We start from the raw sequence: 72,089 nt of genomic DNA on the forward strand, positions 1-72,089 counted from the left end.
GCAAGTAGGACAAACATGGAAGGAGAACATGACAAAGCCCAGGAAGAGAGGGGCAACATGACCCGGAAGAGGAAAGGTATGCCTGCATAAAAGACTGGGGGTGATGACATTAACTCTAATGTTCATGGGTGGCCATTATGGCATTTCCCATGGGTGCTGAAGAGAATGAACCCAGCTTGGGGAGGACACCCTCTAAAGATGAGAGGAGCCACAGAATTTCCCTGATGTGGGGAACTGGGGAAAGGACCAGATGAGAAGGAGCCCTTGCTAGGCTCTCACAGGGATAGTAAGGCCCCCAGATCTGCTGGAGACCCTGAGGGTCTCTGGCATTAAGAGGAGACTTAAACAAGGGCTGAATAGGCAAGAACCTGGAGGAAACTCCACCATACCTGTGAATGAGCCAGAGTCTTAAGACACAAGGGAGACACGAGTAGAAAAGAAGAAGTGTGTGATACTAGGAATTAGCCTCAGCAGCTGAAGCTGAGCAAGAGACAGCAAATGATGTAGTGACAATGGCAGCAATGCAGACAAATCATCACCACCAACAGGGCTAAAACTGGAAGAGTCAGTGCTGCATCTGGGGCAATGAGTAGTGGCAGATAAGAGGATAAGAGTGTGTGGGGGGAGGGGGGCATAGAAAGTTGTTTATAAATTGCTTCCCAAATAAAATGGTCTGGTGGACTATTAATTGGATATTTAATGAAAGAGTGGGAATTGTAACTCGTGACACTATTCAGAGGGGCTGGAGGAAGACGTAGTGGCTGTGGGGTGGTGAAATTTGAAAGTAAAGAGACTATGTACTAGAGACTATGAACTGATGTGACCTTGAAGCAGAGTCCAGTCCGGGTAGAAAATTTAAACCCAAGGGTTGGCTGGAGAATGCTAAAGGAGGTGTCCATCCTAGTTGGAGTGGTGAGACGGGCAGGCATCCAAAGGGACCAAGATGGCAAGAGAGCTGGGTCTGAGGTAAGGTCCTATTCAGGACCCTGACAGAGGCCATGCAGGCAGTGCTGGCACTCTATGGTTGATCCCTGTTTGGAAGACCAATGCCTGTAAAGTCTGCTCCCCAGGAGGAACCCCAGGCAGTAGCCACCCTGGAGATGCCTGATCTCAGTGATGTAAGGGTTGCTGGAACAGGGGAAGACCACATAACAAAAACAGCTGCCTTTATTGGAGGGGTATGGAAGTGACTCATGTTAAGAGGAAGGATTGGGAAGGTGATATGTATAGAAAGTGATATGTAAGAAGTATTGGAAGAAAACAATGGCCACATCAGGAGCAGCTGGTTAAGTTGTGGGAACCAACAGTATAATAGTCACCACCTTGGAAATATGAAGGTCTGTGCCTGATATATTGGAGCAAGGGTTAAGTGTGACCGTGAATGGCTCTTCCTTCTCCCCAACCCCCAGTTGTAAAATGGGAGGCGGTATGTAACAGGGAAAGTAGCAGCAGAGAGTTCCCCAAGTGAAGGGAGATACTGTCCTTGATGAGCTGACTCCAGGGAAAGAGGCAGCCAGGTGACAGATTATAAGTGCCTATTGGAAACCTAGTTGCTTGGGTAGCAAGGGCCCTGCTAAAGCAGCTAAGCAGCAGTTGGAAGCTGCCTGGGGAACTAGCTATCAGGCCCCTAATCAGAAACCCCTGTGGGCAACTGGAGAGGCGTCTGATTAGAAATGACTAGAAGGAGCAGGGCTTAGGAAGCATATAAGCCCAGGGCATATAAAACAAGTTAGTGAGTAGGGCTCTACAAGTCACAGGTGGAAGAGCTCTGCAGTAAGGGGGCAGTAGCAGAGCAAATAGCTGGGGTCCTGCTATCTCTGGGACTTGCAAGCAAAGATGAGGAGAGTTTGTTATATCTGGTGAACTTTGAGTTCTGTTACAGCCAGGGGGTTATATTTTGGCTTGTGGCTTATACCAGTGGTCTGGGTTTGAACTATCAGGGGAGGTAGGAGGTGCCTGAGACAGGTGGTGACTTTGAGCCCAGCTGGGGGCAGGGCCACATGGCAGTCAGCCTAAAGCTAAGATGGCCAGAGTGCAGTCCAAAGACAGGCAATAATTAGCCTGAAGCCAAGAGGGCCTACCAGTCTGAAAGGAGGTGGAACAATAGTCTGAGATTAGTAAGAACCAGGACCAACGGCATGAATTCCAGGAGGGGTGAGGACCAGGGCCAGGGGATTGAAGCTCAAGAAGGGTTGAAACCCAGAAGTCAGGTCTGGCACTGGGCCTAGCCTGAGGCAAGCAGCAAGAGAAAAGGGGCTGAGAAGGCTGAAGTCCCAACACGCTATTGATTAGGGGGGAAAGTGTTCCACCTGAGTAATGATTAAATGGTAACATCTGAGAGCCATGGGCATGGCTATAAAGGAAGTCAGAGGCCAGGGAATTAGCCCTTAATGTGACAGATGCCCTGGGATCATGGACAGGCCACTTAGCACTCAAGAGGCTGAAATAGGGAGTGATGGAGGTCAAGGGACCTGCTAACTGAAAGACAGACAAGGGCTCAACCCGGGGAGTCAGAACAGCAGAAGCTGCACAGCCATGACAGGACATCACAGTTTCTCCTAGGGCCTGATCTTGTTACAGGTACTTCTTAGTTTTGGGGATTTTCTTCTTTTTCCATTTTTCTCTGCCCAAGTGGGAAAGTGTACAGAAGAAGAGTACCTTGTTTTAGTAGAACTTTTTTTGTTTGTTTCTTTGTTTTTATATTCATATTAGTATTGGGAATGGTGGACAGCTGTTAGTTGACACATGGAGCTGAGCTCTGCTGTTTGAGGCAGCTTTCTGAATGCATGTAATCTTTCCAGCAAAATGGGATGAGTTGTTTTTTTTTTTTTCTCTCCAGAAGCTGGCGCTCAGTTCTGCTGCATTCAAGATTGATGAAATTATTTACTACTCAGGATAGCTATTTTGGGTACTTTTAGTGGAGGTTCATAGGGTGATTTCGGGCTACAGAAATGGGAGAAACTGGATTTTGTCAGTGGAAGTGCGAGGAACGATAGTTTCATTTAAATTGTTCCCTGGAGTTCAGGTTAATATTTTACTAGAGCATGAACAATAGAAATTCAAGACCCAAAAGTGAGTTCAACAAACTTTTCTAAATGCCTATTCAGAAGCCATAAAACAGAAATGCATCACCAGCTTCTAATATGAAAACAGCATGCAACTCACATTCGTTGTGGTACCTAGGGAGGTGATTCCAGTTTTGAGTCTGGAAACTTGTGAGAAATTAGATCTAGTAAGTGTGCACTTCTAGTATATTAAAACACAACATTCATGCCTCCTGATGATCCTCATGGCTATCATGGCCCAAATCTGAACAGTTTTTTTTAAGAAGAAACCAACTGTTCCAGAACAGAAGAAGCACCCATGTTCTTTTGGGAATAAATGTACGTATACACACCAATGCACATATGATAGTATTAGTAAATGCAGAAAGAGGAAATCAGCCTTAGTAGTTTGTAGCTAATTAACTTTGTGCTATATGCAGAAGCAGAGCTACCAGAAGTGCAAGTGAACTGGATCCCAGTATAAGGAATCAAGTCTATCAAGACTTGAAGGAAAAACTTCCCACCAAAAACAAATCAGAAACTGAATCTGACACTTCCTTGGTCTGAGAAGAAAAATAATCCTCCTCACTTGCTAAAAGAGCTGCAGAAAAGCAGGGATAGGAAAAAGTAAGTGGTAAAGACTCACTCCAGAGTGAAGTGCTAGTAACATCTCCTGGAGATGGGTGTTAATTGACTTTTGTATTGATTTTTTTTTTTTTTTTTTTTTTTTTTTTTGTACTTATTGTTAAGAGGGAAGATGTGATGACAGAAGTTTTAGTTTGGAGATGCTCCCTTAGAATACAGAAGCTGGGAACTGAGAGATGGTCTGTCAGTTAAGTTAGTCAGGCCCTCATTACATGTTACAGGTTTGTGGCACAATTACTTGGTTAATTGAGCAATTACCTTAAGACCAGCTACATGTGCAAAATAGCTATCGCATGATAAAAAGCTCCAACCAGCTACAAAGTTAAATCTTGACAAGTTGTACTAAACTGACCAGGCTCCCAGTCCCAGCTACACCTTACATGCAGGTGGGACTGAGAGCTCCCTCACCTGGCATAAAGTGCAGCCAGGACCAGGAACCCTATCAGTTGTGGGACTTGTGGTCAAAGAGGGTATGGCAAAGGGACACCCCCTCTTGGTGAGCGCCTGCTTCTTGCCAGTGCAGGAGAATCCTAGGATCAGGCTCCCCCTATACTCGCAATAAGGTGCAGTTGGGTCTAATATGTCATCCCACAATCGTACCTCCTGCCATGCACATGTGGCATGGCAGGAGACATGATTGTATGGATCACACATTAGAGCCAATTCCACCTTTACCTACACATATAGAGGGTTCCCTAGAGGGAGACTGTCGCAAAATGCCGGATTAGAGACTCCGACACCACTTGGTGAGCCACGGACTTTACGGAGCGAGCGAGTACGCGGCTTGTGGGGTGGGATAAGAGGTGGCTCGTCGACCGCCCTCGAGGTTCGCCTTACTGGCACAAGTAGGCGAAATGCTATACGCTTTCAAAGTTTATAGTAAAAGGGTTTATTCAACTCACCTGGCCTCACCCTCTTATGAATAAGAGGGGAGACCAGCTAGAGTGAAGTTGCAGCTAAAGTATAAGCGCGGCGGTATGGTAAAAGCGGGTATGCGGTCTAAGCTACGCTGAGAGGCTGATGTTCGTTGTCGGGTTTTCGAGGCCTTTGACGGGTTTTCGCTGGGATACGCCCAGATGGGAGGCTGAGGACCGGCAACAGGGTGATCAAGCCTGAGGTTTATCCAGTCATAGTCTCTGCCGTTTCCTGCTTCTTCGTCTCTTTATTGATGTTGGTTGGACCACCTCTATGACACTAACTATGACATAAGCTAAGCGTGCAGGGATAGGATAGTTTCTTTTACCTGGGTGTTGCTAGGCAGATTTTTATATAGGTTGTGTTTCTGCAAAAGTGAAACTTACAGGATAGGAAAGAAACTTACAAAGTATGCATGCGCAGCTTGATACAAAACTCTCGCCCGCGGCAAATACAAAACTCGCACGCGCTTTCGGTTATAGCTGTTACTAAACAAACATTTTGGTTTGGGTTGACTCAAAAGATAAGACTACGAAGTTACATAAATGTGAAAAATGCCACGCGGCAGTTATACAAAATGAAATAAAACATTTACAGAGACAAAGGTTCTGCAGAGGCTTGCCTACTGCTCCACAAACAAAATTTTGTTTTTTAGTTCTTCTCATTCATGTATGAATGTTTGTACATTGAAGCTGCGATAACTACGCAGCCCATGGACTAGTGCCCCCTTCCTGTTGAAGATGGACCACAAGCAGCTAGGATAGAGAGAATCCTGGGATCAGAGGGTGGAGCAAATAACAAGAGCCTGACAGCAGACCAATGAAGTGGGCACTGCTCTCAGAGGAAGGTATCCCTGATGGCTGAAAAAAATTGTACAGTTGTTATTAGTTGTGTGTGAAGTTGTCATGGGTGGATGGGGCTTGTTTTTTCTTGGTCCAGGTTTTTGAATCCCAGTAGAGATGGCAGTTGTACACTTACAGAGAGAGCATCATGTGTGGGCTTCAGTGTGAACTGGAGTGAGTAATAGAGAAGTAATGAAAGACATGGAGGTTGTAACCTTCACTGCTTCCCACTCCTCAGTCTCTGTTGATTCCTGTCAAAACTTTGGGATTACTTATTTAAAACTCCCCATGACAAAAAACAATACAATATAGTGTAGTTTGTACTGGAAGTGCTGCAATGTATATTGTTGCATTATATAGTTTTGGAAATAAGGAAAACTTTGAGGGCACTTCCATATCAAACACTTTCTACTTGACTGAAAATGACAGCAGGTAACTTGGTTTTAGTTAAATTACATCCTTAACAAATAGAATGTGGATCTTATTTAAACAGAATGATATAAGAAGAAAGCAAAACTTGTCAGTGAGCTGTTTATTTGGCAGCCTTGTAGCAGTTCATTTGGCTGTTTTCAGAAGTCTTTCACAGTAATCACCAACCTACTGTTAGGGAAAAACTAATTTTAAGTTTCTTTCTGAAAAGAATGATGGGGGAGTACAAAGATAGTCACATGAAATACGGGAATTAGGTCTCTTATTAATTAAGAGATGTACAGCGGACCACTTAAAGGAAACAAGTTATTAGACTGCAAATATACTGTGTTTCAGCTGACGTTGTTTAGTGTGTCAGTGCCCATTTGTTGGCAAAGTTAATTAAACTACAGATTTAATTTAATATAGCCTAGAATCAGAAGTATTTATGATACCTCTTAGAGTTTACCAAGAGCTTAGTCTCCATCACTTTACATGATTCACAACTGCAGAAATATATGTGGTAGTTATCTGCCTATGTGTAATTTGTCCTGTCTTGGGTCATCTTGGGTATCTTTATGTTGATTTTGCTGTGATTATTTTGGTATTAGATTGGATTGCAGAGTTTTTATATTGGTTACTAGCCTTCTTGAGTATTTTCACTTAATAGTGCTGTAAGTCTGCTGCGCTGAGCTTTTATTTTTTAATACCACAAATTATAACTGAAATTCTTCATGCCTGCATCATAATGTCTGATGATTTTGTGTGGTCAAACTGTTGACGGATCCAACTGTGCTTCCCAGTGCACAACCTAGGGATCCTTTGCAAGAGAGGATGGATGAATTCTCTCCAGCCCTGACTGTGAGCACTCGATCAGGCTGGGTGCTTAGCAGTAGAGATCACTGTCACTCATGCTCTTCATCTGCTGTCTTGTATCACAAATTCTATGCAGTAAGAGCTGTATTTTTATACTGAGTTTGTACCATGTCTAGTACAATGGGGGCCTGGTTACCTAGTGTCTATAATATTAAAAAATATTTTTTCCATTGTCCATCCCCAGTCGGAGTAGCTAATAAGTCCATACCTATCATTCTTCTGTGGCCAGACCTTCCTTCCACGCACACAAGCAAATAGTGACCCTGAACAAAGCTGGATTTTTATAGTGTACATGGTAAACTCCCTCTGAATAGGGCTTGTGAGTCATGCCTTCACCCCATACAGTGAAGTAACACCAGTTGCATTGTAGAATAAGGTTCTGTAGGCTTGTGGAGTGTATATGCATGTGTTAGGAGTTTCTCCAGGCCTGTAGAGTCTGGGTAGAGGTAAAACAGGATTTGCCTCCTAATTCTAAACTTTGGTTGATTTCCCTAGCTGCTTCTCTCTGTCACTGCATATTTTGGATTTTTATAAACAATCTTCAACAATCCCCTCTCAGGCCTGGATATCCATCTTACGTAAAAAAATAAAGCATGTGGGGTTGCCTTTTCTACTTAGAAAAAACCTAAAATCAGGGCCACTGCTGAGCCACATTTGAGTCAGTCAGAGTCTCTGAGATGTGTGTCAGATGTTGAAAGACCTTCTCCCTACAGCTGAGCCTCCTTTTTGTCTATTTCAAATGAAACCTAGCATATGGTTATGGATACTAACCACTTTGCTGTTCGGTGTTATAGTAGCATCATAAAATACAGCATTGTAGAGTAAATCAAAATTTACCCTGATTCAACAGTACTGAACAGAACTTTTAACAATTAATGATGTTCAACCAGTCAGGGCTCTTGTCTACGGAATGTAGGATAGTCTGGAACAACCCAAATTATTTTAAGTCATTGATACTTCAGAGATCAGTGTTCGCTTCCTGTAGGATTCTGTAACAACTGAGATGGGTTGACTACATTAGCCAAACAGCTTACTAACCTACCTGTAGGAGAAGGTGGTCTGCACTGGAACTTTCCACTGAGCCCAAATTGGTTGGTCTTCAGGTCACCCTGCTAATCTAATCTATTTTTCCAAGGCCTTTTCAAAGAAAGTAAATTGAGCAAGTTGAATTGGTTGGTACAAAAATCCGGGACTGAGTGGAAATGAGAAGAGTTTCATGTTTTAGATACCCAGAGGTATACAAACATGAGTTTAATTTAAGGAAAATGCATCTTTCCTGGATCAACTAAGCACTTAAATGAAAGATTGTTTGGAAAAACAAAATTATTGAAAAATATTTTTCTTAGAAGGGCCCCCTAGCAATTAGTAGATCTTTTAAAATTTGGTAATAAAAGAAAACTGTATACTCCGAATTAAAGGAACAGGGCTCTCCTCTTCTTGCTTTCTATAGCCAAAGAGAACTCTTATTTCATAGATTTCTTAGACATTAGGACTGGAAGGGACCTTGGAAGATTATCAAGTGGCACAGTGGCAAGAAGTCAGCTGGGGTCAGATCACTCCAGCAAGATAAGCATCTAAGTGTTTCTTAAAGGTATCCAGAGAAGGGGCTTGCACCACTTCAAGGGGGGAGTCTATTCCAGACTCTGGAGACTCAGATGGTAATGAAGTTTGTTCCTTATGTCCAATCAAAAAGGGTCTTCCAGCATTTTATGATCATTAGACTTTCTTCCCTTGGGGTTCCTTGATGAACAGATGTTCTCCTAGTTCCTGATGCATACTCCTTATATACTTATAGGCTTCCACCAAGTCATCCATGAGCCTTCACTTCTCGAGGCTGAAGAGTCCCATGCCTCAGCCTCTCATCAAAAGGCCTGTTCTCTTGACCTCTAATCATGTGTGTGGCTCTTTTCTCAAGCTTCTCCACATCCTTTCCAAAGCGTGGAGCCCAGAATTGGAAGCAGTACTCCAGCTGTGGTCTCACCAAGGCTGACTGAAGTGGGAAGATGACTTCTTGGATCTTGCTTGAGATGCATCAGTACATGCAAGCCAGAGTTTTATTTGCTTTGCTGGCTGCAACCATCACGTTGGTGGCTCACGCTCATCTTGTGGTCAGTCATGACCCCCAAGTCATTTTAAGTCATGGAGCTAGTGAGTGTAGCACTGCTGAGCCTATAAGTATGATGTGTATTTTTTCTCCCGAGGCAGGCACTTTGCATTTCTCCATGTTGAATTTCATCAGGCTTCGATCTGCCTACACCTGTCCAGGTCAGCCTGACTTGCCAGGCTACCCTCTAGCGTGACTGCACTTCCCCATAATTTGGTATCATCTGTGAACTTAGCCAGTCTGCTTCTGACACCCAAATCCAGATAATTTATGAATATATTAAATAGTTCTGGTCTGAGCACCGAGTCCTGGGGTATGCCACCGATCACCATGCACCATGTTGACTCGGTTCCATTGACTGTCACTCTGGGTCTGACCATGAAGCTAGTTCCTCAGCTTTCAGACCATAAGGTTGTTGAAGCCCCTGTTTCCTAATTTTACCATGAAGACATTGTGGGAGACCAAGTTGAAGGCTTTTTTGGTATCTAAATATGTGACATCAAATAGTTGAAATCTAAATATGTGACATCAACCTCTTCTCCTTTGTCCTGCATCACCTGGTCATAGAAGAAAATGAGGTTGGTCAGGCAAGACCTACCCACAATGAAACCATGGTGGCTCTCTCAGAATGTTGCATTCTATTGGCCTGTTGCTGATGGTTCTTCCCCCCCCCCCCGCAAGATCTTTCAGGGATTGAGGTCAGACTGATTGGCTTGTAGTTCCCTGGATCTTCCTTCCTTCCTTCCTTGAAGATAGGCACCACATTGGCCCTCTTCCAATCTTCAGAAACCTCTCCTGAGCACCATGAGTTCTAGTTATTAGTCATGTTCTGATGTCAGATAACTCTTTTAGCACTCTTGGGTGCATTCCATCCAAGCCAGCTATAGAAGCTGCTGACTATTTGGACTGGGTCTCCTCAGCAGTTCATCACTCAGTTCAACACCTATTTCATGAGTCCCAATGTGCAGCTGTCCAGTTCTTGTTGTCTAGCTGAGTATTTCTCAGTCTATCTGCTGTCTCAACCAGACATTTGGAAAGTTGGGCACCTGTGTTTGGGATGAAACTGGTATAGACCTATGTGACATCAGAGTACCATTAGCCATACAACCAAAACAGTCTAAATAGTGTTGCTAGCAGCTTCATGCACACAGTGAACAGGAAAAATGACAGTACAGATCCCACACAAGACAGCTGTCAGTGCAGTTGAACAATTGCTCAACACCTCTCTAAATTCTTGGAGGGTAAAAAGATTTTCCATATTCACAAAATACTGTAAGACTTGGATGTGTGATTGTGACAGATTTGAGACCTTGTAAGCATGGAGACTTCAAAGACTCATATACTCAAATGTGATAGATGATATATGGACTATTAAACAAACAAACTATCTTTGATATTGATGATATAGGTGCTATATATACATAATGTAGCCAGTGTGCCTAAGCTCACTGTTGGGTAATTAGTGGAAATCACCAAGCATGGAAACAAGTCTGGAGATGGCCTTTGTTACAGGGGAAACTATACACTAATTTGACCTAGTTAAAGAGACTGGACAAACAACAAAAATCAAGGGTGTAAAGAGAGATCTCCAATCTGAAGTCAAGACTATGTACAGGGAAAGACTAAGCTGATGAGCTTGTGTCAATACTAAACAGCTTGTTGTGTGAATGATAAATAGTTCCTAGTAAGCTAGAATGTGTGTAACATGCTTATTGTTTTAAGCACATCAGGCCCTACTGCTACCCAGTCCCCAACCTGTGCAGCTTCCCCATCCCCTGCCCTATCAATGGTATGTAGCACTGGCCAGTCCCCTAAATGCTGCTGTTCCCCACCCCTCACCTGGTCTGAGATCAACACTGATGCCCATCTCTCTCCTGATTTCCCAACTCATGCAGCTGTAGGATCCCCTGGCTGATCCACACTCGTGCTTCTTCCTGACCCCAACCCAGTACCAGTGAGTGCTGCCCCATCCCCTGCCCAATCCCAGACCCTAGCTACTGGCCCCTGACCCACACTCACCACCTTGTTGCTGACTCCTCCAGCAGCAGTAGCAACAGCAGCTGTCGCTCTAGCCCCAGGCTCAGGTCAGGGTTTGTTTTTCTTTATGCTGAAATGAAAGGTAAAAAGCTTGGCTTGGATTTGAGTAAATACAGTAAGATCAAACCTGCAAGAGATAATTACAGTGAACTGCACGGGAAAAGTAGCCTTTTCAAACCCTGGTTTTAATGGAGAGAGATGCGAGTCCCAATTGAGAAGAGTGGCAGGTGAAGACCCAAAAACAGAATAAGGTGCTCTGAGGTAGACTATTGTAACCCAGGCAGTACTGCAAGAGGTACCCCCTCTCCAATTGAAGGGATCAAAGTGGGTGCACGAGTGCTGTGGGAGGTGTAGTGACTCTCTTCCCCCCTATAGAGCAGAGCCAGACCACCAATGGGGACTTAACCATATACCTTTTAATACTGGGAACATAACAGGCATAAATCAGAGGGTATAGTGAACACTACAGTGCCCCAAGGGGGCAGGATTCAACAAAGGTTAGACGCTTACAATCATTGACAAAAGACAGGGTTAACAAAATATAAAACACAAACAGCAGAACAAACAATATGGGCTGGCACAAAAAGGCGCAAAATGACAAGGAAACGTAGGGCCTTGGTACCTGGAGGGGGAGGGAACACAATGGCCCCTTTCCACTGCAAGGAGATTTGTTTCTTGTTATCTCACTCGCCCCAAGTCACTTCACCTGGGACTTGAACCAAGATCTCCCCCCTGTAGTAAGCAGGGACACAGCCACCACTGGTGGCACTGCTCCAACCTGCTAGGGATCTTGACCTTCCCAGAGCCCCAGCCTCACATCAAGCTTCCTGGCCTCTGATTGGAGGAGCTGGAAGCAGATTTGGGAACCTCTCAGGTCACTGTTCAGATGGTTCCTGGGGCAGGGGGAGCCTCTCCTGCTGGCTGCAGCCTCTCTTAGGGAATCCTGGAGCCCAGTAGGGAGCCTCTCCTGCAGCTACACACCGCACTGCTGAGGGTCCCACTGCTGCCTGCAGGGTCCTGCTCTTTCAGACTCTTCCAGGGCACTGCTCCTGCCCCACTGACTCAGCTCTTTTATCCCCCTCCAGGTGACCCAAGGGGCCAATGGGCACATGGGGGGGGGTGAGTCTCTGGGGCCTGATTGGTGCGGAAAGGGAATCCCAAGTCCTCCAGTCATCTTTTCCCCCTTCAAAGCCCCTGGGCTAGGTCATTGCCAGCTAACCCGTCACACTATGAAGGTAGTCAAAAGTGTGGTTAACTGCTAAATCACAACAATTTTGATAAGATTCTATATCCAACATTATGTACGTAGATTTTTCCTAAATCTACAATGTGCTGCTTTTTTTGACAGTGTAGAAGCAAGAGCTCTCTGTATTTTAAACTGAGAAGCATCCATATTGTCTTGGCTGTCTGGTTTTTATCATGTTCAACAGGGGTATTTTTTATATATTGGAGATCCGTTAACCTCCTAGGCATTGTAGAAGTTTAAACATCTTTGAATTGGTGCAATTTTAACGGAATTTACAATACATACTTTTGCATAGCTAGAGTCAGAAGTAAAGACCAATAATAATGTGCTTTGGGTTACTGAAGTAGGTAGAATGAACTCCTGTAATCATAATGACATAATACATTTCTAAATTGCTATTAGGGAGTAATGCTTAGCAAGGCAAAGATACAAGCATTTTCCTGTAATTGGTATGCTGTCCTGTAAGTCTGTCGTCATTGTTCTGTGATCAATGAAGAAGCAACCAGCTCAAATACACCTACAGCCCTGATTCTGGTTTTATGTTTTTTGGTACCAATAAGTTTAAAAAAAAAAAAAAGCAACTATATATGAAGCATTATTATTTGTACTGAATCAATAATTCGTAGAAATGTTATTTTTAACTAAGTCATTGCTCAGGAAAAGCTAAAAAGACAAACTGGCTCTGGGGGAAGCTAGATGTGAGATTTGAGGGCTTTTCAGAAACTGATAAAAGGCTGTGTTACTCTTTTCTTTTCCTTCTTTCTTTTTTTTTGGTCACAATGCCATGAATTAGTATAATATGATTCACAGGAGTTGTGTAGTGCTGCTCCATAAATAGATCTAATTTCTGTCAGCACTCTCACTCAAAACAATGCTACACACTAGATGAGACCAATTTATCACACAGTAGCATAGTTTACTATGCAGTAGGTATGTGTGTCTACATATGCACACACTTACTGTGCAATAAACCTTGCTAATCATAAGTAAATTCACTACATGCAAATGCAAGTTGCAAATTTACTTGTGAGTACTTACTGTGCAGTAGCACTTGCATAGACTCCTGACTGGCAGCAAATCTGTTCTTGGTCAGCCAGCTACCAGGGGGTTGCCTGCTGCTGGGGCAGGCTCTGCCACTGGAGCCTGGGTGTTGTAGCAGCAGGGAGCTCCAAGCCCCCCACTCTGAGATTGCAAATGGGGAGTAAGGGTTGGGAGATCCTTATCTCCCAGTTTGATCCCTGCGATTGCAGAGCCGGCACTGGGAGCTCCCTGCTGGTGGGGGTAGGAGAGCGTGTTCCCTACCCAGCTCCATGATGGCAATGATGGAGCTAAGTAGGAAGCAAGCTCCCTAGCCTATTCCCCACCCAGCTAAACGGGGAACAAGCTCTTCAGCTCCCACCCCACAATCACAGAGCAGTGGCTGAGAGCTTTCCTGGTCAGGGCCACGTCTCAGCCCTGTGCCCTGATTGGGTGATCAAGACACAGGGCTCAGAAAGACCTGCAGGGCTGGTGTAGGTCCCAGCCCCTTGCCCTGATCTGCCACTAGCTGCTCCACTGGCAGATCGGGGCAGGGGACTGGGACTTGCCCCTCCCCTGCAGGTCTTTCTAAGTCTCCTGCCCTTCATTGGGGAGCTCTCTGTTACTGGGGCAGGGGGACAGGACAGTTCAGCAGCAGGCAGCCCCCCAGGGGGTAGGGAGCAGTGTCCAAGCCCCAGCCAGGAGACAGCTGTCACTTGGCCTGGTGCTCTCTGCCAGCCCTTGGGCTAGGAGCCAGGGGGAGACCAGAGCTCTCCCTTATGGTGGCAGGAGCCCAATGCATAGCCCCAGGAACCACTTTTCACAAATGAGCTTATGAATTGCACTTCATCAATCTCCTAGGTACAGAAACTCATGGACTCAATATAGACAATTGGAGTACTGTGTCCAGTACTGCGTCCACTACTGGGCACTGCACTTTAAAAAGGAGGTGGCCAGCCTGGAGAGAGTTCAGAGGAGGGCCACCTGTTTGGTGGAGGGCAGCAGGACAGGCCCTGTGAGGAGAGACTGAGGGACCTGAACCTGTTCAGTCTCAGGAAGAGGAGGCTGAGGGGGGACCTGGTGGCTGCCTACAAACTCATCAGGGGAGATCAACAGCAAATATGTAGAGCCCTTTTCTCTGCAGCACCACCTGGGGTGACAAGGACCATTGGTAATAAGCTGATGGAGAACAGGTTTAGGTTAGAGATCAGAAGGCAATATTTTACAGTTAGGATGGCCCAAATCTGGAACCAACTTCCCAGGGAAGTGGTCCTCACCCCTACCTTGGGCAAATTCAAAAATAGGTTAGATGATCACCTGTCTGGGGTCTTGTGAACCCAGCATTCATTCTTGCCTGTGGCAGGGGGTCAGGCTAGATGATCTGTTCAGGTCCCTTCTGACCCTAACTACTATGAAACTATGACATTTGGAATTGTAACACACTACAACCTGCCGGACATCTGACTCCCCAGGTAGCTCTGCATTTTTAGCTGCGCTGCTACATCCTCCTTCCCTCTCCTACCCACCCCCCACCTGTCCCTCTCCCCAATGCCTCTGTTTCTTTTTTCAATGACTGGATTTTTTGTCTGCATTGCATGCCAGCCTCTGGCTTCTTTACTATTCCTTCCATCAAGGAAAAGTACACACACCAACTTCAGGTGCTTTCTCAGCCTGAAAAAGGTTTTTCAACCCAAATGCCAGCATTCCAGGCAACTACGCTAAGCTCACCTGGAGCCTCACAACTCCACTGCAACCAGCAAGCCTCAGGCCTGTTAAAGACATGATGAGTCTGGGCTTTCCCCAGCCAGGACTGTGTGCGTGCATGTGGTGGCTGGAGTTTATGCCACCTCCTACCCACCTTTCACCAGGGGGATCCCTGGTCCTGGCATTTCCTGTGGCTGCCGCACTGCCAACAGTCCCACCAGGTCTCCCAACTCTGGTACAATGCAGTTTTAGTGGTCATACCCAGGACCTGGGGCCTCCTCCTTCCCCATAGCCCCAATGCATACCTCGAAGTTTGTCTTAGCAATGAAGCTCAGCAGGGACATGTTCTTTCCATGCTGGCTGGTGATGCAGTGAGTACCCCTCCAGCTGAGAACAGGGCATTAAATGGTTTTAAAAAAACAAAAAAAGGAAATGGGTGTGGGCAGAGTGAGGAGGGTGGCATTCCATCTGCAACTGGAGCTTGGGGAATCTCAGCAGCAGGAGGTTTACCTTGAGGAACACCAGCTGTTCCACCAAACTAGGATCCAAGCAGGTGCTGTGGGGTGTTACAACATCCCCAGCAATGCTGAACACTTTCTCACTCAGGACACTGGCTGGTGGACAGGACAGATGTTTGCGAGCAACCGTGGCCTGTTCTGGCTGCAGTTTGGCCAGTAGGCCAAAGGGTTACACAGCAGTGGCTCCACATCCTTGGCGAGATAGCAGCTCAGGCCTTGGTAGCTGCCTACCTGCCTGATGGTGGGGTCTGGTGCCTCTGGACCCCACCATGGAAGCAATGCCCTTAGCCCACATTGGCAGCACCTGTGGTGGAGTAGGAGACAGGCTGGTGGATGGTGTGCTAGCATGGGACAGTGGATCCCCTCTTCCACATCCCCCACCTCCACCATTCTGCCTTCCTGAGTCTCTTCACCAGCACCTCTGTCCACTAATTCAGGCTTTGGCTGCTGCATTTGCTGTCCTTCACCCTCGGGTCACATATAGTGGCCAGCACGTGGACTGTACTGGATCACAAGGGATCAAACCATTTCCTGATGTATCCTTCAGCCATTTCACCAGTGCCTGCACATCTGGTGCCAGTGGCTTACCCCATCCAGGAATATTGATCCCCTGGAAGCTCTCCATTTGGCTCTGAAGCTCCCTCACTAGAGGGATCACCTGCCTAAGGAGGGCATCACCAGAACTGAGTATTTCAGTGACCTCAAGGAAGGGCTTGAGGACCACCAAGATCTGGCAGATGGTAGCCCACTCAGCTCTGTTAAGGAGACCACTAATCCTAATCTCCCTGACCAAGGTCATCTCATGGATGGCCTTTTGTTGCTCCACTAGCCTCTTGAGCATCGGGTATCTGGAGTTCCACTGAGTCTCCACATCCTGCATGATTTTGTGCTGTGGGATGTTAAGCTCTGCTTGTTTGTCCCACAACATCCTGCCCCCTTGATGCTCTGGTAGGAGTAGCCTGCCACCTTCCTGCACTTGGAAATGAGCTTGCTCTGATGGTGCTGGCACTGGCACCAGCAGCCCTGTCCCCCTCCAAGGTGTCCCTAATAATAAGGTGGAACTTGTGTGCCACACATCAGATGCCAACAAAGTTGGCATCGTGGACCACCTTGACCATATTGGCCCTATTGTTGGTGGCCATGAACTTATGGGTGAGCTCACCCTGCCCAGTGAACCACCCCTGCACCAAGTGGTTCATGGTCTCCATGATCTCTGTTGTCATGCGGGATTCATCCATCGCCTTGGCTTGAAGGAGAGCCCACTGATGGCCTGACTGGTTGCACCAGCATGGGAAGTGAAATGGTGGTAGGGGAGACTGTTATGCTGGTGCTGCTGCTTGTTGTTGTGGTGGTAGTTGGGGGGGGGTGGCTTATAGCTGGTGCTCTTGGAGGGGTGCAGACTCGGGCACAGTCAGTGGCACTGGCACTGCTCCCCTCTCTTTGCTGCTCCCCTCTCCTTGCTGTCTGTACTAGTGGAAGCCTCATGCCTGCTTATTGTAGCAAAGAGCCTGTGTCTTAGTTTAGTGGGGGGGGATGACTTACACCTCTCCCTCTGCCCCCTCTTCCGCCCCTCCCTGAAGGCTTGCCATCTGTATTTCCAACATGCTTCATGGTGTCTTGTCTTTTATAAAAATATATATGTGTGTTTTTCCTATATCAATTCTATAGTATAATATGTTTGCAATATAATAAATAAAATAAAAATATATGTGTGTATGTGTATTTTCTATATAAATTCTATAGTATAATATGCAATATAATTATAAAATTGAAAAGAATCAATCAGTGAATATAATAATAAAATAAAAGGGTCTAGAAAGAAAGCAAAAGGTATTGCAGAATCCCACTTGCTAGGTTAGCAAGTAGGAATCAGTGGAAGTAGTAGCCTTTGTTGTCTAATGCTCCTGAAATTCTGGGAGATAGCTCAGTACCTAACCCCAAATAAGAAAGCAGGCCAGTTCAAACAATGATGCTTTTTATGCTATTTTTCCATACCTCCCCCAGAGCACTAGGATTGGAAGGGACCTCAGGGAAGGAACACAGTCACTGGCCAGCTACACAGTCAATATCAGAGCAGTCCTCCCCTTTTCCCCCTCCCTCTCCTTACTTTCTGTTTCCCTCCAGGCAAGCCCAGTTTCAGCTTTGAAACTCAAAGCATTTTGAAACTTTTGAAATGTTTCAATTTCCTTCATTTTGTTTCAAGGCTATTTTGAAGCCCTTTGTTTCATTTTGATTTCTCTGTTCTGAGCTCAGAATGAGTTGAAACAGTGTCAAAATGAAACAGCCGGCAAAATTTTGCACACCCTTAATAGATATCCATGTATAATCTCTCTCTCTCTCTCTCTCTCTCTCTCCCTCCCTACCCCCCCCAAGTCAGTATCAGAGATTGAACTGTATGAAAATGGAGACTGGCCAAAGACTGATGTAATGCCAAACAGATGGCACAAAGCAGGCTTTTCTTGCTACCTTCCAGAGCATTTGAACTGTACACTCAAAAATCAGTTAGCAAACATTTTGCCTCAACTAATACCTAACACACTGGCATTCTAAACTAGATGCAGCTGACTTATCATATGGTTTTACAATAGCACCAGGTTTATTCTACTTTTTAATAACTTAGCACCCAAACTGCCTTAACTTCATTCACATATTTTATATCGACAGCCTTAAATGTTTATTTATAGTATATGAGAGACTGCTTTTCATGATCACTGCAGATCATGCATGTCAGCAATTGATAAAAAGAATTAAAACTGAGAAATAGGTAGCACAACAATAACTGCCACAGGTCACTCTCAATATGTACCAAACATGGCCCAGAAAGTGACTAGCTATGTTAACATCCTGGACTAGCAGAACCCCACAACTTCTCTACTAGTGATGAACAACATCAACAACAAGGGATGGATAAAATTCAAATAGTTTAGCAAGGTTAACTGAGTTCTAAAGTGTCTTCATTTTTAAATTATTCAGAAGCTATAAACATGTACGATGATCAATCTGATCTATCTTCCTTAATAAAAATACCTTCTGTTTCAGGGCTCTTCCTTTTCTCCTGCAATTACCTGAGGTCTGAGTTTCATCCTTCTGCTGATTCTTCAGTGCACATAAGTGCATTTAGGGCCACTGAGGTTTCACTGAGGTTAGAGGTTTGCTAATGATTTAACAAGGGTAAGGATGTGACCCAGAGCCTAAGGTCATGATTACCAGACCAGTTGTACTTCATGGGACTTACCATCAGGGATCCAGGTTTCTCAAATTTTCTCTTTCAAAGGAGGAAAACACAATAAACCATGCCAGCCTGCAAGAAGCTGATTGGGGTGGGAGGAGGGCAATCAGGCAGGGGGTGCTATGTGAATGTGTGTGCACACATAAATGTGGGAGTCAGACAGTGTGGAGAGTAGCTTTCCAGCTCCCTGAAGGTAAGTCTGTGGGGAGGGCAGATTGAGGCCCCTCATAATGAAAGGAGGAGTGGTGCAGGGCTGGGGACACTGCCCAGCTGGGGCAGTAGGGGAGAGGCCTGGGTGCTCTGGGCTCTCTCCCATGGGGGCATTGGGTGGGCTGGTTCCCTGCTGCTGCACACACTCCTTGGGAGACATGGGGGTGGGTGCCCTGCCCCCAATGTGTGCATGGGGAAGGGGAGGATGCAGGCTGCCTGCTGTAGGCTTGTGGCTCCCCACTATGCTACCTTCCCTGTGGGGTCTTCCTTGGGCCAGCAGCCAGGACCTGATGCAGTGGGGTGGAGTGGAGTGGAGAGGCTTGGTGCTGCCATTGCCTCTGGGAACCCTGTGCCAGCTGCACTGCCTTGGCAAAGTACTTCCTGCCAGCCTGGCACCCCATGCCACCACTACCTCCACTGTTGCTGGGCAGGCTTCGGTTGCCTCAGCATGGCTAATGTGGGGCTCCTGGCAGTGGTGACAGCACTAAGCCTCTTCACCCTCCCACTCTGGGTCCCTCCTGTTGGTCCATGAATGTCCCTAGAGGGAGAGTAGCAGGGTGGGGAGCCCCAAGCCCACACCAGGCAGCCTGCAACCTCCATCCCATGGGCTCTGTCTGTACCACCTTCAGGGGAAGGGGGAGAGAGCAGGAGAGAACCACGCTCTGTGCTGCCCTGAGTGGGAGCAGGGGGCTATGAGTCATGAATTGGGGGCACCAGCAGGACAGGTGGGTTTGGGGCCTGTGGGTTGGGAGTGAGAGGCATTGGCAGGACAAGGGAGCTGAGGGTCAGGAGTGAGGGGTCATCATAAGTGCCGAGAGGGAATATTATCTGTGGGGCTGAGTGGCACAGGGTGTGCTTGCCTGACCTTCACCCTTCCCTCCTGCAGGGCCATTGTGGAGGCCAGCTCATGCTATGGCTGTACACAGTGGTGGCAGAGTACACGCTGGGGGGCACTGGGCATGGCGCTGTGGTGGCAGGGCATGGTGATGGCACTGTTGCCAGCCACAACAAAATTAATTTGGTGGGGGCTAAGCCCTGTTATCCCCAGCCTTCCTCTGCTGATGGGCACTGACAGACTGGGGGCTACAGGACAAGAGCAAGGGGCACCAGTAGGGCTGAGGGTGTAGGGTGTTGTAGGTTGGGAGTGAAGGGCAGCAGCAAGGCGGGGGGGGGGGAGGGCTATGATTTGGGAGTAAGGGGCACGACTAGAGCAGCATGTTGGTGTTGCTCAGTGTCACAAAGCAGCTGGTGGGGGCAGCCACAACTAGATCCACATCTTTGTGAGCAAGGGTGGCAAAGGAACTCATATTTTCCATGATGAAAAAACCAAAACCAAATGCCAAAATATAGGCATTTAGAAATGATTTTATTATGATGACTGAGACATTGCTAGGCTTCCAAATTGCTTCAAACTTATAAATTGATAAAACATTGTGTTTAAGTGATACATATGTGTAGTGGTGGGTTGGGGTTTTTTGATTAGAGGATTTTGGACTTTTTATCAGAAAATTCATGATTTTTAAAGAGAGAGAACCAGAATCCCTGCTCCTCATCATCATCATCATTATCATCATCTCAGGTGTGATTCCTATGGGTTCTGGGCTTCAGGTCATCACCTTTCTTGAGGCACTCTCAGACCATGGGCTGGATTACAATCTCCCATCTTTCAGCTGTGATCATCTTAGTAGGTTTGACTTGGGCTCAGACTCTATAGTTCTATTCTTTATGGAGCAATAACAAGATTAATTATTTCTCTGCATGACTAATGTGTCACTACAAGTTTATAATGAGCTTGGTGCTAAGCACCTTACCTCCTCCTCATGCTTAAGTTAAGGAAACAGTGGAGCACTGCCTTCACTTCCCCGATGGCCCTCAGTGACCAGTAAATGTGAAACCTTTACCTTTTACAAGTTTATAATGTCACAGGCTCCTTAAGGGAAGACTTTTTAGGGTATGTATACACCTCTGTTCAGAAGAGAGTTCAGGATGCATCTTTGACTTGCCTTTAGCCATGTGAGCCACTTTCTTCCATCTGTGTTACTTTGCTTTTGCAGCAGACATGAAGCATAGATGCAACAAGCAATGGGCAGATTCCTAGAACAAGAAATTCTAACAGAGCCCTCCTTAGGAATCTCTCCCTTTTTTTAAAATTCTGTGCAGTAAAGGCAGGTGGTAGAGTGCAGAAGGGCCAGTTTCTTATGCACCATTGAGCAGGATTAAATGGCAGTATAAACACATATTCTTAGAAGTGTCAAACCCAGCTAATCCTGTTGGGAAATGAAAACTGCCAGGATTGCATGGCCAAGTCTGACATTTTGGACGGTCATGGAATTTTTACACATGCTCCAGGGGTAGAGAAGAGGGCTTTAATTAGAGTGGCTCCAAGAGCTGCTTTAATTAAAGCTCCCAGAGCATCTCATGTATCGGCGTCCCCACGCTTTAAAATGGCAGCAGGAGCACTTTATCTAAAGCTCATCAAACAAACTTTAGTTAAAGCACCCCAGCCACCATTTTGAAGTGTGGGACACTGGTACACGAGATGTGGAAGCTGGCATGGTAATTACCACACCCCAGCAGATTCAATTAAGTTATGCTGATTAACCAAGTGTGCTTCAATGCACTGTAACTATAGCTTATCAGAGCAGCTCCCCAGTTCATATACAGGCATCCTAAGATTCCATATCGAGTGAGGGACAGAAAATCACTGCAGTCACCTGAGGAATATACCAAAAGGGATCAAAAAGGGTCTCAGTTGCAGTTTACCCTGTAACCATGGCAAGTCAAAGAGCTTTACTGCTGACTTCACAAGGATTATACTTAGGCCCCAGAAGTCTTTTAGAAGTAGCTTTTGGCATGCCAAAGATAGAGACTTACAAAGACATAGAGACAGTTGGATCTATGGACAACACCTATGGCTGGCCAGGAGACCACTTCATTAGCAAACCTAGGTAGTCCCTGAGATGCATCAAGGTGAATGCAAGGGTTAGAGAATTTAAAATACAGGCTGGGTTTAGTGCCTTTTGTGAAAGAATCCCCATATAAAATAATTTCCTATGCCTTTTCTTTATAAGTGAAAAAAAAACATGAGCAAGGTTTGCCTTACTAAAAGATGGCATAATTAGATTTCTTTACCCGTGCTCTAACCCTAAATGTATCTTTTTTTTCTAGTTAAGCTTTAATTAATTAATTTTGTTTTCACTGATTCTGTTTTCTTTAGCTCTGGATATGATTTAAGTTATGTTGCTTAATTGCATTAAAGGAATACCTAGAACTCGCATGAAGATAAAGGCCTTGTTGAGTTAGGCTCCAAGTGGATATAGTTGACACAGAATAGTGGAAAGAGGCATGATAAACAAACGGTGATTGTGCTCAAAAGCCAGGCAAGCTAGCTTAGATTTTATATATATGTTACATATTTCTTAAAAAGAGCAAGAGGGAGAGATGTGAAGTAATTAACTGAAAAGAAAAAAGAGGATACAAAAGGAAAAAGAATAAATGCCTAAAGGACAAAATAGAGGGAAACCTGAGTGAGTAGTCCAAGTGAAAAACACCAGGGAGCAGTCAGAAAAGTAGCAAAGACCAAGAATGTTTTCAGTAAATACTATAAAAAGCAGCCTTGTGTCATCATCTGTATCATAGCTGTTTTTATGGCTATTTATGAAGCTTCAGAGTCTCTGGCTGACTCTATTCAAAATTAAATTCCATCAGTCTTTTAGATATTTTTTTGGCATATGAGTGTAGCAGTACGCTTCAGAATCTCAAGAACACCAAGCCCTGTGCAAACATCATCTAGTGAGTCTATTTGTGGTAGGAGATAACCTTCCATGATCTGCCTGTCTGCGAAAGATACAATTTCCTGTACTTGTTAAGGTACAGTGATTAAATTACCAACAGTATCTTTTTTCATATGTTGATAATATTTGTTGCTATTTTGCCCTATGTGATTATACTGTTTCTACCAACCATGGTGCTTCACAGACAGGCACAATATTAGAGGTAAAATAAAAAATAACCCCATATCCCATTTTTAGAAGTGACTTAGGCAATTAGGAACCAAATTTAGCATATTTCTACCCTGAAGTTGCTATAACCGCTAACTGATATGAATGCACCCCAATTACATTTATACTAGCTGGCTTATTTCTTGCTAACACGGTGCATTTACATGAGACACTTTATTGAGTAGTAGACTAATCTACTACACAGTAAGGCGTCACCAGTGCAGTAGCTACTATGCAGTAAATTAGATAATGTACTGTTTTCTACAATCTGTAAATACTGGTAGTAGATTAACTGCACAATAGCTACTGCACAGAACCACTCAAGTAGCCGCTAACTGGGAGCAAATTTCCCAGTCAGCCACAGGGAAGATTTCTGTCCCCAGTCCTGGTGCTGCTAATATCCCAAATCCCCTGGGAGCTGGGAGCTGATCAGCACCAGGATGGGGATGCTCTCTGCCCCCACTGTTCCTAATATTGCATGGCTTCCGGCTCCCCACAGGATCCAGGAGCCAAGCAGTGCTGAGACTTGTGGAGCTCTCTGCTTCCTCACCCAGTTGGGGGCTGGCCAGCAGCTGTCCTGCTTGTGGGGCAGCTATGAGCCCCTAGCTGGGTGGGGATTTCCCCACCCAGCAGGGGGCTGGCCAGAGCTGTCTCACTTGGGCAGCTGCCAGCAATGCCCTGGGCTGGGTGGGGCTTCCAGATTGGGTTCCCTGACCAGCCATGGGCTGGCTGGGAGCGGAACTAGAAGCAGGACAGCTCCTGGCCAGCCCCCAGCTGCTCAGAGAAATCTTTGGCCGGCTGGGGCATTCCTGGGAGCTAACAGGACAATTCCCAGCCAGCCCCTGAAGCAGAGAAGTGGGGCAAGCAAAGAACTCCCCAGTTCTAGCTCTGCTCAGATCCTAGCTCCTGTGGGGAACTGGGAGCTGAGCATCACTGGAATGGGGGGCAGGAGGAGGGGGAGGCAGGGAGCTACCCCATCCCAGTGCTGCACAGCTCCCAGGGGGAGCTGAGAGGTAAGCAGCACCAGGACTTCCCTGTCCCCAATGGCCTTTTAGTGTTTGGGTCTGACTGGGAGCAAATTTGGTTCTTGTCAGCATCTACACATGCACTACTATGCAGTTAGTTTACTATTTGTATTGATAGGTAATAGCTAACTGCACAGAAGTAAATGGTGTACAAATATAGATGGTGGCACTTTACTACTCAGTAAATTAGTCTATTGTGCAGTAAAGCATCTCATGTAGACACACCTGCAAGGTGCACATGTAGATGTGCTCCCAGGGAAGGCTGACTTCTCAGTGTTTTACTGTGCAGTAGGCCTCATAGCACATTAATAGTATGTGCATACACACCCATAGTGTAGCCATGGATTGCATCAAATTAAGAAACATGTAAGCTATCCAAATATCAGTCAAGTTTTAAAGCCCCTGGTTACTATAACTATGCTGTTAGCCTTAACTAACTAGCTTGATTGTTGCTAATTATGTCCATAGGAACTTTATTCACAGTAGCACAGTCACAGTAGTGCAGTGTTGAGATTCCTGAGAGTGCCATAATAGTCAAACTTTAACACTGAAAAATTACTCCATTGACAAACAGAGAAACAGGGATCATAACTTGACATTTTGGCAATATATTTTTACTCTGTCAAACTGAACTATCACAATTTAGCATCATAATCTTTTGCTGCAACATTGCCTCAAAAATATCTACAAAGTCACATTAGATGTTCCTGCTATGGCTCCAAAATACCATGCAATGCAATATTATCCCTCCCTTCACCCCTTCTGCTTGCCCAGAATCACTCCAAAAGACATTCTTATTTCCATTTTCTTTGTTCTCATTTCTAACAGCTGTGGAAATCAGGATTTTCTCCTGTTTCTCTCCCTGCCATCCTTGACTTTGTTTGGAGGAATTCCAGCAGCATATTTGTGTGTTCAACACTTTTTACACAGTCCTGAGAAAGTCAAGGTGTACAAAAAGCCCTTCTATGCTAGCTGCTTGTAGCAGCTCACTTCACTGTCATGTGTAGTAAGATGATCTCAGTGTGAGGGCTGCATATAGGGCCCGGAAAAGCCAAATGCACTATTGGCTAATTATCCCTTATTGAGTGATACTACTTGTGACTAGGTTGTTATGTAATATTCTGAATACACAGATCAAGGCTGCATTTCATTATGGGGTGATTTCTAAAAATAGGAACACAGCCAATTGGGTGAGAATATCTTTAATGGAGTACTATTATTTGAATTTCCATATGGCTCTATGTATATTTGTGGATCAGGCCCCACATATGAACATATGTTTATATGAACTTGGAACCAAAAAACAAGCTTTTTTTTCCACCAAAGTGATTGTGTGTGTTTGTACCCATTAGTTAATATAATAGGCTATACAGTTTGTACAACAGTGCTGTATAGAGAGAAATGTTTTTTGCAGCTTTTGATTCACTGGAAAGTAAAAATGGGAACAAATGAGAGAAACCCATTCAATCTTTAACAACAATAAAGAACTCTCGGATAAAGCTAATGTTACAAGCCTGGGAGTTGGCAAGGGTTTATTTTTCTTACCTTGAGGCCAAAGATGTATGCTGTTTGATTTAAGACAATGGAAAAGCAATCAGCTTAGCCTGTAAGTTTCTGTAAGTAAACAATCTCACAAATTGAATCTAGAAAAGTTGAATTCTTATTGCTTCATCTTCCTGGTTGTGCTACATTACCAGCCTCCACCTTTTAAAACAAGCAACTGGACTCTAGTGAACACAGGTCATTAGTCTCATCTGAGGTCTAATATGGCTCTGATTTATATTTCTGGTCCACAGGTTGCAGCAATAGTGTTCAAACTTTGAGAGATCTATTCTTGGCTGCTGAGGTCATATCCTAAATAGGCTGTGCTTTCAGATGCATCCTCAGTCAATTTGTTAGTGGGTTGTTTTTTTTTTAACTGACTTGTAGCTTCACTTATTTTGAAGATGAATGTGTTCTATTCACCATGTAAATATGCTTTTTCATGCCAAAATATGAACAAAATGCTTGTCTTTGTAGAAAATTAAAAAAGAAGTACCTTAACTATTATATCTTGGTGTAAAACAGTGGTTCTCAACCTTTTTGGACTCAAGGTAGTTTAGACTGGGTAGATTTGAGGAACCCCTCAGAAAATGCCAGCTCTTAGTTTTCACTTGTTTTTGACTGCAGAAAAATAATAGAGCGTTTCTTTTGTTTCAAGGAAATCAGAAGGCCACAACAGGTCAGAATGTGCTTAACACTATGGATTCCTATTTGGATTTATCAGGTAAATCATTTGTGCACTTAACAGTACTAATTTTGTGTGGCACCCTAGGACACCTTTGAAAGTATCTCATTGCACCCCAGGGTGGCATGGCATGGCATCCTGGTTGTGAATTACATTAAAAGCCACATTATCCAGCACCTTACAAACCAGCATGCTCTACTAACCAGCATGCCAGTCGACGCAGTAAAAGTGAAACTGGAAGTGCCTACCGTGGCACTTCCGGTTTCACCGAGCCTCCACAGCCCGGAGTAAAGCAGCCTGTACTGCTGAACCACCATGGCCTGAGTCATAGCAGCCTGTTCCCAGGGCTCCCCTTCCTGTCCCCCGGCACACTGATGCAGCAAGAGGGGTGGCGGCCCAAACAGGCAAAGACGCCTGTTTGGACCTCTCAAGTAACCGGCATATTTGGTTATCTGGCACCCCCCATTCCCTATGGGTGCCAGATAACAAAGCTTTTGCTGTACTAGTTTAGAGACTAGGGACACCTATACACATGACAGACCCTTGCTCTGACATGTGCTAATTAGCACACTCTGGAGCGGACTCAATTAATCAAGTCTTCTGCAAGTCTGTTGGAGTATGCTAATTAGTATGCTCCAGCAGCCTCTGGCTCACTGCATTCAGTTTCCCCACATTTCAGAATGGAGGTAGGGCACTTTAACTAAAGCTCATCTAATGAGCTTTAGTTAAAATGTCCTCACTGCCATTCTGAAGTGTGGGATGCTGAATACACATGATTCTACAGGCACTTTTATGGCTCTCAGATCTGCTCTAATTGACCCCTGCCTCCACCCCAGAGCATGTGTATAGATGCCCTTTGGCTTTAAATTTATGTAGCTGTTTGTGCCAAGTGTGGGTAGCTTTGAAGTGAGGATCTGTGTTTGACTTTTACTACACAATGTGTATGTGTTTTAAGGTACAGCTTCTACTTTATGAAAATGTTGACTAAGTCAGGGTGGTTCTACTGTTTAACTTTTTAATTCCTATTTTTATGTACAATTTGGATGCAAGGATAGAAAATATTTTGAACACATTTGCAGATGAGACAAAGCAGAATAAATCTGAAACAGCTTCAATGATAGGGTTAAAATTTAAAGGGATCTTGATTTGGAGAACTTTTCTTGGATGACAAAATCTAATCATAAACTCAACATAAGTCTGCAATGGGACGATGTCACAAGCAAAATGGATGGAATTGTTGATTGCAGTAACAGAAACCTTGTACACAAGAGAAGAGGTGAGCATACCAGTCTACTTGGCTCTCGTTAGGCCTCCACCAGAGTACTGTGTACAATTTTGGGCACAGCATTTTAAGAAGAATGTAGAGAAACTGTAGGAAGTCCAGAGATGAGAAGCACACATGAAAAATGGGTATAAACCGCAGGAAAACAAATTTAGATAAAATCCCAGGAACCCTTCTTAAGAGCAATATTGCAATGAAAGAAGTTGCCTGGAAGTTGTAGAATCACCTTCATTAGAGGTTTTCAGGAAAAGATAGGATGGGCATCTATCTGGAATGGTTCAGAAATAACAAGTTATGTATCTACGTACAGAGTTGGATCTTGAAGTCCCTTCCAATCTTATGATTTCATGATGAATCAAAGATGATTTCTAAATGAAGCTCTGACATCTTTATTATGTGTAGGCTATGATTAAGAAACCAGCTTTTAAAGGCTGGGGGAAAAAAACACTCCAAATGCATAAAAGTGTTTTTAAATATGAAATCTATCAATAAATATTTCTGGAACTTGTGTAACACACTTATCCAGGATGCATTCTATAGATGCATGCAGCAACTTTTTCCAGCTGCTAAGTAAGGAACCTGATTTTATTAACTGAAGGACATTGCAACTGACCCGGTTCTATTTTCCTCATGTGTTTAGGGAAGTGTAATCACCTTTGCATTTTTTCCCCATGAAAATTCAATACAGGTTCTTCAATGCATTTTACTGCTTGTTATCCCTAGATCTGCAAACACTTTAAAAGAAGTCAAGATAATAAAAGCCATTTTACAGATGTGGAAAGAGCAATCGAGAAAAAGGGGAGGAAATAACCTGCTTGAGTTGCATACCAGCCCTTCAGTAGTACCTGAAACAGAGGTTATTTGGCCTCATAATTCATAGTCCAAAGCTGCATTCACTAGACACTGTTACCTCTGCCTCCTAATGCACTAAACCTTAGTATTGTTCAAATTGTACTGAGTTTATAAATGTGATATTCTAAAAGCTTTACAAACAATTTTGAAAGAATAATAGTGATTGCATTTTGACTTTCAGACGCTTGAACTGAAGTACAAGGAAGTGGTAAGTTAACTTTTCTGCCTGGCTGTACTAGTGAGCATAACAAAGTGAGAAGATTCATTGAAAAATTATTAAAACATGTACCCCAATGTTGTTTTAATTATTTTTCAATGAATCCTCTCACTTTGTTAGATTTACGTTATAGCAAAATGAATCTTTCCATCACATGGGATTCTTAATCTTAATTATTCTGTTGGAGCACAGAAGGGTGAGATTTTTATGCCATAGGGAGTTTATGGTTTGTGGAGTTTGCTACTAGTTTATTTAGTAAACTGCTTGGAAATAAAATCTCTGAAACTTTGAAATGTATGAGGAAGGGCTTTGGATTTTTTATTTATCTTAAATTTGTTTGGATAATGAAGCATGAAATATTATTGTACTTCTCTGGATTTCCTTCTTACTGTGGTCCATAGGATAGGTTTTGGAAAAGTAATAATTTTATTTAATCCACAGACTAAAGATTTGAATCCAAATGGCAACTGGCCAGACATAAACTGGAAATGTTTATGTAGTATTGCAAGAGAAGCTTGTGGGGGGGCAGGGAATAAACAAAAAGAGGTGCACTCGAATGTCTGGCAATGGACTTTGGCATAACTGCTGTTACAGAACATGGAGGAATGATAGAAGTCAGTGGGTCAACATAATTCTTGGATTCTTGGCTATAAACTATTCAGGAACAGCAAATTAAGTCCCAAAGGTAGGAAACTAGCATTACACCTAGAAAGTTATATTCACCCTATTAGAAGGAAATCTCCAAATACAAACAATAAGAGCTTTACCATGAATTTTGTTGTGAACAAGGTTTCAATAGGTTCTTCTTTTTTGTCTCACCAGAGTTTCTTAGTGCCATACTAGTACATCCACACTGCTTATGCTTTATAGCCATGCCTTGGGAAGCTTGCCATTATGGCTTTCCAAAGGATAATGTAATAAGAACCTGTATGAATATGAATCCTAAATTACCACAAAAAAGGGTTGCACCCCACTCCTAATGATCAGAAAAAGATTTTTAGTGTGATGTGTAAAGAGGCAATGAAAAAGAATAAAGCCATAATGCTGGGTGACATAAGGAACCATATATAAATTGGTCAATTGGATGTCACAAGAGAATGAAGTTTAGAGGAGAAAATAATCAAAATCTTAATCGACTCCTGCAGAACTGTTGGGAAGGCACTTCATAAACTCTTTACAGTAGGAAAATCTTATCTAATGATGTCCTGTGCCTTCTCTTTGTCTAATATTATTCCATCAGTGCATCTATCAAAGTACCAATTATGTCATGCTAGATGTCAGTGTGTATACAAATGGGTCATGAACAGAAGCAAAAAACATTTCTTGTACCTAAGCTAGTTATTATTATATCATTTGTGAAATGTATCATTCTGTTTAACATAACATTTGTCAAGGAACACATGAAAAATGAAATTAAGACTAAGATGAATAGGGATTTTTAAAATCTTCTTTAAGAAACGAATCTTTTGAAAATATTGACAATTAAGCTGTATGAGCATCAGTTAATGTGCACTAGGGTGCTTTAATGTTTCAATGCTTCATGTAACACCATTGGAAATGTTCAGTACATAAGAGGAATACTGGAAAAAATCTAATTTAATGCTTCAAGCCTTTTCCATCTCTCTCTTTTTTTAGTTTTAGGAATTGGCATCCATATCTCCTATACAAAAAAAAGGGCACGGGGGGTGGGGGGCTGTATCTTGCTTTTACAGTTGCATTGGAAACCTTTTAGTTTTCAATTGTTTACATCTCATTAAAGTTTGAAGTACTGGGATTCTAAAAAAATTCATATTGGTTCTTTCCCAGAATAATAGAGCAATAAAACACTTCATTAAATGTCAATCTTTGAGTCTACCTGTGTTCTCTCATAAGAATACATTCAGTTACATTTGAAAAAGTAAAGTATAAGTCTTGAAATATATATCCTCTTATTGGCAGGAAATGATTAAAAAAAAAGTATTTAAAATAAATAGACTTACTTTTTAGAATAATTTTGGATAGCAGAAGTAATCGTATGTTATTCATTAAATACCCATAAATATCTATAAAGCTTGAAAGAAAGCAAAGCTGTCTCCAATGACAGTTTTTGTTTAGTTACAGAATTTCCATTTCTTCCATTTGATTAATACTATGGCTTTAATTGGGAAATTGCTGATAACTTTAGAGGAAATATTAGCTAGTTGACAGTATGCACATTTGTTATGTTAATGCAAAAACCCAACACATCATTAACTTCTTAATTTAAAAAGCAAAATCTTTTGAAGTTACTTTTCTTTTCTGAATGTACCTTAAGCCTGCACCATTATACATAGATGCTGTTTAAAACAAAGATTGTAGGTTGATATCTTGTTTGGTATCATAAAATAAACGCTAATTTATTCACTTATTTTACAAAGCAAACTTTTGCAAACACAGATTCAGGGATTCAGTATTTATGATCCATGAATTCCAGTTCTAGAATTACAACTTATGCACATGTGCAAAAAGTTATGGTGTTTAATTTTGACTTCTAAATTTATATGCAAGTTTTCATATTATAGCTTAATATTTTCAGACTATTTTACATGACATTTTCAAGAGAACAGTATCAGTTGTTCTCATCCTATTATACAGTGGTGAAAAGTTATTTTATACAGTAACCAGTTTTTATGGGCATAACTACAGTTGTTAGTGAATTACTTTTATACAGGCTAATTCATAAACTATTGCTATTAGCTTTCTGAATCTATTCCCTGTGAATGAATATTTGTATCTTTAAAAATGTTTCCATATATTTCAGGACTTATATAGGATTCACAACTCGTTCAACAAAGATGTGTATGGCTCATTCTCATGAAAAGTTTGGGAAATGGTGAGACATTTGGTATATAACCCAGGAGCTGTTTTTCTCCATATATGAAAAAGAATTAGAAGTTGTATCCTACAACTCTTTACCACCTTCAATTCCCAGGTAGATTTAATAGGAACTATAGGTATGCAACACTTGCTGAAATCTGGACATTATTTTAAAAGAAATCTTTAAGCTAGCTTAATTTCTAGTGTTGCTCCTCTCTCTCCTAGCTTGTCAGATTTTAAACTAAATAAATACAAATGTTCAAAGATGCTCTTCTGTTGTACAGGCTTATTTTAAACATACATTTCTTTCATTGTCCTCCATATATTAACAATCACATGAAACACCCAGCCTTGTATACCACTTGTTACAGCCAACCCATTTTAAGCCTAAGTGTGAAAAAAAAAATATTATTCAACATGACATTTGTCTGCCATATTTGTGTCTGGTCCAAATCTGTAATAGAGAGCTAGAAATCCTGGAAAACAGGTGTTTCATTAAGGAAATGCTAATATGCTTTGTGGTAGAACACATGTGTCTACCATAACTGTTGTACCAGGATGCACATTTTGTATTTAGAAGGCGGGGATTTTCCCCCTTCCTGCAAATAGTTAAAATCTATCATTTCAAACCAAGAGACACTGCAGCGGGCTTTCACTTTAGACCTGTGTCTGTTCCATATGCTGCCAACTTTTAACCAATCAGTCTAAACATATATTTACTCTACATACACTAGCACCTTGTTGTTAGTGAAAGACATGAGTTCTAACAGCTGTACAAATAGACAATAAATCAAGACCACTTTGGAAACGAATCATTTTTCCCTTTCCTGAAAAATAATACAGGCTGCCAAACTAGATGAAAACATAGGGGATCAATATAAGGTATTAATCTCTCCAGAATTACAATTACACACAGTCCTTTTAACACATGCCTAAAGCTTGTGACTTATTATTTTTTAAGTCAGACTGCAGATAAAACTTGGAAAATGCAGAGGGAGGCAGCCAGAGAGAAATTAATCTCTGTGAAGGGGGAAGGGAGTGACGTTTTGATTTGACACATTAGTGTCCTCACATTACTGTAGTGTCAGTAGAGGGCCTCTCTAGAGGTACGTGAAAGATTTTGCACTTAAAATTAAACTGGCAAAATAATCTTCTTTACTGTTCAGATTAATAGTGGGAAATTTTCATTTGCTTGCCTTGGGCAGTTCCAAGTCTTTCTGCATATGCATAAAAGTGTTTGTCTTCCCTCCCCCCTTTTCCATCACTGTTTCAAGTTCCTAAAAGTAAAAATTTTGAATTGCAGTGGGATCTAGAGGCAGGGCTTGAAATGGAAATAAAGCTTTTGTGCCTGACTTGGTCTCAAAATACATGTGATGTTCACCATCATGATCAAAACACTGGAGTGGGTAAGCACAAGAAAGTAGGGGACTTTGTAGAGTACAAATGGCAGAGACACAAATGGGAATAAAATAAATACAATTTGCAAGGATATTGGTGAAAGGCTTAATGTCCTCTAATTGCATATTCTTCCATGATTCTGAACTCACCTTCTCATACATCTTTCCAGGTCTCTAAGTATAGCTATCACCCTCCTGGTAAGAATATCGATATATGGTATGCCCATGCCTCAGTTCCAGTTCTAATGTAAATCTCTTTTTTTTTTTTTTTTATTGCTGCCCCATATCCCACATTTCTAGTTCTTACAGGATATCGCATCCTGTCATCTTATGTGAACTAAAGCACATCCATGTGATTTCATACCCAGATACTGCCAGTAATTTCCCCATTTACTTGAAGATCAAATTCAAATTGATCCCTTTGCTTCTCAATATATAGGACCATAGAAATTGTTATATTGCATCAGATACTTGTAGACGGAAGTTTACTATCCTGTTCCCAATGCAGGCAAACACCAGAAGAAGATTAAAAAAAAAAAAAAAAAGCAGTTGTAATAGAGATTGTTGTAAGCCCCAAAACCTGAAGGTTTTCTCGCATTATCCTTTTATCATCAACTATTATAACTCCGCATATTTTTGTTAATTACTATATTTACTCAAATCTAAGTTGAACCAAAATTTAAGAGACCTCCCCCCGCCCAATTATTATATTCTGCACATGGAAATTTTGTAAATTTGTTTTAATTTTCCATGTATGGAATCTAATTTTGGAGGGTTGTCTTTAAATCATCCCCACATTGCTGCAAGAGAACAGGCAGTGGAGGGCAGATGTTCCTTCCAGCTTGTGCCTGTCCCCTGCCACTTGTACCCACTCCTTCCCCTCTGACTCTGCTCGCCAATACCCCCTCATCCCCTAACCTGTGCTCATTTTCCCCCCACTTCTTCCAGCCTCTGCTCCCCATCCCCACCCATGCAGGCTGTGAACCATTGCTCTGGGGGCAGGCTACGGCCATGCTTGGTGCTCCAGGCAGCAGTATGAATGGAGCCTGCTGTCATAAAACAAGGGTAAGAAGGGGAGGAAGAGGGCATACAGGGGAGCAAAGGCTGTATGTACAGAGGTGGGGGGCGGGGGTGGGCAGGAAGCAGCTGAGCCTATGGTCCAGACTGCTGCTAGGGCCTGGAACCTGAACAACAGAAGCTGCCTGTCTTTCACTGCCCTTCTACTTGATTCTGAAATGAGGGGCTTCCCCCCCCATGTTAAACGGGTAGTTGAATTGAGTGAGTATGGTATTCTTCTCAGCAATATTGTGTTGCAACAAGCTCCATGGTAGCATGGTAAATATACATTGGAAATATACTTTTTCAAAACTTCTTTTAGCATTTTGCAGCCTTTCAATGTTTTGGGACATCTCACAGATTCACAGAAGCTTAGGGCTGGAAGGAACCTCATGAGATTATCAGGTCCAGCCCCCCTGCTCTAGGCAGGAAAGACTGCTGGGGTCAAATAACCCCAACAAGGTGTGCATCCAGTTTCCTTTTGAAGATCTCTAGGGTAGGTGCCTGCACCACTGCCACTGGGAGTCTATTCCAGAGTCTGGTCACACGAACCATAAAGTTTTTCCTTATATCCAGTCTGAAACCTCCTTCTAGGAGTTTGACTTATTCCTGGTTTTCCCCTGGGGTGCTTTGGTGAATAGTTGTTCACCTAGCCCCTGATGCTCTCCCCATATTTGTAAGCTGCCACAAAATCCCCACAAAGTCTTGTCTTTTCTAGGTTGAACAGTTCCATCTGTCAGCCTTTCCACATATGACTTGCTTTCCAAGCCTCTTATACAAGTGCATCTTCTCTGGACTCTCCCAAGCTTCTCCACATCATTCTTGAAGTGTGGTGCCCAGAACTGGATGCAGTACTCCAGCTGCAACCTCACCAATCCTGAGTAGAACAGGAGAATAACTTTTTCTTAATTTTGCTTGAGATGCATCCGTTGATGAATGCCAGCGTATTGTTTGCTCCACTAACTGTAGCAACACACTGGTCATGACCCCCAGATCCCTTTCAGAAGTGATGCTAGCTGGTGTAGCACCACTGAGCCTGTAAGTTTGTTGTGGATTTTTCCTCCCCAGATGGAGCACTTTATACTTCTCAGTACTGAATAGCATCTGGTTCTGGTACGCCCATCTAACTAATCTGTCTAGGTCTGCCTGGATCATCAGCCTACCCTGAGGCATGGCCACACTTCCCAAAGCTTAACGTCATCAGTGAACTTTACCAGTGTGCTTTTCACCCTCACATCCAGATCATTGATGTAGATGTTGCAAAGCACTGGTCCAAGTACCAAACCCTGGGGGACCCCACCAGCTACCTTCTACCAGGTTGACATAGATCCCTCTATTCGTACTTTCTGGGTTCGACCCCACAGCCAATTTCCCACCCGTCTGATCATTGAATTGTTGAGCCCATAGTCTCCTAGTTTTACCTTGGTGTCCCATGAGACGCTTAAGTCAAAGGCATTCCTAAAGTCCAAATAAATGATGTTGACCTCATCTCCTTTATCCAGGTGGTGAGTAACCTGGTTTTAGAAGGCGATGAGGTTAGTCAGACATGACCTACCTATGACAAAGCCACGTTGGCTGTCACTCAGAATTTTGCTTTCTACTAGCTTATCATATATGGAGTCCTTGAGAATTTTTATGAGGATTTTTCCTTGCTCTTGTGTTGTGAGACAAGTTGAATTGATTTGATTTGTTTAATTTAGGACTCTGTAAGTGTGTGCATTTTTTTTTTTATTGCAACATACATTTACATTATTAACATTAGCCTTCATTTGTCAAAATGTTTGTCTATTTATCTAACTGATTTAAATCTTTCTAAAGATCCTCACAGTCCTCTCTGGTTTTGCCTGACCTAAATAACTTTTATCACATGCAGATTTTGCCTGCTCAATACTCACCACCTTTCAGGACCATTGATATATTAAATAACACTGTTCTAATTATGGAACCTTGAGCCCTCCTGAATTCAGCCTTTCACAAATGATGAAAATTGACCACATGAATCCTACTCTTTCTTTTCTGTCTCCTACAGTTTTGATTCATAATACTTTCACCTCACAATGTACTTAATGTCCTTAGTAGCTTATTGTATGACTCTTTGGAAGTCTCTTTGGAAGGCTAAATAAATTATTACTGCTTTAATAGCATTCCTATGATTCTAACATGTTATTCAGACATTTTTCTTTGCAAAAAACGATGCTGTTTAGTCCTTAGCATTTCATGATCTTCAAGGAGTGTTATACATTCGGTTATCATTTCAATCCATTTACCAGAAACATAAAGTGTTCTGCTCTGTAAATTCCTGGATTGCCTATAGATTCTCTAATTAAGGAGAAAAAAAGAGGCTCAATGTCTTGTTTGTGTCCACACCTCTAGTACGGTAGTTGTTATTTTAAATTGGATAGAATATATCTTTGTTAGCAGCTCAGCTGCCTCACTCACTTTTCCTTTGGAATTCTTGGGTGTAATCATCTGGGCTTGATGACTTATTGCTTGTTCAGGTCCCTTTTTTTCCCCTCAGTGCCTTTTCTTCTGACACTGCTGTCTCATAGTGATACATCTATATTGTCAGAAAATGTGGGCCTGGAGTAGGTCTCCCTCTCATTCACTAGTAAAGATTAGTGAAAAGAAATAGTTTAGTTTGTTAACATTGCCCATATATTCTTTATTTGCTGCTGATGGTTACGTGAAGATGCTGGCTAGCACTGATCTAGGATCATGCAACTTATGCTAAGGCACATGGTTGTAGATCAGGAGCAGCGTGTGCATATGTTTGTTAGTGCCAAGAGCCATGCTGGGAACCTGGTATAAGTAACTCAGTGTGGGAGGAGGAGTGGGAGGGATCATTAAGGGCTAGTGGTTCTGTGGGGGCCGAGTTAACAAGTTCAGCCAGGGGTTGGTGGGTCTGCAGTGTGGGGTTGGTAATCCAGAAGGTTGGCCATCCGGGAGTGTGGTTGTGGGGCTAAAAATAGTTTAGGGGAAGGATGAAGAGTGCAGCCCTGGGGCTGAGGTAAGAGCTGGGTGTTCCCAGCTCTGGGGCTCCACTCTGGATATGTGTAGACGTTCACTAGAGCAGGCCAACCCCTTCCCAGTCTGAGTTTGCCTCCTGAAATGAACTAATATCAATTGAGCCCTCCATTTTTGATTGATTTAACCTTCCTAAATGTCTGAACAGATTGGCATTTAGATCTACCCAACCCTTGTTAGGTCAATCTAAATGTAATGTTTTCAAGAACTTGTACCTATCTACTTTATACATAGTGAATTTACTTCCCTACTAAAATCTACTAATTTTAGTTGGACCTGTGAAACAACTTTTTGTCTTCTTCCTTACGACTAAGTATAGGGTACTGCTGCTGTTGCTCACATTAATATGCATAAGATGTCACAGTAAAATTACAACATTATGTATGAAGTTAGCTATAGGCTCTCTAGGAGGGTATCCAAGATTTGTAGGTACTTCAGGAAACTTTTAATACAAGCAAGTTGTATATTACATATTCTCTGTATTCTATCATATACTTTCTCTTTATTGATACTCCATTGTCTACATCATTCATTCATAAAGCAAGTTGTGGACAAGAAATTCGCATAAATCAAACCTGCATTGTTAGATTTGTGTGCACTTGTTCATTTGTGCCTTTTTACATGGTGACTAAATTTGTACTTGTACAATATTCTCTAATATTGAAATCAAGCCTGTATATCCATTAGGAGATTTAAATTCTTTTTTCCGTAAATTCCTGTGAGAATGAATATAATGATCAGTATGCACACCTCTTAAATTTATAAGTTATTAATCTAAATGCAAGTATTTTTGGCTTCCCTCTTGGCTTTATTTGTTCCTCCCTGCTGAACTATAAAATTAACAATGATGCATGCTCACTGAGCTGCCACGCTCCCCCATGAGTATTGACTAAGAAAAACTACACAATTTTAACTAAGGCATAATTGCTCCAGCACTATATTTTCCTGGGAAATAATAGAAAAAAATTGAATGGTAATGTAAAATTATGTTTAACTGCATATTTCTAGGGAAAAGAAAGCCCACTGGATATAATAGGCATGACAAGAAATTGGTGAACTTTATAGGAAATAAAAGATTACTGTCAAATTATTTTGTTTAAAGTGTTGGTAAATTAAGGAACATGTGATCCAGATTTGAAAAGAACACACTTACAGTTTCAGTACCTTAATAAACTGATCCAATGCAAGCTACACTCTTTAGGAAACCCCTCCCCAGTTACAGATCATGAGAGTCTGACCTTCTGGACCATAAATAAAGTTTGAAAACTATTGAGTACCAATGTCCTTCCTGAAGTCTCCTGAGACACCAAAAAGAATTGACTTAATATTAATATTTACAGAAGATGTAAGTCCTATTAGTACATTATTTAGTAACGTGCATCAGAAGCACTTGATTGTACATCACCATTTGTTTCTATGGCTGAATTGGAGCTTACTTTTGAAGATGTTATTTAAATTATTCTTTGAACGATTAAAGTTCCCAAGTGCAAATGCAGTGACAAGCTTTTTCCCTGTCATCTTCTTAAAATTATGTCAGACTATATATTTTTTTAATCCTCTTCTAGAAGTTCACAAGAAGTAAATTTTCAGAGTAGTGACATTAATGGGACTCATGCAGCTAAATCCCTGTGCAGTACTTTGAGAATTTATTTCCTAGTATTCTAATGAAAATTTAGCTTCTTGAATATTTAATATTTATAGTCTATGTATTTCATGAGTGTATACATTATTTAAATAAATAGATGTGAAATCTTTTTTTTTTTTTTCCCCTTAGATTTTTCAAAGACAGGACTGTCATATATATGTGCAGTGTTTGTTGTTTGTAAGCCAACTATTTGCTATATGTAATCGGAGTTACTTTGCAATGCTGTGCTCTTTTCACTTGCTCTAAATCAATAGCTTTATTTTGAACTTGCTTGCAAATCACAGTGAATGTATTATGACAGTAACTTGTTTGTGATTCTGGTTTCAAAGTCTTTTGTTCATTTAGGTTTATGTGTATTGGGGAAAGGATTTGTCTATCCCTAATGCATGGCACAATCTTGTCTGAAGCTTGAAAGCAAGTTAGCTTCTGCAACCGTAGGTTGTATCAGTTGATGGATCCCAATAAGCACTCAGAAAATGGTTCTACCAAAAAGACTTCTCTAACGTTCTCCTACTTGACCTATTGACCAAACTCCATTTGGGAGAAGAAAATATAATTCACTTAGCCGATTTAAGTATGCTATGCTCTGCTGACCCCTGAGTCCTCAGAAGGAATCATCACGATACTATCTGGCTTTCACTGTTCTTTGCTTCCTTGCTATCTCTTTGGCACCAGTAAGCTAATGAATTTATCCTTGCAAGAGGATGAGAAATGCTTGACAATCTTGTTGTTGGGTTCCTGTCTTTAAAATCTGTTTTAGTAGTATGTGCCTGATTATTGTTCTGCATCTCAAGTAGCTATTCCTTCCTCTTTGTACTTTTCAAAATACATGGAGGAACTTGCTTCATTTATTAAACCAATTAATGTTGCCCTAGAAACTGTGAGGACAGGTTGGAAATTTTCATATTAACATTGCAGTGTGGCCAGCTGAAAATTGTTATGCATTTGTGTTGACCTGATTAGGTATTTATAGCTATTAAGTCTGAGAGACATTTAGAGCACTACCTGGTCCTTTGGGTATTAAACAGCTTACAGAGGAGAAGAGGCTGAGGGAGAAAGTTAATACTCAAGATAAAGTAATGGCAGGAACTTTTGCTTATCTAAAAACCCACCAGGGAAGGAGCCATGGGTACCAAGCTATGGCAGTTTGAGTTGTGTAAGTAGCAAAATCTAAGCATTTGTCATCTTTCCCATTAGAGAATATAGTTTCATAGTAGCTAGAGTCGGAAGGGACCTAGGTAGATCATCTAGTCCGACCCCCTGCCTTAGCAGGAAAGAGCACCGGGGTCAGATGACCCCGGCAAGGTGCTCATCTAACTTCCTTTTAAAAATCCCCAGGCTAGGAGCCTGCACCACTTCCCCTGGAAGCTGGTTCCAGGCCCTAGCCGCCCTGACTGTGAAGTAGCGCCTCCTAATATCTAATCTAAACTTACCCTCCGCCAGTTTGTGACCGTTATTCCTGGTCACTCCTGGCAGCGCACGGGGGAACAGGGACTCCCCCAGTACCTGCTGATCCCCCCTGACCAGTTTGTAGCAGGCCACAAGGTCCCCCCTTAACCTTCTCTTGTGGAGGCTAAACAGGTTCAGGTCCCGTAGCCTCTCCTCATAAGGCCTGCCCTGCTGACCCCTGATCATACGAGTGGCCCTCCTCTGAACTCTTTCCATATTGTCCACGTCCCTCTTGAAGTGTGGCGCCCAGAACTGGACGCAGTACTCCAGCTGCGGCCTGACCAGTGCCGCATAGAGGGGGAGGATCACCTCCCTGGACCTTCTCGAGATGCATCTGTGGATGCATGACAGGGTACGGTTGGCCTTCTTGACTGCCTCCCCACACTGCCGGCCCATGTTCATCGTGGAGTCAATGACGACTCCAAGATCCTTTTCCGTCTCCGTGCTGGCAAGAGGGGAGTTCCCCAACCTGTAAGTGTGGTGCCGGTTCTTCCTCCCCATGTGCAACACCTTGCACTTATCAGTGTTAAACCCCATCCTATTCTCATCCGCCCACCGTTGCAACCTGTCAAGGTCAGCTTGTAGCCTATTGCACCCTTCTAGTGCACCCACATCCCCCCACATCTTAGTGTCATCAGCAAACTTGAACAGGGTGCTTTCTACCCCGTCATCCAAGTCACTGATGAAGATGTTGAACAGTGCGGGCCCGAGGACCGAGCCCTGCGGAACCCCACTGCCCACGTCCTTCCAGGTCGAGAAGAACCCATCCACTACCACCCTCTGGGTGCGGCCCTCCAACCAGTTGGCGACCCATTTGACCGTGTGGGCATCAACACCACAGTCTCCCAGCTTTTTGATGAGGACAGGGTGAGAGACAGTGTCGAAAGCCTTCCGGAAGTCCAAAAAGACTACATCCACAGCAACCCCTGCGTCTAATGATTTGGTGACCTGATCGTAAAAGGCCACCAGGTTGGTCTGACAAGACCTGCCACTGATGAACCCATGTTGGTTGCCCCTGAGCATGCATTCCCCCGCAAGGCCCTCCTGGATGTGTGCCAGGATAATTTTTTCAAAGAGCTTACCCGGGATTGAGGTAAGACTAACTGGCCTGTAATTTCCCGGGTCCTCTTTTTTTCCCTTTTTGAAGATAGGGACCACATTGGCCCTCTTCCAGTCCTCCGGCACCTCGCCAGAGCACCACGAGTGCTCATAGAGCCGCGCCAGGGGTCCCGCAATGACCTCGGCCAGTTCCTGTAGAACCCTAGGGTGAAGATCGTCCGGACCAGCGGACTTGAACACGTCCAGCCTCTCCAGAAGTACCCTAACTAACTCCTCGCTAACCCCTGGCCCAGGCGTGTCTCTCTCAGGGCCCGAGGGGGGCCCAGCAGGGAGGTGGCTGAACTGGTCCCTACTTAGGAAGACAGAGGCAAAGAAATCGTTAAATATGTTAGCTTTGTCATCTGGCGTGATGACTAAGTTGCCCATCGTGTCCTGCAGGGGCCCCACATTACCCGGGACCCTCTTTTTACCCCCTATGTATTTGAAGAAGGACTTCTTATTGTCCTTAATCCGGGAAGCTAGTCCTATCTCCAACTCTGCCTTGGCCCTCCTGACTGCCCCCCTACATCCTCGGGCGACTGTAACATAGTCCTTCTTGGTGATGACCCCATCTCTCCATTGGGTATATGCCTCCCTTTTAGCAAGGAGACATTCCCGGATGCTCCTAGTGAGCCATGGGGGTTTATGTGCCCTCCTGCTCCCTTTGACCCTTGTTGGGATTACCTCCCTTTGGGCATGGAGGATCGTCTCCTTAAGGAGCAACCACTCACCTTCGACATCTGATTCCCTTCCCCTCTGGGTCCTCAGCGCTTCCCCAACGATCCTCCTTAGCTTCTTGAAGTCAGCCCCCCTAAAGTCTAGGGCTGTTGCCTTGCTGCAGCCCTTTGCCACCTTACGCTGGATGGTGAATTCCAGCAAGCGATGATCACTGTCTCCCAGGTGGCCCATCACCCGCAGCCCCCTCACCAGGTCATCACCCGTGGCCAGCACCAGGTCCAACAAGGCGTCTCCCCTGGTGGGACTGTGCACCTCCTGGGTTAGATGGAGGTCCTGCACTCTGGCTAAGAACCGACGTGAGCGATCAGACTTGGCTGACTGCTCCTCCCAGCAGATGTCTGGGAAGTTCAGGTCCCCCATGATGACCACATCCTTAGCCCTCACTGCCTCTGTAAGCTGACCTAAGAATTCCTGGTCGAGCTCTTCTCCCTGGTTGGGAGGTCTATAGTAGACTCCCACCGTTAAGTCTCTCTCCCCTGGACTGCCTTTTACTCTAACCCAGAGCACCTCAGAGTGCCCCCCCTCTACCCCCTTGCTAATTAACGAGGAAGTATATTCCTCCTTGATGTAGAGTGCTACTCCTCCACCTTTCCTTCCTATCCTGTCCTTCCTGTATAGCCTAATATAATATATATATATATATATATATATATATATTATATAATTATATATATATATATATAATTAGATCTTCCTCTCATAATGATATCATCTACTAAAATCAAGGTTCTTTCATATTAATTATATAAAGCATAAAGAAATCATGTATGACTAAGCAACATTGATTTCTGTCTTGTTACATAATGACTTGTCTCCCTGGAAAATTGTAGTTGTAGCAATATGTACTTAAGTTCATTACCACTAATACAAAAAAGACCTGCAAGGGACAAGAATAAAAGTAAAAAATGAACCCAGGGAACACAGTTAATTCACTCCTTATAGTAAATTAGAAATAACTGAGTGTTGGGTTTTTTTATGACTAGAGGACCAATCGATTTAAACAGATTACTCTGCTGTTCTTTCAGTGTTAGTTTAAATTGTTAGCATAATGCTTGAAATCCTCCTTCTTGTTTTAATGCATTGTTTTGAAGTTTGCTTTGGAAAGATGACTTTCTTTCCTGTAAAATTCCTAAGAAACTTTTTCATGTGTAAAGCGTTCTATCGATTTTGACTTTTCAGGAGACATGAAGGCATAATCATCTGGTTTCAAGCTTAGTGTCCAAAGATACAACATGTATCTCAGTTTCACCTGTCATCTAAAGGAGAGCATATTAGGAAGTATTTTGTGACAGAGGGAGAGAAGAGGAAATTTCTGCTATGTGTTGCAGTTGTTCTTTTCTTGTTATGAGAGCAGAAGTAGCAGAAAATAGGAACGTTGTTGCTATGCATCTCATGGTCCTTGATCACATCCCCATGGTAACTAGAGAAGTCATTCACATTCTGTGGAAGCATTAGGGAGATATATGTTCAATGGTTCTTTGGGTCTTGTTGACCCAAACAACACTGTATGCATGGTCAGTAATACACCAGGGATATTAAAAGGTCACATGCAGGAAGGTAATGTAACACCTAATAATATATATGGTACTCTACAACAACACTGCTATTTTCAAAGACTAAGTTGAAACTGCTTTATATTACCTGATATTGTACTGATATTGTGATAGGTAAGTCACTAACAGCTTGTGGTAAAACAATACAAAGTTTTCAGTTTATTCATAGGCCAGAACCTCAGCTGCTATAAATTGGTAAAATTCAGCTGAAGAACATTATCCTAATTTACACTAGCTATGGAACCTGGCCCACTGTTTCACAAAACTAATAAATAATCTTGAGTGATTAACATAATTTAACATATATTTCCTGACACCCCATTTATTTTATTCCCCATTAAATCATTAAATTGAAATTTGTTGTTTTTATATATCTATTTTCAGTTTAAAAATGACTTTTTTAAAAAGAAAAACTGCTACTAATTTGCATTAGAAATATCTGGCTCCCTTTACCTATATTAAAGTTAGTATCTTGGAAACATTTTCTCTATAAGATCATTATGTATTGCCTTGACATATTATGTAATTATTTTAAACCTTTTTACAAGTGATGGGCTAGAATTATCTGTGAAATGACTGAATTCTTTTACTTCTGCCTTCTCTCTTCACTTTCTTTATGCATCTGTAGCACAGGATCCCTACCCTTTCTACTAGAAGTAAGCACAATGCTCCAGGGGAGCTAGCTGCAAAGAGAAGACAGGCAACAGGTGAAAGTGGTGAAGAGGCAAGCCAGAGCAATAAACCTGCTAATTAAGGAAGAAGAGGAAAGTACTAAGCCTGCCACTGAAGACTTGAGGTCAGGTGATCAGAACAGGGGAAGAAAAACTATATAAGCCTTACCCGGGGCAGAGGCTCAAAATGGCCCGGACCTTGAAGAAGAAAGGAGATAATGAATGCCCCCTAGATACAAGTACTTTTAAAGTTTGAGTAGTTTATGGCATGACTGGAGGTTGGGATGGTTGGGAAACCACAGGCAGGGTGTCTGGGAGATACTTTCCCTGGGGGGCTTCAGCTGAATGGTTTGGGAATGAAGCCAAGACAGAGTGCTCTGCAAGAGTCTGGGTCCCCAGGGTGGAAGGGGACTGTGTAGAGATAAACCCAGACTGGGTCACAGGACCAGTGAATCAGCAGAGAATGGGCTGAAGCCCAGATAAAGTCCTGCAAGGGTTGGGGACCCAGTAGACTGCATGAGTGGAAGCTGAGAAAATGTGATGGGCCTAATGAATAGGGAGAGACCTGACAGGTCTCTGGTAGGTAGAATGGGTTAGAGCCAGGAAGGCAAATGGGTACTTGGTGAGCTGATGCTTGGATGGGGCTGGGAGTCCGAGGAAGTTAAGACAGATCTGCAAGGCATGCTCATAGCTATGGGGGAGGTTGGAGGCCACAATCGCCACCCTTCAGGGGCAGGGGGCAGGGTGGGGGTGGGACTACTGCAGGGCTGGCTGCTAAGCTACTGTGTTACCAGTTTCCAATTGATCATGATTCATTCAGGGACCAGCTCAATGTAACCAGTTAATTAGCATCAATTAACACCTACAAAACCAGAGACTAAGGAGAGGAAATAATAAATACAGACAATCAACTGCCCCAAGACAGAGACAGTCAGTTGCACAAGCACCTGTCACAAGTTTTGTCTGTCAGCAACTGGAGGTGCTCAGCCCCAGAAGCCCTGAACCTATTTCCTTGACAGCTGGCAGGCTTTGTGGCCTCAGCAGGGGTGACCATCCCTGCAGCTTTCATCCTGCTGCGCCTTAACACACAGAATATCAGCCATGTCATGAGTTTTGTTTGTCCGCAGCTTGAGATGCAGTTTCCTCAGACCCCTGCTCTTATCTCCTTGAAACTTGGCAAGTTTTGTGGCCTCAGCAGGGGCCACCAGCCTGGAGTTTTTAGCACAGGGATATCTATGTCACAAGTTTTGCCTGTCAGCAGCTTGAGGTGCAGTTCCTCCCAAACTTTTGCACTGATCTTCTTGAAACTTGTCAGGCTTTGTTGCCTCACCAGGAGTTACCACTCCTGCAGTTTCACCTCCCTGTGGTGTAACATAAACATGTGACTTGAGTTTTGCTTTCAAGAATTTGGGGTACAGTTTCCCCCAAACCCCTATATCAATCTTCTTGAAACTCAGCAAACTTTATGCTCTCAGCAGCAGCTACGTTTTCTGCAAATTTCATCTAAATCAGACAAAAAATAATGGAAGTATAGATATTTCAATGATTTCCCCATTATACCCTATGGCCAGATCTCTGAAGTGGCTCCGAAGCTTCAGAATGGCTTCAGTTGGATTGAAGCGGGAACCTGGTCTGGAGCTCTGGATAGGATCCCTGGCATCCAAAATGGCTGTATGCAAAGCCAGATTGAATAGCTACCTATTCGTACAGGCCTAACCCTGGGGATCTAGGGGCAGGGGGCAGTAGGTCAGGAGCAAGGGGCACTGTGTCAGGCCTGGCAACTGATGTTACAAATAGGTTTTGGTACAAAAAAAGTTGAGAATCGCTGAGCTAGAGGGACACAACTCTGAGGCTGGGCCGGCAGGCCTGGAGTCAAGAAGGAGAGTGAGGCAGGGCCAGCAGTCCTGGAGTTGAGAGGCCAAAAGAGTAGTGTCTTGCCCAAGCAGGGGTTAATACCAGAATATGGCTGCCCCTGGATGAGCAAGGCACAGTTTAGCACCTGTGGCTTACTCTGGTCTCTTAGGGTAGCCTCCCATATCTTATTTAGACATCAAGGCATGATAGGCAAGTATAGGGTAGTGGCCCAAGAGACCAGTAGAGTGGAACAGGGAGAGAGTGGCCACTAAAGGGTGCCACAACTTTCTCTAGAGGCAGATCCTGTCACAGCATCCATTCCTTGTCCTTTCTGTCCTCTGTATTGGGATCCAAGGATTTCTTTTCTAGGCCTTCATATCAGCCCTCTTAATCTTGCATGTCCCAGGCAATTCAGCCAATATTTAAATATTGATTATCTGCTACCACTGGAGTATTGTGACTGGGGAAAAGAAATCCTGTACCTAAGCCTAGCAGTCCTCCATAACACATTCTACTTGGTCAATGACATAACATTGTGACACATGCAACAAAGCATAAAAATTCCTCTAGAGAGGGATGCAGAGTACTTTTTTTCATTTCTCTTCTTTCAAAAGTTCTGCTGCTGCCAGAGAGAGGAAAGCAGCCTTCATCATCTGCCAGAGCCTACTGCTCTTCAGGGAGGAAATGACCTACTGATTCTATAGCTAGCATGGGTTTGTGCAGTGGTTTCCATGGCGGCAACATTATGCTGGGGGCTGCTGGCCATTGCTATGCCTACACTGTATAGCATAAAGAAACTCTTCAGTAAGTTTTTAAATAGATTAACAGCTTTTAACTTGAGAAAGGTATTAGACAGAGAGCCTATAGCCACAGGAGAGTTAGCAATAGCAGTGCAAGCCTCCCATGCATCTCTTCGCTGACATGCATCTATTGGATGTAAAAGGACAATATTCTCTTTATGCAAATGTAGTCCATGTTCCCTCATTATATGAATGATGATAAGAATCATAATGGTGATTCATTGTAGATAGTTTTGTGATTGATTTTTTTTTTTTTTCCAGAAAAAAAAATCTTGAATTAGAAACTAGCTAGAATGAGAGGAGTCAGTAGTTCAAGTAGCCATTTTTGTTTGTAATCTATAGATAAGGAATTAGCTTGCAGGTTCATAGCTAGAAATAGCCATAGAATCATAGGAAATAAAACTGTAAGGGACCTTGAGAGGTCATTTAATCCATCCCTCTGCCTGAGGGCAAGATCAATTATAAACTATTCCTGACAGCTGTTTGCCTAAACTATCCTTAAAAACCTTCAGTGCTGGAGATTTTATAACTTCTCTTAGTAATCTATTCCAAAGCTTAGCTAGCCATACAGTTAGAAATTTTTTCTCAATGTCTAACCTAAGTCACCCTTGCTGCAATTTAAACCCATTACTTCCTCTCAACCCCAGGACATTAAGAACAGTTTATTACTTTCCTTTTGGCAGCTGTGTGTTTGTCTAACAAAGTCTGAGGCCTCGGTGATTATTTGGCCCAAATTCTAACTCTTACCACAAACATAGTCAGCACATCATTTATTTTAAATACAGCAAAATTCGGATGGTCTGAAATATCCAGATAATAGGGATTTAGAAACTAGACAAAATTAGCTGCTAGTCTTTTGCTCAAGGTCAGCCTTTTCCCAGGATACAGAGCCAGTACTTCTGTAATACAGGCCTGTTTCTGTAGGGTTGAGTAGCTCCATAAGACTGAAGTGTTTACAATGAAATGCTTAGGAGCCTTGTAGACCTGAGCTGCATAAGAAATCCTGTCCTACAGAGTTTGTAATTACCTTGGCTTGAAACTCTTGTCTTGCAAAGTTCAGAAGCACCACAAGACTAGTTCGGCTTCAGTTAAGCCTCGCTGGACATATCCACCTTCCAATAAGCAAGAGTTTCAATTAACTGGTGTTTAGATAATTGAGGTTTGACTTTCTTGCCTAATAGAATATGAGCTGATAGTATATTTTTATGGGCAGTTTGTGCTTAAATTTTACTGGTTGTATATAAAGTGGTACTGCATTTAATAGAATACTTGCACTATTAATTTTAGTAAGCAACTTGAGTCATGGCCTTCTAATATAGGGACCTCAGAACCTAAGTGGGTTGAAGATTTTCCAGATGAGCATTTTTTCCATCAGTGAATGCTGATCCAACAAAATCAAAATGCTTTGCAGGAATGTATTGATTTTTGTCAATTTTTGACAAATTATGGAAGCGCTTTGTTTTCAATAAGTCAAAGCTTTGTTGCTGTGGCTGTTGCTCTGACTTAGAGTAACATAGTAGTCAAAACAAAGCTGTTTATCATACTTAAATGCTTTTCTTCAAAATTCACTAAACAAAATTTCCCTAGAAATCCTTTAGCAGGACATTTCAAAATTGCAAACCTTTATTCCTATTTGGTACAGTTCAAAACATTGGAATTTTGCATGAAATAGAAATTCTGCACTTTAGCTGGTTGTGTTTCTAAGTGGGTGTTCTTACAGTTATGCAAGATGACATAAAGGTAAAACAGAGTAAATTAAGTTCATTTCAGATTCTGATGTTCCTATAGCAGTAGATCTTTTGCTGCTTAATCCTATTTTGGAATAGTCTGAAATCCCAATGGTCTGAGATCATCAGGTTTATATATTTAATATTTGTATGACTGTAATGCATTGCATGTTCATTAACAAAGTTATTTGTTTCATATGTGTATGTGGAATGTTGGAGTGGCAAAAACAGGAAATATTAAGGCGTTTAATTTTTTTCATCTATTTTTAAAGGTAACTTGGGAAGTAAAAGGAGAAAAATACATGGTTTTGTCAAGGAAAAATCTTAAGTTTGGTGCTGTCATCACAGGGAGTTGAAACTACAGATAGGCCCCCAGAATGTGCCCTCTGGGTGACCTGGAGTATAAAAGGGTGGGGGTGTGTGTGTGTGTGTTTGGAGGAGACACTGTGCTCGATCCTGTGAGCAGAGGCTGCCTTTGCAGGGACTGTCTCAGGGAGAGAAGGATCCTGTGAGCAGAGGCTGCGGATGGCAGGGACTGTGAGGCGCAAGCAGAGGCTGCAGACGGCAGGTGGAGCGACTCGTCTTTTCAATCTTGGTTACGGGACTGTTTGGCTTCGATTTTGACTTCGGCTTACTTTGTTCTGGCTTCTCATCTCCGACCTCAGTTTACGGACTGTCTTTTGGACTGGCGTCACAACCCCGTTCCTCAATTCACTACGTTACAATTTTTGTTGTTTGTTATCCCATTCATGAGCTGTTGACCAGCCCTGCGACTAGCTAGTGGGCGGCCGCACCTATTCCTCAGGAGTAGAAAGCAAGGGCTCGCTAGTGAACCCCGTGGGCCAACAGACCCCTTTCTTGTTCGCTATACTGTAACTGAAGAAATATCCGAGCCTCTGCTTCCCAAGCGTGAGTAAATAAATCATCTTTGTTTAAACTTCCCGTACAGCTCACACTCCACCGCCGCTAATCCCACCTGCTCGTATTCCAATTGCCACCCCGGCCCACCATGACCTTGGGGCCCGATTCACTCAGTGTTCAGTTACCCCGGCAGGTTTAAAAATATAAAACCTTCTAAAATATTCCTTTTGTGGAGGTGTATGTTAAAAATACTACTTCATCTTTGCTATTAAGTGAAATAAAGGTTTTTCTCTAATTTGAAAACTTAATCTGGCAGTTAACAAGGGTGGTTAGTGTGGACTGGAGGTACATTAATTAATAATGAGGGAATGTAGTTTGGAGAAAAAAGCACAAGGTAGAAATTTCTACCTGAACTGACTGCATCTTTGCCTTGCTGTGGGGTCTTGGACAAGGAAATATGCCTCAGTTTCTCTGTCTGTCAAACTGAGAAAATAATATTTCCTTGCAGGGATGTTGTGGCATTCCATTAGCATATGTTCATACCGTGATACAGTGCATTGAACTACCAGAGGATTATAGTACAAAACATTACTTTTAGTTATGGTACCTCAAGGACTGGTATAAATCATCAAATACTGTTGTATTCAGTTATGGCAGTTGAGGGGAAAAAAGGTAAAAAAGAGACTGTTTACTTCCCAAGGATGTAGCATCCCTTTGGCTTTATATTTTACTTCAGGGGTGATTACCTTTTTAATGGACTACTGGCTTTAAAATCTTTCCCCTCCTACTTCTGCTGCTTCTGATATAAAAATAGATCTGACCTCAGGTAGGTTGGATGAAGTCCGTTGCTGGATGAAGGAAGAAAGCATCCTGGCATCAGAAAAGGCTCTTTACTTCCTGATACTTGCATACTGGAATGATAATAATAAGTAATCTCCCATGCCTGATGTTTAATCCTGTTCTTAGAATTGAAAACTTGGTCAACGTTATATTACATGCAGTGTTTTACAGTACAATGGAACTGAAAATGACTAGGTCTCAGATAATGTATGAAATGTCACCCAGGCTATTATATTTTTGTATGGAAGCAAACAATAGCATTCATAAGAGAAACTGTTTTGGAAATGTAACTTCTATATAATTTGTTTAAAAACATTTATTAAATAGCTCAAATTCTCTTTCTTCTTTCTTTCCTCCCCCACCCCTTGCATCCCAAACCTGGAAAGTGGGAACAAAGCACGCAAAAATGGAAATCTTTTTTTCAAAATTGATTCATCTTCTGCCGTAAGAGTGGGTGAAGTATCACTACCCTGTGCAAAAAATATGATGTTGACCAGGTAGGCTATTACATCTTTACACATTTGTGGTTTTTGTTCTAAAATCACAGTTCTAACCATAGAACACCTAAGTGTAAAAGTATTTAATAAGGCAAGCTTTCTTGTAGATTATATCTTTTATTGAACCAACTGTATGGTTGGTCCAGACATAGGCAAGCCTGTGACTGCTGACAGACATGGGGGAAAAAAGCACGCTTTACTGGATGAAGTAGCACATGAGTTCGACTCAAGTCCACTGGATCTTTACAGAGAGGGTGTTTCAGTGGGGCTTTTTGGCACTTTTATCTAATAGTTTAAAACCACCAGAAGCCCTGCTGATGGGCCCAATGTATATAGATGTTGGGCAATCTTTCAACTAATGTGATGCCTCTTCTGGGCATGCATTGGGCTCCGAGCAGCACTACACCAAGTTTAAAGTAAAGGACAATTTATATTTATTTTAAACATCTGTAAACAGTCAGTGCCCAGTCTCTGAGATGGAAGCAGACACTGCTGGCCTAATAGCAGATGGAACAAAAGGGTCATTATCACTGGTGAAGTGCAGAAGTTAACAAGTATCACGGAAGTTTATAATGGATCATGAGGTCATGGTCTGTATTAAATCCCTGGTCCTTAGTGTCAAGGGATTGCTGTTCTCAGTCTCTTCTTGAAAATGTGTTGGGGAGATTTCTTTTGAGCACTAGAAATATGAGGTTGCAGAGGGAGCATTTGGGGGGGGGGGTTTTCACCCCTGTGAAAAATGGTCTCCTACCTGTCTTCTAGCATCTCTATTTTCTTTTTTAGTGGCTATTCATTCTAGTTCATAGTTTCTGTCTGGTTGCCCTCCTACAGTTTCCATGAGGGCATTCTGCGTAGTGGATGGTGTATGTAACATGCTGAGATAAATGTGTATGGTCTGTGGATTTGAATAGTTTTGTTATGGGGAGTAGAGATCTGCTGATATGTGTTGCTTTGTCTTTCATTTGATCCAGAGGTAGGGCTGGGTGCTATAAGTTCAATGGTACCTAGCAGAATAGCAAGTGCCCCATGTTTTAGAGCACCTTTATGCTGTAAAGCAGGGGTAGGCAACGTTTTTTGGCCAGAGTGCTAAAACCCCCCACAATGCCTACCTTGGAAGGTGCTGAAATGCCGGCCTGCCAGAAAAACAAAAGGAGGGCAGGGAGTACATTGCAGGATGCCCTGCTTGTGCCCCTTGCTCCCTACCCAAAACCCCTGCCCCCCCAGCCCGACTGCTCCTTGTCTCCCTCCCAAAGCCCCTGTCCTCCAACTCAGGCTCTGTGGCTGTCACCAGCTACCCTGGCTCTGGGCAACTGCTGGAGCCTGGGCTGCTCCCAGCAGGGTTTGAAGCATCACAACTGCCTGCTGGGAGCAGCCCAGGCTCTTGGCTGACAGCAGCTACTCAGAGCTAGGAAACTGCAGACAGCTGTGCATGCCTCGCAGTGGGGGAGGGGCCTGAGGCAGTGCAACCCCAATCTCTCCCCCACTCCCAGGACAGAGCTGGTTACTGGGCTCCAGAGCCTGGCTCAGCTGTTTGCAGCCTCCCGGCTGTAGCTGACCCCAGCTCTGGCTAGCTGCTGCCAGCCGGGATCCCAGGCTGCTGCCAGCAAGCAGCTGGGATGCTGCAAGCCCTGCTGGGAGCAGCCCAGGCTCTGTCACTGGCAGCAGCTACCCAGAGCAGTGGCTGGCCATGGCGTGCCAAGCAAAATGGCCTTGCATGCCATGCTTGGCATGCATGCCGGGGGTTGCAGCCCCTGCTGTAATGGATGTCTGTAAGTTCTTTCTGCAGTACTATTTTCTGCCATGGAACACCAGGTCCAAGATGCAGTCAGCTCTGCTGCTCCGAATAGAAAACATGTCGGTAATGTTCTCAGCATGGCAACGGGGCAGATTTAAGTGTCGTAGATATGTAGAGAAGCTGCTTGTTTCACCATTTAAAGTGCTTTATAGTGTTGAATTAAAAATTGTGGTTCGTTTCTCGGGAGGTGGAAAAAAACTTTCAGCTACAGACACACTTTATTAGCAACACAAAAGGTATATATTTGCAAATAGGGTCAGAGAGAGAGACAAAAGATCAATCACTCTGCCCCCGGGCACAATCATTAGCAGGCTTTTATCCCCTCTCTCCTGACCACGTGTGCAGAAGGAGGAATTTTTACAACTCATTTCTGGTTCATACAAACATATATGTAAACATGTCGCTTCATACGTCCCATGTGCATTATAATTAACTACTTAAGTATGCGGGGCGGGTAGGCTTAATATGCATTAGGTTATCACGCGTGCGTAGATGGGACCCAAGGTTACTCAAGGTTCAACCTGAAGGCAAAAATGGCATTTGCTCTTATCTTAACCTAAGAATGTGGGGGTCATGAAAGAAAGTGTGATTTAGTGTAACAAAGAGATAGTAAATTTGCAGAACAGAGAGGGAGTGATACCTTAGTACAAAGGGCCTTTGGTGGTTTTTCCCTTCAATTTCCAACCCCCCCCTTCCCTCTCCCATTAAGGAGACAAGGAGGGGTAGCAGCTGTGTTTTTTTTTTTTCTAAATCTGCTATTGATAATGCATTTTTAATAATATTTCTAACAATATCCCCCCTCGAGATGCTTTCTGATCTTTACTTCATTCGGGCATATCAAGATAATTACGAGGAATTTTTCTGAGGACCATGACCTTTGCAGCAGTCTGTGCTTTAGAGGGACTGCTGCGACCTGCATTCCTTCTACTGTGGTGGTTATCAATCTAGTGAGACAAGGAATAAGGCAAGGGATAAAAATCAAACCAGTTAGAGCACACAAAAGCACAAACCCTACCTTTTTCCACCAGGGTCCTCCAAATAATTGAAACCACCAGTCCTTATTCCATGTGGTTTCCCACGTTTGTATTGGTACATGGGCTATTTTTCTAATCTCTTTGGCAATCTCTAAGACTGCTTTCCCGTTGTCATCTATTTGGAGGCAACAATTAGAAAGGTTGAGCTTTCCGCAGACTCCGCCTTCCTCTGCAAGTAAATAGTCTAAGGCCATCCGATTTTGGTATATGGCTGCTCTCATCTGAGAACTTTGTCGGGCCAATAACTCGAGAGCAGTGGTGGTCTGGTTAGTAATTACTTCCAAGACTGCCTGCAACCGGATGATTCTATTCAGCATATATATTGGTGTCCGGTATCCCCAACTCCCATCATTAGCCCATGTAGCTGGTCCATAATACTCAATAATCCTCTGAGGAGGCCACTCATCCTTCTTCCACTTTTGGGAGCTACCCTGTGTCAAACTTACATCAATACTTCTCTTGGCCCTTTTCCAATCATCATACAAAGAGACTCCTAGCTTATTTCCAACCTCAGACGGTAACAAAAAGAAAGCTGGTACAATTACTCCCATATAGCAAGTTCCTGTCCACCCCTGTGGTAGTATTGTATAGGCCCGTCGTCCGCAAATCCAATAGTATCCTCTTAAGGCCCTATTTTCTCTATTGGTGGCATTTGGAGGGGCCCAACCATAGGACATCTCGGGAAACCCCAAGCCTCCTTCTGGACCCAAAGGACCAGCAACTGCGTGGCCTCCTTTCATGGAACATTCCCATAGCCCATCCTGGTTCTTGTCTGTACAATCTGTCCGATCATCACTTTGATTTGTGGCACTCCAATACTTATTAAACCACACAATTGTTCCATTGGGATGCTGCCACACTAGCCGATTATACCCTGGGCTATTAGGATAATAAAGCCGTTCTAATCTTGTAAGGTTCATCCACCTTACTTTTAAAGTCCATATGCAACGGCTGTGTCCCAACCTTTTTCCTGTACCATTATTACTGATGCAATAGTCTCCTAACGCCACTTGGGAAAGTTCCCAACTGTGGTTCTCATCCCATTTTTGACTAGTTCTTTTAACATCTGCCTTACTACTTACTAGCCATTTCGGGGCCAAAGGAAAAGCCCTCCAAGGCCACTGGCTTCTGGCCTCCCGAAGCCCCCCACAGGCCCAGCAGTTGGTAAGATTAAAAGTACCTGCAATTCTTTCCATCATATCAACATACAAATTTGTTCCTGGGGGAGCAATTTGGGAAAGCGAGGGTGTGAGCCAGCGGTTAAGGCTGCTCAATTCTGCTTCTTTCATTATGCAGATAACAACAAGGCACATTAAGATTCCCACCATATTTTCCCTTTTACTTTCTTGTCTAATTTTCTGAGCTTTGATTAAGCCGTCTCAGGCGCACTTGGAGATCACCAGTAGGTTCACAGCTCCACTTGCTGGCTTCTTGTTCCGAAGACGACTCAGCTTCCGGAGTGAGTTCGTCTTGGGAGATGTTGTCCTCTGACGCTTGTGGATGTCATTTCACACGGGTATGGTGTATCCAACGATCATGGCCAGTAATCTTTACAGCGGTGTGGGTTGTTAGAAGTACCTGGAAAGGGCCACTCCACCTCTCAGTCAAAGGCTCCTTTTTCCACCGCTGCACCAAGACCCAGTCTCCCGGGGAGAAGTCATGTACCGGTACATCTAAAGGCAGACGCTGAAAGGAGGCTGCATACCTGTGAAGAGAAAACAAGACAGACTGCAAGGCAATAACATATGTATGAAGTTCACTATTACCTAATTCAAAAGTTACATTCTCTCGCATCCCAGGAGGTAAGACTCGAGGCGGCTTGCCAAACATAATTTCATATGGGGTCAATTTGAGGCCCCGTCGGGGAGTGTTTCGAATGCAAGTAAGAGCTAGCGGCAATGCTTGAGGCCACTTAAGGCGTGTTTCAATACAGATTTTGGTGAGCAAAGTCTTTAAAGTTCTATTCATGCGTTCCACTTGTCCTGAACTCTGTGGTCTCCATGGTGTGTGTAGTTTCCAAGTAACCTTGAGAGCTTGTGCGACTTCTTGAACCACTCTTCCCACAAAGTGTTGTCCTTGATCCGACTCGATGGACTCAGGCAGGGAATACCGGGGAATGATCTCCTGTAACAAATACTTCACTACTGTAGCTGCAGTGGCAGTCCTGGTGGGCCAAGCCTCGACCCAACCAGAGAGCTGGTCTACCATGACAAGTAAAAACCCGTGATGTCCGGATCGTGGGAGCTCGGCAAAATCAATCTGCCATGCCTGTCCAGGGTACGCTGCCCAGGGTCTACCTCCCATTGGCACAGGGGGTTTCCTTCGAGGGTTTACTTTCTGGCATGTAATGCACTTGGTAGCAATGCGCTGAGCTTCTACATATAGCCCTGGGGCTACTGCTTGGCAGATCACTAGATCACCCATGGCCAAACCTCCCATATGGGTTCTTGCATGGAGCTGTTGCAGCACCTCCCGAAGCAATGGCCTGGGTATCATGACTTTCCCTCCTGGTACTATCCACCACCCCTGGGAGTTCTTTTCTGCACAAGCTTTCTGTGCAAATTTATCTTCTTCAGGGGAATACTGTGGGACTAAATCCTGAACGTATGGCCATATGGCATGGGACATGGCCTGCTTGGATACCTCTTCCGCTTCTCCCCCAATAAATGCAGCTTCCTTTGCTGCTGCATCAGCCTTTGCATTTCCAAGCTTATGCTTTTTCTCAGCAGCCTTCCCATGGGCCCGCACATGAATGACTGCTACCTCTTTAGGCTGGTGGAGTGCCTCTAGTAGTTTGATAATCTGGGGGCCATTAGCAATCTTATTCCCAGAGGCAGTAATGAAACCCCTTTCTTTCCACAATAGTCCGTGCGCATGGACTGTAGAAAAAGCATAGCGAGAGTCAGTGTATATATTAACTCGCTGGTCTGTCCCCAGCTGTAATGCTCGGGTGAGCGCAGTGAGTTCCGCGGCCTGTGCCGACCATGAGCTCGGCAATGACTCCCTCCATACTACCTTATCCAAGGTTACCACTGCACATCCTGTTCGTCTTTTTCCATCGATGACAGAGCTGGAGCCGTCCACAAAGTATTCAACATCTGGGTCTTCAATTGGGTCCTCAGCAAGATCAGGTCGCACCTGCGTGGTCTGATTCAGGACCTCAAGGCAGTCATGCGTCGGTTGCCCTGGCTCTGGCAGCAAGGTTGCAGGGTTTAAGGCTGTAGTATGTTTGAAAGTAAGTCCTGGATTAGAGAGCAAAAATATCTCATACCGTGATTGTCTGGAGGGGTTAAGAAATTTCCCTCCCTCAGTCCCTAGGATCTGGGGAACTCCATGAGGAGTGAGTATTTCCATATCCGCACCCATGACTATCTTCTGGGCTTCTTCAACAACCACTGCTGTGGCTGCCACAGCCCGAACACAGGCTGGCCACTCGAGTGCAACTGGATCTAGAACCTTTGAATAATATCCCACGGGTCTCCAGGTCGGGCCCGATGGCTGTGTCAGCACCCCTGATGCAACCCCTCGATTCTCATGAACATACAGTCGATATGGCTTTTTACTGTTTGGGATGGCTAAGGCTGGGGGCTGGGTTAATGCTGCCTTCAGCAGATCAAAAGCATGCTGCATTTCTTTATTCCATTTCCATTTAGTGAGACTCTCCTTAGTCAGGGATTCATACAGTGGTCTAGCCTTCCCACCGTAATCTGGTATCCATAGTCGACAGAACCCAGTTAGCCCTAGGAATGCCCGCAGCTCCTTGGGTGACTTAGGTGGGGTTAGACCTTGAATCGCCTGTATGCGATCTGCACTCAGGGCTCTGACTCCTTTTGAGAGCTTATATCCCAAAAATGTGACTTCAGGCTGACATATTTGGGCTTTTTCTCTAGAGACTTTATATCCTTTTTTCCCCAGAGTGTTTAGGAGTGACCTGGTGGCTTCCTCGCAGAGCTGCAAGTTTGGGCTTGCAACTAGCAGGTCATCCACATACTGGAGGAGAGTCACTGCGGGGTGTGATCCCTTCCATTCCCCCAAGTCCTTCTGAAGGGCAAGTCCGAAAATATGGGGGGCTGCTATAAATCCTTGTGGAAGAACTGTTCACATGAGTTGGGCTTTATGGAAAGTATCTGGATCCTCCCATTCAAAAGCAAACAATTTTTGACTCTCTCGGTGAAGAGGAATAGAGAAGAAAGCATCTTTCAAATCTAGCACTGAAAATATTTCAGCTTCCCCCGGTACTTCTGTCAAAATCGTGTGAGGGTTCGGGACTACAGGATGGTCTGAAAGGACCTTCTTATTTACTGCCCGTAGGTCTTGGACCAGTCTGTATGAGACCCCATCTGCCTTTGGCACTCCAAGAATGGGGGTGTTATAGGGTGAAGACCCTTCCACTAGCCATCCGTACCTCTTGTATTTCTCTATTAACGGCTTGAGTCCAGCTCTGGCCGCTCGGCTGAGTGGGTACTGCTTTACCCGAACGGGCCCCTCCCCATCCTTGAGTACGATCCTTACCGGGGAGACGAACTTAGCTCGTGCAGGGGTTCCATCAGCCCATACTGAGGGGTCTACTCCAGTCATGTGATCTTCTGGACTTACTGCAGGGCGTCGGTCCTCCAGGAGAGCCATCTGATAGTTCGAGCTCTGCTTGACAGGTAGCTGGACCACCATCTGATCGTCTCTGAAAAAGATCTCAGCTTGCAATTTTGTGAGTAAGTCCCGCCCAAGGAGTGCAACCGGGCAACTTGGAGAATACACAAAGGAGTGCTCGAGCAAATGGTCTCCCACCTTGGTGAGGAGTGGTTTACAAACAGGGAGTCGAGTTTGCATTCCCTCAATCCCTTCTACAAGTACATGCCGTTCACTAGTTCCTGCACAGGGGGGTTTTTCTGGAATCATTGAAAATGTAGCCCCAGTATCCACCAAGGCTTCAAAGTTTTTGCCACCAACCCTAATGGTTACCATGGGATCTTCTCGGGCTCCAACCTGAAGGGTAGTGGTCTTAGCTCCCTGTCCCCTTCATTCTGAATCCTCACCCTTGTCTTCTGCCCGCATGAGGTGACCTCTCGGTTCCCTCTCTCTCTTCTCCTTCAACTTCGGGCATTCCCTCTTCCAGTGTCCTTTCTCCTTGCAATAAGCACAAACATCTGCTCCCACTCTTTCTCCCTTCCTCTTCTGTATCCCAGCCTTTCCAGGGTTCCCTCCAGTTATAGCAGCTGCTAGTGCTGCCATCTGTCGCTGAGCCTTTTTATCCTCCTTGCACTCCTGCACTTGCTCACGATTCCCATACACCTTATATGCAATTTCCACCAGCTCTGAAATCGGTTTCCCAGCACCTCCCTCAGTTTTCTGTAACTTCTTACGGATATCAGCAGCAGATTGACCAATAAACATAAGATTTACCATGCGCTGGTTATCTGGGGCTTCTGGATCCAGATCCGAAAACCTGCGAAACGCCTCATACAGCCTCCCAAGGAAAGCTGAGGGATCCTCCTCTCTTCCCTGTCTCACCTCATACAATTTAGACAGATTGGTAATCCGAGGCACTGCCTTTCCCATTGCTTCCACTATAATTCCCAAATACCGTGCACTCAGCTCTCTGCCCTCTGCAGTATGATTGTCCCATCTCGGCTCTTCTACAGGGCAGGTATCACGCAGAGTACGACCAGCAGCACCCTCTGACTCAACTCTGGCTGCCGCAATACGCTCTGCTGTACCTAACACTAATCTCCTCTCCTCCGGGGTTAGGAGGGTCTGGAGCATCATCTGGACATCAGCCCAAGTGGGTCGATGAGTCTGCCCAATAGATCGAAACAAATCCCTCATCTTTTCAGGGTCTTCACGAAAAGAGGGGCTCTGATTTTTCCAGTTAAATAAATCTGAAGTGCTAAATGGGGTGTAGACAAAAGTTGCAGTGCCTCCTTCCCCAATAACCTCTCGCATCGGACAGTTCAACACCGGCTGTGACTCTACAGGCTTGCGCAAATAATAACCCTTATTTCCTGATTCAGATGAGGCACTTGGCTGAGGCTCACGCTCTAACTCATTAGGTATGCATTGGTACGTCGGTGGTGGTCTCTCTAAGGGAGGGGGCGGTGGTGCAGAAGGACTGGATGCCGAGGAGGTGTCTGACTCATCTTCGCTACCCGACAGGGCAACCGGAGCACGGGTCCGGTACTTAGCCAATTCAGAATCCCCCCCCTCATTAGACTCAGGAAGTACAGGAGGCCCCCCCCGAGCCTTTTTCTTAACAAGCATCACATGAGACTTTGCTAAGTAATTCTTAATCCAAGGTGGCTGATTTTGAACCACCCACAACCAACAATCAATATAAGGAAACTGATTCCAATACCCATTTTGCATAACAATTTCATGGATAGCTATCACTTCTTTTAGCACAAAGGATCCTTTCGGGGTCCAGTGGACCCCAAACGTTGGCCACTCGAGTTGACAAAACTTAGTTAAATCACCTTTTTTCATTTTTATTCCATAATCGGCCGGCCTTGCAAATTTATTAAAATGACGTAATAAGACTTTTAGAGGGGTATCAATATTGTTTTCTACACGAGAGCTACTCGTACCCATTTGCCCACAAAAATGCGCTCAAGGCACACCAAATACCAAAAAGATCTCAACAACAGATGATTTACAATGAGAGCTAAGCCTAGAATTTCTCAGCAAACTTACACATCCTTTGTTTTAGATCCGTACACCAGATTGGGCAAAGGGAATTCGTATACTCACTCAGATACCCCAGAGATCTCGATCCAAATTCCAAAGTGTGTCTGCCTCTCCAGAAACTCAGAATTTACATTGGATACTTCCTTTAACTTCCCGGATATTTGGACTTAAACCTCAAATACCAGGGCGAGTCCAAAGTCGGCTCGGTGTGCACAAATCCCTGGTACTGGAGGTGCTCCGTCACTGAATTCCGGGGTAGTCCTCGAGAAGCCCCACGTTGGGCGCCAATTGTTGAATTAAAAATCGTGGTTCGTTTCTCGGGAGGTGGAAAAAAACTTTCAGCTACAGACACACTTTATTAGCAACACAAAAGGTATATATTTGCAAATAGGGTCAGAGAGAGAGACAAAAGATCAATCACTCTGCCCCCGGGCACAATCATTAGCAGGCTTTTATCCCCTCTCTCCTGACCACGTGTGCAGAAGGAGGAATTTTTACAACTCATTTCTGGTTCATACAAACATATATGTAAACATGTCGCTTCATACATCCCATGTGCATTATAATTAACTACTTAAGTATGCGGGGCGGGTAGGCTTAATATGCATTAGGTTATCACGCGTGCGTAGATGGGACCCAAGGTTACTCAAGGTTCAACCTGAAGGCAAAAATGGCATTTGCTCTTATCTTAACCTAAGAATGTGGGGGTCATGAAAGAAAGTGTGATTTAGTGTAACAAAGAGATAGTAAATTTGCAGAACAGAGAGGGAGTGATACCTTAGTACAAAGGGCCTTTGGTGGTTTTTCCCTTCAATTTCCAACCCCCCCCTTCCCTCTCCCATTAAGGAGACAAGGAGGGGTAGCAGCTGTGTTTTTTTTTTTCTAAATCTGCTATTGATAATGCATTTTTAATAATATTTCTAACAATAGCTTTACACAGCACTTCACTTAAAAAATGGGTACAGTACTTTAAATTAACCCTTGTTAAATGAAGTATTAAATTTGAAGCACTGAACTTTACAGCACTTTGGCAACCTACAGCTCTTTAAATGAGTTATGTATGCTAGTCAAATTTCTGACCAGTGGAAAAGCCCCAGGAGGCTGTAGAGTGCCCTCTACCTCCTACCCTGGACAGTGTAGAGAAGCTGAGGTTTCTCGCCACTCTCACCAAACACTGCACTTCTGTCATGTTTAAAGCACTTTAATGTTTTAGTGCTATAGAAAGTGCTCTATATTACAGCACTGTAAAATGTGCGTGAAGTATTTTATAGACATCTAAAAGTGATTATAAAATTCTTCTCTCTTGAAAGGCTAGGTAAGCTTTATGGAAGAATTTTAAAATAAATATAATGAGGTGAGGGAAGGAGGAGTGTGGCAAAATAGTTTCCTCCTATAGCATATATATTCTAATTTGTTTGGGGAAATGAATAGGTTTTTTAATTATTTCATATCAATGGATACAGTTAGGTTCCCAATTTTTTCTTAAACAGTTCTACTTCTTACATCAAATTTTACTAGGGACATACCTGTCTTGATGTTATACTGAATCTTCTTGAATGATAGCAAAAGTGATCTGGAGGATCTGTTTCACTGTTAAGTTTTTCTGGATATTCAGTGTGGGTATACACACAACACAAGGAAAAGGATGATCTTCAGTCTGTTCTGGATGGTAAACTGTTTCTGAGTGAGCAACAGCTCAAGACTTCAGGCCATGGGTGGCAATACTAGATTACATTAGTGTGAGTCAACCAATACGTTTATGGCAGAAGGAAGAGCTCTCATCTGAGCCTTTGCCTAGGAGTCCATTGTGTTTAATGATGACTACAGGAGAGGTAAGTCTTTCCTAACAAAATGCATTGTGAGGCCTGTAGGTATCATGAGACAGCAGAAGGGTCAGGGTGGGTGTTCCTTTTAAAAACAAAATATGTGAGCGTTTTTAAGTTTTGAAGCTTTCCATCGTATTGGATGTTCTCATTCCCCTACTTAAATGTTAACAGGAATTTCATAAACATTTACCCTATTAGACTTCCTTCCGATTATATATTTTTAGCTATTAACATTAGACAATTTGGTACTTGAAAGTGAGGATTACTTGGAAAGTTTTATTGAATTGCACCACTCACATAGAATCGTAGATTCATAGAAAAGTAGGATGGGAAGGGATCTTCAGAGGTCTAGTTCAAGCCTCCTGCCTGAGGCAGGGTCATCCCTATCCAATCCATCACACACACATCTTTTACTAACCTCTTAGCAAAACAACACAGTCAATCCTGACAAAACACAAGACATAACACCGTAACTGGACACGGGTAAAGCAGGGGGACCGTGGCAGCCAACGTCCTGCTGCTGCAAAGACTGTCAATGTACACTTGAGAGATCCTAGGAAAAAGTCTATACTCCCTGTTTACTGAGGAAGGTCAGCCCCCCCCACCAAAAAAAATGGCCTGCATCAATATGACCATGGAATAAAATTCCTTCCTGACCCCAGATACAGGAATTGGTCTGGCCCAGAGGGGGAGGGTAAGACTCTCTAGCTAAAAGCTTTGGGGTTTAAGTCTCTGCAAGGGTCTGTTTCCTACTGTTTGCAGCAAGAGAGAAAAGGCATTTTCCCTCTGCCTGAGATATTACTGCACCTTTATTTAGTACTTGTATAAACAAGTACTAAATAAATGCACAGTAACCCAAGTTATGCAGTAGTATTGGCAAATGCCTTTTAAGTGATGCTACTGGGCGGTAGCCTAATACTACTGTGCAGTAGTGCCACATCACTGTTTTTGCCACACGATGCTACTGAGTAGTAGAATCAGGCTTCCACACAGTCAGTGTCTCATGTAGACGTGCCCACTAACCAGTGAAGTGTATTTGTATAATGATTTATTTGTATTACCCCTCTCAAAGTGTTGTGTTTAGGACTTCAAAGCACACATTCCAAAGGCAGGATATATATATGTATGTATGTATGTATGTAACCCGGGTGGCAGCCCAATAGTTGCTACACCTGCCCAATATCAGGGATGGTGTGGTGAGAGTGGGCCAGGGCTTCCAGCCAGCACCAACTTACTTTCCAGCCAGCCCCTGCTCCCCACAGAGCAAGCTGTGGTACCAAGAAGGTCTAACACTTAACTGATTCAACTATTTACATTTTATTTACAAAACAAGAATAATAGGAAAGGTTATTTACATGTGGACTTAAGTGGCATAACAAGAATCACAAAACAAACCAGAATGCATTAGTCAACCCTTGACTCAAGAACCACAGGTAGGGTAACTGGCAGCTTTCAGCCACTGCTGAGATGCTACCACAAGGAAGCAAGATGCTCACTCCCAGCATCTCCAACAGGCCTCCCAATAAGTGATAGACTGCAACAGGTTAAGCTCTTCTGGTCTGCAGCAATCAAACTGTATCAAAGGGGCTGAATGATGACCCTCCATGGCAATCAAAAAGGCAAGTAACAAGCAAAACAGTAGGCTCCTGCAGCAATCAGCATGACCCAAGCACAAAGCACAGGGACTCCATCTGATGACAGTCAGCAGCAGGACTGAGTCCCCTCTGGGGCAGTCAGTGGCAGAGGGTCAGCAGCACAGGCAGCTCCCAGGGGTCATTGCTCTAAACCCCTCCTCCAGATGACTGGCTGGGTGCCCCACATGCCTCACAGCTCACCAATCCTGTTCTGAGCTACGAGCTCCTGGTGACCCTCATCCTGGCACTCTGTTGCTCCTCCGGATCCCAGTACCTTGCCTGCTGCTGTCCCGCTTCCCCAGGGAAGGTCAGGGGTTTCCTCAACTCACTGGCTCAGCTCCCTGCTCCGGATAAGGATGCCACTTGCACTCCTGGCTGCTGCTGCTTCTCTGTAGTGAAGGGGGGGGCAACTGCCACCCCTAGCCTCCTGGATGCCTGGCATATCCAGCACACTGCGATGGGGCCCTGGAGTACCAGCTCTCTGCCCCAAGCCCTGCTCCCTCTCTGCTGCAAGGCTGAAGGCACGGCTGATTGCCGCTGCCTTCTTCTCCCAGGGCCTTCAAGGCTCTTCAGAGGGGTCTCTCTGTTCCCTCTGCTGGGTCAGCTCCCCCCAGCTCTTCTTAGGCCTCCTACAGAGTCACTGTCAGCAGCTCCCACACACCAGTTCGGCTGTTGCTTTTATCCCCTCCGGCAGTCCCTTCCTGGCTTGCAAACCAGCCAACCAGGGCTCAGGGTAGCTGGCCCACAACCCCGGCCATCCCCCTTGCATGCAAATGAGGGGATTGAAAACCGCTTCTTTCGAATGGCTTTTCCTTTTCCTCAGGGCAGGGATCCCCTGCTTCACCCTTAGAGTTGCTCAGAGTTCACTGGCATTGTTTCTAGTCATGGGTAAGTATCTCAAGCCAATTTGGTAAGCCAACATTGGCAGTCTGTTACATATATATTCCCTTTTCTAAACCATTTAGAAACAGAAAAATAAACTAGTGCTCTCTGTCCACAGCACCTGTACATAATCATAGCTCATCAAGCAACAATTGGTAATTTTTTAGAAATGTTATGGGAAATAAAATTATTTTCCAGTAACATATTGGATTAAAAGTACCCTTGTTGGAGTCTGGAGTGGAAGTGTTAGATATTGCTGTTAAATTAACAGTAGAAATCAAATTCCTGCCTGTTTTTTTTTTTTATTTTTTTTTTTCCCTTTTGGATATATTGCCTGTATTTAGTGCTTTACTGAGCATTGTGCACTCTGTCATAATTTCAGGAATTCAATAAACATTGTTAATAAAAACTTTTCAGAATCTGTAGTGACTCAAATCAGTAAGATATTTTAAATGCCATTATCTACATGGTTGACTGCATTTTGATTTATACAAATAAAAGTTGCTGGGTTATGCTGTGGAGACTGACAGCAATGCCAGTTTCAGATGCATAGAAAAAGTGCATCTTATGCAACAGGTAATTTTTGTTATTTTTGAAGAAATGGCATTTTAGATTAAGTATATTTTGTTTGAATCAGCTTTATTTCTTTAAAATGTTAAAAATGTTCCAGCAATTTCCATAGCCCTGAATAGAACTGGTTCACTCATAAAATACTTGCAAATCAGATTTCAAGGTTATTTCCATGAACCAAAACTTCAAGAACATTGTGGGGGGGGGGAGGGGGGAGATTTATAGGGGTCATACAATTTGTTTCTTGAGAACAGACCACAAATAAGTATTGACAACAGTTTTTGTGAATCCCAAATGAAAGACTGATGTTAGTACGTCTGTTGAGTTGCTGGAAAATTCACACCAAGAATGCACTGTGTATGTTCTCAGTTTGTCATCCAGTCAGCTGGCAAAAAAACTGCTACCAAGCAGCATATATATTATAGAAAAGTAGGGTGGGAAAGGACCTTCATAGGTCATCTAGTCCAACTGCCTGCCTGAGGCAAGATCTTCCTCACCCAAATGATAGCAAACAAACCCATTGTTTATCCTATTAGTAAAACTACATAGTCAACAGTGATACAACCGCAAGATGTAATGCCTTACCATGTCACAGGTAAAGCAGAGCAACATCCTGTTGCTGCAAGGTTGTTAAAATATCCTTGAGAGACCCAAGGAAGAGGGCCTGCCCCACACTATAGAGGATGGCAAAACATCCACAATCTGACCATGGAATAAAATTCCTTTCTGACACCAAATAGTGAGCTGTCTGGCCATGAGCAGAGGAACATGGCCCTCTAGTCAGAAACCTGTGGGGACTGGCACATCTTAATCAATACCCAGTGCTTCTGAGGAAGGTGAGGGAAAAAAAAAATTCGTTTAGTAACAAGAGAAGATAAAAATGCCGCCTTAGTGAGCAACAAAATGACATGAACAGCATACAGTGAATCTGCCAGGGGAAAAGCTAACATTGTTTACCCAAAGTATTCAATAAATTATAATGAATAATAAATACACGTGAAGCAAATCAGAATTGATCCATGAATGATATCCTAACCAAAAAGAGTGGTTAAATTCATAGTAGTAGTAGTAGTAATGAAGAGATTTGACTTAGGACTGTGACATGGCATAAATTAATTTTTAGTCTTAAAATGTAATTTCATCAGTTCTCAACAATTAAGCAGGTCTCACTCATCCCTCTATCGTGCTTCCCAGAATTCATTATGGAAAACATGCCTTTAAATTTAGCTACAGGTATTTGTAACAGGATCAGAATAACAGGAGAAATAAAGTAATAACAAGTGGAATAAATTGAGTTAGCTATGTGGTGAATAGATATGGGATGGGCTTCACCTCCCCCCGCAAAGGTAAGCATGTGTATGTTCTCTTTCAGGTTGGCTGATTTTCCTCCAGTGGGCTTTAAACTAGGCTCTTTAGGGGAAGGGGAGGATAAGGATGGAGGGAGCCACAGAACACCGAACCAAGAGACACCCACAAGAACAGCCCAGCCAAGACAGGTGATGAGCACAAGAAGTACCCAGGTAAGAGACAGGGGTCTGGATAGTCCTGGGATTAGGGGGTGATACATTAAATGCCTCTACACTAATGCTCGTAGTATGGGGAACAAACAGGAGGAACTTTCCCTCCTGCTAACTAACACAAACCCAGACATAGTGGGGCTCACTTAAACTTGGTGGGATCGAATGCACAACTGGGTGGTAAACATCAAGGGCTATAGGCAGGATAGAATAGGGAGGAAAAATGGGGGTGTGGTGCTCTACATCAAAAAGGAATACACATCCTCCTCAAGTAGCACAGGGTCAGAGGAGGGGCACACCAAAGTGCTCTGGGTCAGAATACAAGAGGGTCGGGGGAAAAGGGGTCTACTACAGACCACCCAACCAGGAGAAAGAGAGCTGGACTGGGAATTATCAGGTCAGCTCGTGAAGGCAGTTAAGTCAAGGGATGTGGTCATCATGGGTGACCTAAACTTTCCAGACATCTGCTGGGAAGAACAGTCAGCCAGGTCTGACTGCTCACGTAGGTTTCTAGCCAAGTTACAGGACCTCCATCTAACCCATGAGATGCACAGTCCCACCAGGGGAAATGCCTTGTTGGACCTGGTCCTGGCCACAGGCAATGACCTGGTAAGGGGGCTGCAGGTTCTCGACCACCTGGGCAATAGCAATCATCGCCTACTGGAATTCACCATCCAGCACAGGGTGGCAAAGGCCTGCAGCTAGGCAACAACCCTGGACTTCAGGAGGGCAGATTTCAATGAGGAAAGGAGACAGTCAGGAAGGCACTGAGGTCCCAGAGGGGAGGGGAGTTGGGAGTCCAAGAACAGTGGTTGTTCCTTGAGGAGATGATCCTCTAAGCCCAAAGGTTGACAATCCCAATGCAGGTCAAGGCGGCAAGAGTACTCAAAAGCCCCCATGGCTCACCAAAAGCATCCAGGAACATCTCAAAGCTAAAAAGGAGGTATACACCCAATGGAAGGGAGGGACCATCACCAAGGAGCATTATACCTCCAGTACTCGAGATTGTAGGGGGGCTGTTAGGAGGGCTAAGGAGGAGACAGAACTGGGACTAACGACCCAGATCAAAGATAACAAGAAGTCCTTTTTTAAATACAAAGGGGGTAAAAATAAGGTACTGGGTAATGTGGGGCCTCTGCAGGACATGCTTAGAAATCTGATGGTCACACTAGATGACCAACCTAACCTTTTTAACAAATTCTTTGCCTCCATTTTTCTGAGCAGGAACAGGGACATCCCGCCCCGCACTGGGATCCTGAATGGACCCAGGCAGGCCCAGGGTCAGTGAGGACCTAGTCAGGGAACTTCTGGTGGGACTAGAAGTGTTCAAATCAGTAGATCCTGATGATCTCCACCCCAGAGTGCTGAGGGAATTGGCAGAGGTCATTGCAGGACCCCTGGCACAGCTTTACGAACACTCTGGCAAGGTGCCAGAAAACTGGAAAAGGGCCAGTGTGGTCCCCATTTTCGAAAAAGGGAGGAAGGAGGACCCAGGAACTATAGGTCCATTAGTCTTACCTCGGTTCTGGGAAAGCTCTTTGAGAAAATTATCCAGGAGCCCATCTGTGAGGGACCAGCAGGGAAGATCATGCTTAGGGCAACCAACATGAGTTCATAACAGGCAGGTCCTGTCAGACCAGCCTGGTGGCCTTCTACAGCCAGGTCACAAAATCTTTGAACACAGGTGTCACAGTGGACATAGTCTTTCTGGACTTTAGGAAGGCCTTCAACACTGTCTCTCACCCCATTCTCGTTAAAAAATTAGGAGATTGCGGTGTCGATGCCTACACAATTAGATGAGTCACCAGTTGGTTGGAGGGTGCACCCAGAGAGTGGTGGTGGATGGGTCATTTTTGACCTGGAGGTATGTGGGCAGTGGGGTCCCCCAGGGCTCGGTCCTTGGGCCCGCACTGTTCAAAATCTTTATCCATGACTTGGATGAGGGGGGTGAAAAGCACCTTGTTCAAATTTGCAGATGACACTAAGATGTGGGGAGAAGTGAGCATGCTAGAGGGGAGGAACAGGCTGCAATTGGATTTGGATAGGTTATAGCAGTGAGCGGATAAGAATAAGATGGGATTCAATACTGACAAGTGTTGAGAGGGTACTGCACCTAGGGAAGAAGAACCAGCAGCATACCTACAGGCTTGGAAACTCCCTTCTCATCAGCAGAGGTAGAAAAGGATCTTGGAATCATTATAGACTCCAAGATGAACATGGTCTGCCAATGTGGGGACACAGTCAGGAAGGCTAACCGCACCTTGTCATGCATCCACAGATGCATCACAAGCAGGCCCAAGGACGTGATAATCCCCCCTCTATGCGATATTGGCCAGGCTGCAGTTGGAGTACTGCATCAAGTTCTGGGCACCGCATTTCAGGAGGGATGTAGCCAGCATCAAGAGGGTCCAGAGGAGGGCCACTCACATGGTCAGGGGGCAGCAGGGCAGGCCTTATGAGGAGAGGCTATGGGACCTGAACCTGTTCAGCCTGTATAAAAGAAGGCTGAGAGGGGATCTGGTGGCCAAGGGGGATCTATAAACTGGCCAAGGGGGACCAGCTGGCAATGGGAGAGTCCCTGTTCCCCCCCGAGCAAAACCAGGAGTAACAAGGAATAATGCATAAGTTGACTGAGAGTAGATTCAGGCTAGATATCAGGAAGCACTACTTCACTGCCAGGGTGGCTAGGATCTGAATCCAACTTCTAAGGGAGGTGGTGCTCACTTCTATCCTGGGGTTCTTCAAAAGGAGGCTAGATAATCACCCAGCTGGGGTCGTTTGACCCCAGTATTCTTTTGTGCCCATGGTAGGGGGTCGGACTTGATGATCTGCTCCGGTCCCTTCCATCCCTACCAACCATGAAACAATAATATCTGTTTAATCTCAGGAGGCCTGTCCACTTCAGGGCTAGGGACAGACATTTAAAAAGCCTGAGCCTAAATTGATTCAATCTTTCCAGGTTAGTCTAATCTGCCTAGGTTGAACCAGTTTGCAAGTGCACAGTCATTCCCTCTGGACTGAGAAAATGTAGGCACATTCCTGCAGTGGCTCAGGCTAGGATGTTGGGGGTGCTAGAGCAGCCCTCCTTCTCTTCCATAGTGCTGAGCTGAGGCAGGTGTGGCCAGGCTCAGGCAGGATGTTCTGATTAGGAAGGGGTTTCTGCCCCCTGCTTTATTGCTCCTGACCAGCGAGGGAGCCAGCAGGGAGTTAATAACACAGTGGTTAGCACCCCATCAAGAAAACAAAAGCCTCTCTTACTAGTTCAAGCTCTTATTAAACAGCTTTTCCCAAGGAAGGAAGACAGGGACATTACCAGCAGACCTGTTGATCACCTCCAAAAAGCCCTAAGTGGACACTGTCCTGTCTGCCTTACACAGACACCTTTCTGCATTAGCTAGCATACCACATGCTGGCTATGATCCATGCTAAGGGATGTAGAGGTGGGGAAATCCATCCTTGAGCAGGGAGTGGTGAGGGCGGGGTGGGGTAGGGGGAAGCTGGGCAGACACTGCTGTGCCTGCAGTCTCTGCTGGAGCTTCAGCTAGGGAGTAAAACGGCAAGGGCAGCCTGTTCTCTGCGGCAGAGAGCCCGGACCAAGGCTGCAAAGAATCTGGGATGCTGTGGGGCTCTGGTTTAAGTTAAATGATGAAGGGGTCTGGGACAGACATTGCATAAACTGGTTTGACCCACAGCAGTTAAGTCTGATATTAACTACATTCAACCAGCTGTATCTCAAACTGGTTTCAGCCATTTTCAAACTGATTTATGTGCATTGAATGTCTGTTCTGTTACAGATTTAAACCAGTTTATGTGTAATTTCTGTCCCTAGCCTAGCAAACTACTTAGGACATTCTAGGATTCCAGTCAACATTTAAAGGTATCACCGTTCTTAAAGCAATATGTATTATGCATTGCAATATGTACAATTATTCTAGCAGGAGCCTGCTCTAGAGAAGGAAATTAGTACTAATTTGTGGATCACTTAAAAGTGACGTGAATATTTATTATGTCTGAGGACACTAAAGGATGTTTTATGAAGGTCTGAGCTTCATTCTTTTTTCAGATGGAAACAAAAGTATTTGGTTTCCTTGCTTACTCATTCCAAGTGGTTAGGGAAGATTAAAAAAGAAAAAACCACTGCATTACTTTGATTTTTAACTTCACTCATTTTTGTGAACTAATATGAGATCTGCTCTTTACTGAAGTGTTTTAGTAATGAAAAACAAAAGGATTTCATTAAAGGCTTGTCATCTTACAGGATATAGATGTCAGCAAAGAAAAGTAAATCCATCTAACACACAAGCACAACATGATTTCTGGCTCTATTCTTTCCTGCTTACACTCCTGTGCAACTCAGTAGCTTCAGTGAAGCTGCATGAAAGTGTCATTTAGAATGGAATTTGGTTCTTCATGTTCTTCCCAATTAGCTTTTCAAATTGAGTTCTGCTTGGAATGATAAACAGCAAACTTAGTACCTGGAAAATTCAAACAATTCCTTCTTCCAATCCATCTCATAGAACAGTATCTGGTATCGTGTGACAAGACTTGAAATGCACTTTTAAATTCTGCAGATTATAGAATTATCAAAGGAGCTAATCAAGAATAGCAGCCACAGATGCATAATGGATACTGGAGACTTAAAGAAAGTGTAATTATACATACTTAAGCATAACAGTCCAGTTACTTCTGTCAAGATAAGACATGTTGGTGATGGGGAACCTCAGTGGATTTCTGGTTGTTAATAATTCCTGTCTTCTTTTTACCACAGAGACACTCAGGAAGAGTGCTAATCGATGGGGAAACCCTACCTTCTTTTTTTGTAAATCTCCATACTGTTTTAAGAGTTGATGCTGTAAAGTATTGAAATTAACAAGAACTGAATTGAGGCACTCAACACATAACAAGGTATATTTAGTACTCGATAAGATGAATGCTATGGCAAATACATTTTTGTTGATATATTTGAATAAATGGATTGTTCAAATCCCTAAAATTAATAGAACTTTTTGCTTGCTTATTGGCCCATAGCAACTTTTCAGATTTGTTTCCATCTTCTGAAGAGCAAGTTGTATACACTACATTGTGGGTAGTGCCATCCCATGTGTGATCTGAGAGGCAATGCCTCCCAGAGTTATACCTGGTATATTAAAGAGCTTTGCTGGCTAATGGAAAGAAGATGGAACTACAGCTTCACCTTCCGCCTACATAGTGGCTTGGGCTCCAGAGCCTGTTAACAGCCAGCTCATGTCAAACAACCATGAATGATGTGTGCTCCTGGAAGCCTGTGGGGCATGGCAACCACCCATAGGTGGTGGCAGTGGTGGTGGCAGCAGCGAACTCCCACAGGAGGCTGTGGTGGTGGCTGCAGTGAGGGAGAGAGGTGGCACGCACCGACTGGCAGTTGGCGACCCCCCGCAGATGCTGCTAGTGGTGTTGGCCACAAGGGGGAAGGGGTGGTGAATGGCTACTGCCCTCAGGCACCGCTGGCAGTGTTGGCAGTGTTTCTCTCTGGGGGTGCACGTGCACCCGCATGTACCCCCTACACATCACCAATGACAACAACCATGATATGATACTACAGAGTGGTTCAAGAGAAGGAAATGGTTCAAGACCATCCCCTTTTCCTTCCTCCATTGCAAAGTCTTTCCCTTCACATACACAGACATGTGCATCTGCATCCAGATCAGACACAATCTGTATGTAAATAAG

This window comes from Crocodylus siamensis, chromosome 1 (genome assembly GCF_052110815.1).
Source record: "Crocodylus siamensis isolate JL-2025a chromosome 1, ASM5211081v1, whole genome shotgun sequence".
Classification (NCBI taxonomy): Eukaryota; Metazoa; Chordata; order Crocodylia; family Crocodylidae; genus Crocodylus; species Crocodylus siamensis.